The 72,089-nt window shown below is 38.9% G+C and overlaps 4 protein-coding genes across 4 annotated transcripts; 2 read left to right on the top strand and 2 right to left on the bottom strand.

Moving 5' to 3' along the window:
- Positions 1–12,513: 12,513 nt before the first annotated feature.
- Positions 12,514–12,810, bottom strand: LOC122048909 (CST complex subunit STN1-like). The gene has a single exon (XM_042610424.1). The coding sequence runs from the start codon at positions 12,808–12,810 to the stop codon at positions 12,514–12,516; it is 297 nt and encodes a 98-aa protein (XP_042466358.1).
- A 5,977-nt stretch (positions 12,811–18,787) lies between these two features.
- Positions 18,788–39,645, top strand: LOC122048908. Its single transcript, XM_042610423.1, has 5 exons — positions 18,788–19,030; positions 36,673–36,746; positions 36,870–39,179; positions 39,297–39,552; positions 39,640–39,645. The coding sequence occupies exons 1-5, from the start codon at positions 18,788–18,790 to the stop codon at positions 39,643–39,645; spliced, it is 2,889 nt and encodes a 962-aa protein (XP_042466357.1).
- A 2,624-nt stretch (positions 39,646–42,269) lies between these two features.
- On the bottom strand, positions 42,270–43,645 carry LOC122048907 (pentatricopeptide repeat-containing protein At2g41080-like). Its single transcript, XM_042610422.1, has 6 exons — positions 43,375–43,645; positions 43,076–43,329; positions 42,973–42,989; positions 42,805–42,860; positions 42,375–42,592; positions 42,270–42,293 (listed from the first exon to the last, which is right to left on the bottom strand). The coding sequence occupies exons 1-6, from the start codon at positions 43,643–43,645 to the stop codon at positions 42,270–42,272; spliced, it is 840 nt and encodes a 279-aa protein (XP_042466356.1).
- A 12,722-nt stretch (positions 43,646–56,367) lies between these two features.
- LOC122048906 (indole-3-acetaldehyde oxidase-like) lies at positions 56,368–61,955 on the top strand. Its single transcript, XM_042610420.1, has 5 exons — positions 56,368–56,385; positions 60,333–61,298; positions 61,521–61,613; positions 61,703–61,801; positions 61,893–61,955. Exons 1-5 carry the CDS (start codon positions 56,368–56,370, stop codon positions 61,953–61,955), a joined length of 1,239 nt encoding a protein of 412 aa, XP_042466354.1.
- The last annotated feature ends 10,134 nt before the right edge of the window (positions 61,956–72,089 follow it).

The raw sequence follows: 72,089 nt of genomic DNA, 5'->3' as shown, positions 1-72,089 counted from the left end.
TTAAGAGTATCAATACAAATATTAAGTTCAGCCCTGTATTTTGAGTGAGACATAAATAATGTATCAAAACTTTGTTATGTGATGATGCAAATCTAACCTTGCAAATCAAAGCAACAACCATAATAGAAAGATATTGGTTGAAATTCAACATGGTCTGCTTTTCTAAAATACTATATGGAAGAGTTAATTATTTGGGAAAAGATTAAATTTGACCAGAATAGACTCACCATTTACTCCATACGAACCCTTATCCTAAAAATAACCTTTTATTTCATAACTTCTATTAAATACTCCAAGATAGGACTTTTGTTTCTTAGATTCCTTGTAAACAATCCATTTTTTTATAGAAATTAACCCTTATCTCTCATGATCACGTTCCACATGGATTTCTAGTCCTTGATCCCAATTTTTGATTGCTTGATGCTGGTTTCAGAGCCACAGGTTTACGAGGTCTATTATACATGTTTCTGATTTTATGGTATATTTTTTTCGATGCGACTTTTGAGTTCTAGGACTAGGCAACTGTAGGGCATCTCCAAGATATAGGAAATGAAGTTATATTTCTGGTGATAATCTTATCTTTTGTGTTGACTACCTTTTATACGTCGTGGATAGACACTCTCCAATTTAGTTGGATTGTGTATCTATTTCTATACCTGTCTAGTAAGTATTCATTAACTTGGTGTAACATGATGATACTTAGTCAATCAACTCTATTTTCAATTGTGGTCATTGTTGACTATGGAAGTGACTAGTTGACACGTTGAAGACTCTACCTTGATGAAGAGAATGTTGATTCTCTAGTAGCACCGACTGATATCGAGTTGGAAAGTGAGGGTCGAATCTATCAACAACCTAGTGGAGATTAGAGATTATAGTCTCAGAGAATTAATCCTACCCTACCACCGATGGTACCAACTCTTGCTACTACCATCTAGGTGAAAGATAGAGTTGTATACAATTATTGGCTTGATTAGTAAAGGATCAATTGATTCATGTTGTCTCGATCAATAGAGGACCAATTTAGCCTATTTCATGGAGTTTCAGACTTTTGAGTAGCTTGTGACTAGTTAGATAACCTAGAAGGAATACTTGAGTACATAACTTGCACAGACGTAGAAAGGACTGAATTATATATATACCATTGTTAACTTGACTAGTCAATAGAGGATCGAGGTATCTTATTCCATGAGGACTTTTACGATGGACTGTATATACATGGTTTGGATAACTTAGTAGATATATTTAGGTAGATGACCCCCAATGATATGGAAAAGTGTAGAGGTAGTTGCTTAATACTTATGTGATACAACTGTCACGCCTCGAGAGTAAGGTAGTCCGACGAAAATCGGATAGCACATCCCCTGTAACAATGACAATCTGAAGTATATATACATACATCCACAAGCATACTCATCAGCTATATACTTTAGCCCACACGGCTGGATATAAACACACCAGCAGTTTATAAATAGCGCCAATGCAGTTAATAGTCAGCCCTCAAGGCTAAAACATAGCACAGCGGAAATCACAAAATAACGAACATGAAATGAACAAAACAACTAACTGCAAGCCGGCTCGGCTGGACACATCATCACCAAACCAAATTCAAGATTCCACAAAACAAAACTCCATATAAAAGAATACAAAAATACAATAATAAGTGCAAAACCAATAATGCGAATGGAAGCACTAACAGTAGGAGAAGCTCGATGTGACATAGGACTGGCGGATAGGATCTCCAGGCGACTCCATAATTCCTTTATCTGCTACCTGGCGAAATAAACCAGTTTATGGGGTAGTGAGTGCTGGGACTTAGCGGGTAATAGACAGATAGTGCATGAACATAATAAAGAACTAGAGATACAAGGTATACAGTCTTGTCAGGAAAATAGCATATACTACAGTGATATCATAATATGTGTCCATAATTGAAACAATATCCTAGGCTAGTAATAGAAAGTCAGGAGTAACAAAGACCTGCTACAGTACTGCTCATAACTACATGGGTAACATGTGAGGTATATACATATTGTTGGTCCCCGTGGGTGTTTTGATGTAATCAACCAAGTTGGTTAGGTCCTAATTTGTGTTTGATCCCTGTGTCTAAGTGTGCAGGAGCTTAGTGTTGGTGTTGTAAGGTTGCAAACATAGTCCCACATTGAAAACACATGGGAAAGATCATGGGTTTATAAAGAGAAAGATATCTCCATTGGTGTGTGGCCTTTTGGGTAGAGCCCAAGAGCAAAACCATGAGGGCTTAGGCCCAAAGTGGATAATATCATGCTATTATGGAGATATCTAAATTCTTTCCAATCCTACACTTAGGAGCGCAGGAAGTCGAGCGGAAGACGCAGCTAGCGAGAAGGACGTCACGGGATGGGAGCCGACGGGCTCGGTGCGTCCGAAGGACGAGAGAGCTGCGAAAGAGTACACCGATGGATGAGAAGAACATGCGCGGCGTTCGAGGGACATTAAGCCGGGAGGAAGACTGCTCGAGGAGAAGGCCGAAAATTGGGTTCGGGTGAGCCCTATTTCGGTTGGCCGGAATCACCCAAAAGAACGAGACTTCGGAAGACGAAGCAAAGAAGCAACCAAGCTGGAAAAGCTGCCAACCAGCTTGGAGGCGCCTCCAGCTTGAGGGCACCTTCAACCCCTGTTGAAGGTGCCTGAGACCTGGCAGAAGTGAACGTTGAGCTGTTTGGATAAAGTTTTTGTAGGTGCAGCGGAGGCCGGCAAGAGATAACAAAAATAAAACTACCCTCCTCGGATTTCAACTCAGAAAAGTAATAGTAAAATTAAAACAAGCAAGGAAATAGAAATTAAGTAGTAGACAGGATTTAACCTGGTTACAACCAAGGAGGTTGTTAATCCAGGGCAGTAGAAAAAGCTCAGTAGAAAAATCTCCTTTGCTGAAGGCAGAGAAGCCTTTTACACTTTGGAAGCTTAGAACTATTGCTAGGAATGGCTACACAATGATTGCTTGAGTTGTTGTTAAATTCCTAACTCCAGGGGCCTTTATATAGGGCCTAGAAATCTTATCTCGAGAGTCCAAGGCGCCTCCAACAAGGTTCAAGGCGCCTCCAACTCAGTCAGCGGATAAAACTTTATCTGCAGCGCAAACGGTCAAACTGACCTGGCTCAAGGCGCCTTAAACAAGCCTTTCAAGGTGCCTTCAATGTTGAAGGTGCCTTGAATATGTTTAAGGCGCCTTCAATATGTTTAAGGTGCCTTCAATATGTTTAAGGCGCCTTCAAGGTTCCTGCTACAGTAATTTCAGCTACAGTAATTTCAGCCTCTTTTGACTCCTTTTCTTCTTCGCTTTGGCTTCTGAAGCTCCGTTCTTTTGGGTGATTGCGGCCAACCGAAATAGGGCTCACCCGAACCCAATTCCCAGCCTTCTCCTCGAGCAGCCTTCCGTCCAGGCTTAACATCCCTCGAACGTCGCGCACGCTCTTCACGCCCACCGGAGTACTCTTCCGCAACTCTCTCGTCCTTCGGACGCACCGAGCCCGTCGACTCCCTTCCCGTGTCATCCTTCTCGCTAGCTGCGTCTTCCGCTCGACTTCCTGTGCTCTTAAGCTCCTGCACACTCAGACACAAGGATCAAACACAAAGCAGGACCTAACCAACTTGGTTGATCACACCAAAACTACCACGGGGTCCAACAATCTCCCCCTTTTTGATGTGCATCAATCCAAGTTCAAGTTAGGGTAAATATAGACACAAAAAGTAATTTTAAAGAAAAAATTACTAAACTAGCATATTAAACATATGTTTGCAATAAATAAAATTACAACACAGTTTTAAAAAAAAATTAATTTTTAATTTTCCTAACTCCCCCTAAACTTGTACCTTTCTGTCCCCCTTTGATCACAGCAAAAATGGGGTAATAATAATATTTAGCAAAAACAGGGTAAACACGGGGTAAAAAATTTCTGAGTAAAATGAATTTTCCAAATAATTTCTAACTAAAATGAATTTCTTGAATTTTTAAAAAAAAATTCTAAGGTAAATGATTTTTTAGAATTTTCTAAGAAAATGTTTAAAACCAACTTTCAAAGCATTATTCTATTATAACTTTAATGCTTTTACTAGAAAGTTAATTAAACCTTTCATTTCTATATTTGGCTTCCAGTTAGTGGCAAGGCACTAGGCCTTCTTGGTTATTGGAGCAACAACCACTTTCTAGTCAAAGTCGCATAAGGAAATTTTCTGTTTAATTTTCTTCTCTGAAAAGTGCTAAGTCTAACTAACATTTAAATTTAAATCAAAATTCTCTATGATTTTTAAATTTCCATTTTAGCTTCTCATAATTTCTCAAATCACAGTTTTTTATAATTGTAGCGAAAAATATTGAGCATGCATAAAATTGTATATTTTCTATTGTTAATTTGTCGAAATCTCTTAATTGACAAATTGTGTCTTATAACTCAATATCCTTTAATAGTTGTTCAAGTTTTAATTCAAAATATTCTTTCGACAAAATAATTTGTAATTCATAAAAATCTTTCCGCAAGATTTCAATTGAATCAATTAATTTGCTTAGAGGTGGAGACCATACCTGACTTACCTTATCGGCGGTTGATTCTCCCACTATTGAGTTGTTTTCTTCCGAAGATTCTCCCCCTTCATCGATGCTCATTTGTGATGAGCATTCTAGGTCTTTAAGTTGGAGTTATGTTTCTTGTTCTGTCTCGGTACTTACCTTGGGTTCGGACTCTTCTGACGTCGGATCAGTTTCCATCGGGGATTCGGATTCAACTTCAATTTGTTCTTCGTGGAGTTTTAAGAACTTTTCCCAAAGTTCTTTTGCACTTCGGTAGTCGCCAATTCTATCGAGATCTTCATCTGGTACTACGCTTAGAAGGTGAAATTCAGCTCGAGTGTTTGCCATAGACTCGTCACATTGCTTATTGTTCCAGAGATGTATCTCGAGTTCTTCTCCACTCGTTGTCTTTGGTGCTTCATATCCAAATTTCATTATTGAAAAAATATTGAAATCTGTGTTAAGATATACCTCCGTTCGGTGTTTCCACGTCGCGAAGTCTCCATTGAGCTTCGGGGGGTCAATGCTTGTTCTGGCCATCATCTTGATCTTCGTGCTTCAGTCGGCGGTCAGTCCTTCTGAGGCGGTCAGGCTCTGATACCAAGTGTAGGTGCAGCGGAGGCCGGTAAGAGGGGGGTGAATTGCTGATAACAAAAATAAAACTACCCTCCTCGGATTTCAACTAAGAAAAGCAATAGTAAAATTAAAACAAGCAAGGAAATAGAAATTAAGTAGTAGACAGGATTTAACCTGGTTACAACCAAGGAGGTTGTTAATACAGGGCAGTAGAAAAAGCTCAGTAGAAAAATCTCCTTTGCTGAAGGCGGAGAAGCCTTTTACACTTTGGAAGCTTAGAACTATTGCTAGGAATGGCTACACAATGATTGCTTGAGTTGTTGTTAAATTCCTAGCTCCAGGGACCTTTATATAGGACCTAGAAATCTTATCCCGAGAGTCCAAGGTGCCTCCAACAAGGTTCAAGGCACATCTAGCTCGGTCAGCGGATAAAACTTTATCCGTAGCGCAAACGGTCAAACTGACCTGGCTCAAGGCGCCTTAAACAAGCCTTTCAAGGCGCCTTCAATGTTGAAGGCGCCTTCAATATGTTTAAGGCGCCTTCAATATGTTTAAGGCACCTTCAAGGTTCCTACTACAGTAATTTTTGCTACAGTAATTTCAGCCTCTTTTGACTCCTTTTCTTCTTCGCTTTAGCTTCTGAAGCTCCATTCTTTTGGGTGATTGTGGCCAACCGAAATAGGGCTCACCCGAACCCAATTCCCGGCCTTCTCCTCGAGCAGCCTTCCGTCCCGGCTTAACATCCCTTGAACGCCGCGCACGCTCTTCACACCCACCGGAGTACTCTTCCGCAGCTCTCTCGTCCTTCGGACGCACCTCCCGTGCCGTCCTTCTCGCTAGCTGCGTCTTCCACTCGACTTCCTGTGCTCCTAAGCTCCTGCACAGTCAGACACAGGGATCAAACACAAAGCAGGACCTAACCAACTTGGTTGATCACATCAAAACTACCACGGGGTCCAACAGTTTTATCCCCTCTCTCGTTGGAGGCACCTTGGACCTTATTGGAGGCACCTTGTGTTGGGGATCTGATGGCCGGCTTGAAGGGGGGTTGGATAGACGGCACCCCCAAATACTCGCCTTCTACACTATTGTTAGTATACGCAGCGGAAATCTAATACTAACTACAAATATGAATACAAAGAAAGCTTAAGACAAGAATAAGAAATGCAAACCAAGCTAACACGTTGTTTAACGTGGTTCGGAGATTAGGGCTCCTACTCCACGGCTGTCCGTAAGGTGGACGATCCCGATCCTTCGGTGGATTACTCCCCGGAAAACTTCCGGCTAGCTCAAACCTCCTTATGGGTGGAGAAACCTCACCACAACCCTCACAAGAGCTCCTTTGACGCTAGGGCACAGGTAGACTACTAATAGAGATTAACCACCTCTATTTCGTCAACTCAAACCAAGCTCCCAAGCTTTGGTTTTATAGGTCACGGGTTGAAAAACCCCGCCTACCAGTCGACTGCTAAAACATGCAGTTGACTGCCCTCTATGGAAATTCGACCGTTACATCCCAACGGCTCGATTCCACTGCCAGTCGACTGCCCCAGTCGACTGCACCAGTCGACTGCTAAAACATGTAGTCGACTGCTACAGTACTGCTACAGTAGCGCTACAGTACTGCTACGGTAACACTACAGTACTGCTACAGTAAAACCCTAAAACTATGATTTTACTCCGAGTACAATCTCTCATGCACTCGTACCCTCGCCCTTATGACTCATTTGACACTTCATTTGCAGCTTTGACCTCTTGCCTTCAAGCCTACTTCCTTTGGCTCTCGTCCCTCGGATGCATTCAAGCCCGCGGCTCGTGCCCAATGTCATCCTTCGCGTATGCCTCGAAGTCGCTTCCCTCGGCCCTTGTCCTCGCTGCCTTGTCCACGGTCCCTCGGATGCTCCATCCTTCACCGGACCCGAAGCTATCAACCTGAGTCACATGTGTATCCTACAAACCTGCACAACTCAAATACACATATCAAATACAAGGGTGAACCTAACTTAAACCCTTTGCCCAAACACCAAAACACATGGGCCCGCAGACCATTGGGATTGCTCCAACAATCTCCCCCTTTTTGGTGTTTGGAAATACGTTTAAGTTAGGGAAAACATATAGCAAATAAACATGCTAAAACAATGGACTTACGATGCCAAGGCTACACACTTGGACTTACAACGTCGAATGGACTTATGTTGCCAAGGTTACACACTTGGCAACTGCCGTATGGACTTACGATGCCAAGGCTACACACTTGGACTTACAACGCCGAATGGACTTACGTTGCCAAGGCTACACACTTGGCAACCGCCGTATCAATGCACAGGGCTTTTTAAGAACCTATCCCAAGGCTCCCCCTACACCTAAGCTCCCATTGAGCTAGGATTTTCCATTTTCCACATAAGGCTTTTTAAGGACCTATCCCAAGGCTCCCCCTTCGCAAAGGCACTAGGTTTTCCCAACTAAACCTTACTTCTCCCCCTTTGCCTAACATCCAAAAAGTTCTCCAAATTGACCTAAACTCATATATTAATCCCCCATGGATTTCATACACTTGTATGAGTTGACTTGGTCAAAATCTAGTGCTGAAAATAATTTCAGACTGGTATCAGTCGACTGTAAGAAGTACCAGTCGACTGGTCGCTACTGGTTGAGCGAACAGAATGCTTCTATTTCCAGCCAGTCGACTGCATGTTTTAGCAGTCGACTGCTAAAAGTTGCAGTCAACTGGCACAGTTTTTCAGCCTTTTCAGCATTTCTGACCCAATTTCAGAAATGCACCAATAATTCCACAGGCCTCCAAAAATCCCCAAATTTTGTGGAGAGGTCTGTTTTACCCATGTCTACTTGGGAAAAATACATTCAAAAATGTATCTATCACAAATCCCAAGATTGACACAAAACTCAAAACTAGCTAAATGGTTCAATTTAACCTTGACCTAAAGCCCTAGTTTTGGCTTCCTCTTGATGTATTTGCCCATACTAACCCACAATGCATCCCTAGCATTGGTTTATATGTCATCTATACATCCAAAACCAATTATCATGCTATATGACCCCAATGTCATATTTTCAAGCATGAAACACAACCCATTTGTGCCAAATCCCTAGGTTTGAGACTCAAGTCCGTCTCCAAACCACTTGACACAGTCCATGACCCAACCTAAACTCCCAAGTAAAACCCACCTGAGATCCATTGGCCATGGGTCCCAAATCGACTCTTAGAGCTCCCCCTAGAGCTCTTAGCCTTAGCCACCTCCCTAGGTGACTCATCCACAATGGCTAGGCCACATCGGTCCACCCCCGGTGACACTTGGCCTACAAACGTAACTTTCTTAACCTTGGACACCTTGTCCTTGGTTAATTTCTTCTTACCATTAAATGGCTTTCCCTTGTCATTTATTGACTTCTCCTTGCTATAGTCGTATGCAACCCTAGCATAAGACTTTCCCTTAGCCTTGGAGACCTCTCCCTTGCCATGATCATTTTCCACCCTAGCATATGAACTCTTATTGGCCTTGAAGGGACTAGATTGGTATCCCAAACCCGATCTATCATTATTGGGTCTTTGGCTACCCAACATCATCCTTAATTCCTTAGATCCAACATTGAATCTCTTAAGGAATTGTTCCAACTTATCAAGCTTTCCCCTTAAAGCTTGATTCTCCTTCTCTAGGTTTCTAACCCTAGAGTTAATTTGTCCAAATTGGACATTCCTAGACCTACCCTTCCTAGGCATGTGTCTCCCCTTCTTGGGATTAATGCCTTGGGTCTCCCTAGGTCTATTGTTTCTAGATTTTTCATGCATAGATTTCCTAGGGTTTTGATCTACGTTAACCCTATTCCTATCATGATATTTAAATCCAAAATTTTGCATGGGTAAATAATAACAATTATTCCTAGCATGCATGGAGGAATTTAAATTTGATTTCGAATTTAAATTTGGGTTTACCTTACCCTTTACCTTTGGAGCTCCCCCTTGACATGAGCCCCTCTTCTTCTTCCACTTCTTTAGATGCTCCAACTTCTTGAACTCTCCCTTCCTTGAACATCTTGTGTGGTAGTGTCCAAGTTCTCCACACGTGAAGCATCTAATGTGATTCTTCTCCTTCTTCTTCCTACAACTCAAATTAGATTCTAAAGGAATTGAATTGAGTTTAGGAGATACCTTCTTCTTACTCATTAGACACCTACTCTTGTAGTGTCCCTTCTCATTGCATCTGAAGCAAATTATGTTGTTCTTTGACTTCACTTCGGTGGAGGTGCTTGCTATGTTGACTTCCAAGACTTCATCTTCTTCACTTGTCTTGGAATCTTCTTCAATTCTTGAGGATGTAGATGATACCTCATCTTCCTTCTCCTCCTCGGATATTGAGTGTGACTCAACTTCCGTTTGTTCCACCTCCTCTTCTTGAGCTACTAAGCCTAACTCCTTGGGCTCCACATCCGATTGGTCCTTCTTCTCCTCTTGGACCACTTCATCACTTTCTTCGGATTTTTCTTCTTCTTCTTCTTGTGTAGGCGAAAGTTCCTCCCATGGAAGTTTCTTCACTTTGCTCCATAATTCATGGGCATTCTCATATTTACCTACAAGACTCACAACATTATTAGGCAACATATCAATTAAAATTGATATTACCTTTGAATTTGCCTTTGATCGTGAGATTTGCTCCTCCGTCCAATGTCGTGGTTGGAGCTTCTTTCCTTTCTTGTCTTTAGGGACTTCAAATGGCTCTTCCACCACCATCATTGTGTCCCAATCCGTCTCGAAGAAGTTCTTCATCTTCACCATCCAAAAGGTGATGTCCCATAAGCTTCCTCCTTCGAACTTTGGCGGATCTATCAAGCCGGTCATCTTGTGCTTCCTTGGCGGTTAGTCCAACGGAGAGCGTCCTCGCTCTGATACCACTTGTTGGGGATCGGATGGCCGGCTTGAAGGGGGGTTGGATAGACGGCACCCCCAAATACTCGCCTTCTACACTATTGTTAGTATACGCAGCGGAAATCTAATACTAACTACAAATATGAATACAAAGAAAGCTTAAGACAAGAATAAGAAATGCAAACCAAGCTAACACGTTGTTTAACGTGGTTTGGAGATTAGGGCTCCTACTCCACGGCTGTCCGTAAGGTGGACGATCCCGATCCTTCGGTGGATTACTCCCCGGAAAACTTCCGGCTAGCTCAAACCTCCTTGTGGGTGGAGAAACCTCACCACAACCCTCACAAGAGATCCTTTGACGCTAGGGCACAGGTAGACTACTAATAGAGATTAACCACCTCTATTTCGTCAACTCAAACCAAGCTCCCAAGCTTTGGTTTTATAGGCCACGGGTTGGAAAACCCCGCCTATCAGTCGACTGCTAAAATATGCAGTCGACTGCCGTCTATGGAAATTCGACCGTTACATCCCAACGGCTCGATTCCACACTAGCCGAGTGAACAGAGAACTGCTACAGTAGCGCTGCAGTAACGCTACAGTACTGCTACAGTACTGCTACAGTAAAACCCTAAAACTATGATTTTACTCCGAGTACAATCTCTCATGCACTCGTACCCTCGCCCTTATGACTCATTTGACACTTCATTTGCAGCTTTGACCTCTTGCCTTCAAGCCTACTTCCTTTGGCTCTCGTCCCTCGGATGCATTCAAGCCCGCGGCTCGTCCCCAATGTCATCCTTCGCGTATGCCTCGAAGTCGCTTCCCTCGGCCCTTGTCCTCGCTGCCTTGTCCACGGTCCCTCGGATGCTCCATCCTTCACCGGACCCGAAGCTATCAACCTGAGTCACATGTGTATCCTACAAACCTGCACAACTCAAATACACATATCAAATACAAGGGTGAACCTAACTTAAACCCTTTGCCCAAACACCAAAACACATGGTCCCGCAGACCATTAGGATTGCTCCAACACATTGGACCCTCGGGATAGACTTTCCAGGAGCTATATAAAGGCCCCTGGAGCTAGGAAATATACAACAATTGAGTATTCAACTCTGCAACAACTTCCTAGAAATAGTTCTGAGCCGTTAGTGTGTAAAAGGCTTCTCCGCCTTCAGCAAAGGAGATCTTCTACTGTACTTTTCTTACTGCCCTGGATTAACAACCCTCTTGGTTGTAATTAGGTTAAATTCCTGTCTTCTTGTTTCTTTATTTCTTCATTATTTTATTTACTATTGCACTATTTGAGTTGAAAGTACGAGGAGGGTATAGTCTTAATTTTTCAGAAGCAATTCACCCCCCCCCCTCTTGTCGGCCTCCGCTACACCTACAATTGGTATCAAAGCCAGACCGCCTCAGAAGGACTAACCGCCGACTGAAGCACAACGATCAAGACAATGGCCGGAGAGAATATTCATCGCCCGAAGTTCGACGGAGACTTCGCGACGTGGAAACGCCGGATGGAGGTATTCTTTAAAACCGACTTCGTTATTTTACTAACTATGAAATATGATTTTGAAGTTCCGAAAGACAAAGAAGAGCATCAATGGAGCAAGAAGGAGCAGGCCGAGTTTATTGCCAACGGAAAGGCAAAATTCCACCTGTTGAGCGTGCTGCCACCACAAGAGGTAAGTCGAATCGGAAGCTACTCCTCCGCGAAAAACCTCTAGGAAAAATTCCTAGAGCTTCACGAAGGTACCTCGAAAGCTAAGCTAGCGAGGCGCGACATCCTCCGAACCCAGTTAACGAACCTTCGGATGAACCAAGGCGAGAAGGTAGCGCAACTCCAAGCAAGGATCAAAGAGCTAATCACGTAACTAACTAATCTTGGAGAAGAAGTAACGAACCGGGACTCAATCCGGTACGTGCTCAACGCCTTCCCCAGAACTCCAGAATGGGCGTCCTTAGTAGATGCATATTACATCTCTAAGGACTTCGAGCTAATTACTTTAGAAAATTTGTTTTCTACTTTTGAACTTCACAAATCTCGAGTTGCAGAGCCCAATGGAGTAGAGAAGACTAGTCAAAACATTGCCTTAAAGGCAAAAACAAACGATTCTGACTCCGAAGCCTCGATCGACCAATCCGAAGCTGCATTAATGGTAAGATGATTTAATAAGTTTTTTAAATCTAACAAATTTAGATCGCAAAAGCACATCACATAACAGAACATAAAATGAACTGACCTGATTACGATAACATCAACAAACAAACCATAACACAGAATAACATAACACAGTACAATACTTCGAATCCTAGAAGCAAGCATAGCATAAGATTGAATAGCGAGAGCCGGCGTTCAAGGACGTGCTGCACGATCATAACAATTCCTCGCCAAGCGGATGCAATCCATCCAGTGCAGTATCTCCATATTGGGATCGCGTTCGACCAACACATCCCTCACCGTAAGCTACAGTCCATTCCCCGCCCCCAGCGTGATCGTGCCTCAGACTCGCACTAACTTCCCCAGCTCCACAGTCGCAGCCTCCCTGAGAGCAATCTCTGTCTCCACTTCAGCAACGAGGCCCAAATCCGAACGGTTAGTGAGGTTGAGGATGCAAGGAATGCATCCAGTCCCATCGTCGACAACGAACCTGAGATAGTCGTCGGTGCGCTCCTTGCTGACCACGACACCAACCGTCTCTACTCGCCAAACTTGCATACCTCTCCTGAAAAAGGTAGGAGCATAGTTTTGGGGGTTGTGGATAGTGAGGGAGAGGGAGTCTCTTGCTAGAAGCTTCATATGTACGGCTCGAAAAACGTTCATCTTGTTGAAGATGAGATTGAAGGCGGACGAGGGGAAATTTTTGGGTGGAGAAGGCAGCAGGTTGAGGGATTGGATGAGGGTCAGAAATTAAGAAGAGAGGGAGAGCGAAGGGTGACGGTGAGTAGCTGAGGGAGGGGTTTGGGAGGGGTCTTAATAATCTGCCACCTCCACCTGCATCACGGGCCGACAAGACGAGACGTGACAAGACGATACATGACGGGACAAGATGACAATGCCTGCAACACGACACGACGGGACACTGCACCCGACACGACATGACGAGACACTGCAGGCGACGCGACGGGACACTGCAGGCGACATGACGGGACTCTAAATGCATGCAACACGACACGACACGATGGGACACTAAACGCGACACAACACGACACGACACGACGGGGCACGACACCACACCACCCGACACAACACGAAGGGACACACCCAGATGACATGACAGGCTAACAAGACGAGACGAGACGACACTACACACGATAATATTGCAATTGACTAGATGGTAATGACATGAGATGAAGACACGAAGAGGTTAGGTTAAATTTAATTAAATAATATTAATTTATATATGTTAAGATTGATTAATAATTGAATAATTAATTAATCATTCTTTTTATACCGTCAGTTCCGTCGTAAACAGTTTCCGACATCTCCCTTCGCCGTCTCCGTCTCCGTCAAAAACAATCATCTCGAGCGCTTCCCAAGAGTAACCCTTTTATATAGTTATACTTTATATATATATATATATATATATATATATATATATATATATATATATATAACCGAAAAAAATTAAAGAAAAAAAAACGAGCGAGAGGGGGGAAGGGGTTAGAAAAAAAAAATTTTACCTCTCTCCTCCCTCCTCCCTCCTCCCTCCTCCCTCCTCCCTCCTGTCTCCTGAACGCACCAGCGTGCGTGCCTGCATGCATGCATGAGCGGGAAACGAAAAAAATAAAAATATATATATATAATTTCTATTATCCTGCCACTCTCTCTTATTTAATCTTACCCTTTGTCATAACCCTAACCTTAATCAATCATAACACTATCTATATACGCCCTACCCACTCCACGAAACGATACGAGCCGAGACGATAATATACAAGATGATACTAACCGAGATGAGACGAGGTGAGACGATACGAGAATAGACGAGATTAAACAAAAATATACGAGATTAGGCAGGCGCGCACGCACGCGACGGACATGAGATGACAGGATGGTGAGCACGCGTTGAGACACGAGATGACATGACAACATGTTAACGGGACAGGACAGCAGTGGACGCGACTGCAGTGCACGCGAGGAGACAGGAGACAGCACGCGAAGGGACCGGACAGCACGCGAAGGGACCGGACGTCACGACACGACGACAAAGTCGGTGACGAGAAGTAGTAATTAGGAGTAATTATTTAGGGTTTAGGGTTTATTAAATCATTCATTAATTAATAAAACAAATTAACATAAAATAAAAAAGAATTAATAAATAAAAAAGAATTAAAAATAATAAAAGAAAAGTTACTGGGAGAGAGAAAAAGGAGGAGAGAGGGTGTGCGTTTACGGCCATAACTTTCGACCCGGGACTCAGAACGTGGAACTGTCTGTGGCGACGCGTAGAGGGGAGGGAGGGCTATGAGAGCCGCATTGGGCGAAATCACGGACGGTGACATCCCGGCAGCCGAAACGGGGAAAAACACACTTGGGGCACCTTTGAAAAATCATATCCAAGAGTAACCCTTTTATATAGTTATACTTTATATTTATATATATATATATATATAATTTAATAAATAAAATCGAAAAAAAATTAAAGAAAAAAAACGAGCGAGAAGGGGGAAGGGGTTAGAAAAAAAAAAATTTTACCTCCTCTCCTCCCTCCTCCCTGCTCCCTCCTGTCTCCTGGACGCACCAGTGTGCGTGCCTGCATGCATGCATGAGCGGGAAACGAAAAAAATAAAAATATATATATATAATTTCTATTATCCTACCACTCTCTCTTATTTAATCTTATCCTTTGTCATAACCCTAACCTTAATCAATCATAACACTATCTATATACTCCCTACCGACTCCATGAAACGATACGAGCCGAGACGATAATATACAAGATGATACTAACCGAGATGAGACGAGGTGAGACGATACGAGAATAGATGAGATTAAACAAAAATATACGAGATTAGGCAGGCACGCACGCACGCGACGGACATGAGATGATAGGACGGTGAGCACGCGTTGAGACACGAGATGACATGACGACATGTTAACGGGATAGGACAGCAGTGGACGCGACTGCAGTGCACGCGAGGAGACAGGAGCGGACATGACTGGACAGCACGCGAGGGGACCGGACGTCACGACACGACGACAAAGCCGGCGACGAGAAGTAGTAATTAGGAGTAATTATTTAGGGTTTAGGGTTTATTAAATCATTAATTAATTAATAAAACAAATTAACATAAAATAAAAAATAATTAATAAATAAAAAAGAATTAAAAATAATAAAAGAAAAGTTAGTGGGAGAGAGAAAAAGGAGGAGAGAGGGTGTGTGTTTACGGCGATAACTTTCGTCCCGGGACTCGGAACGCGGAACTGTCTGTGGCGACGCGTAGAGGGGAGGGAGGGCTACGAGAGCCACGTTGGGAGAAATCGCGGACGGAGGCATCCCGACGGCCGAAACAGGGAAAAACACACTCGGGGCACCTTTGAAAAATCATATCTTGACCGTCCGGAGTCAGAATGAGTCATATGATATGTCGAAATGTCCGAAATTGAGAGACCTAGACGCGTCATATGGCCGAAGGCACATCTGACTGGCACAAAATTCGAGGCCAAAAATGCGATTTGGCCCTCCGAAAGGGCCCGAAGCGTAATTTTCGTCCCAAATTTTCATCCGCCACTCAAACGCGACATGCGACGCCTCCACCGCGTTCGTCCTCCCTCCTCTTACCACCCCCTCCGTTTTCGCCTCATTCCGATCTACTTCCCTCGGGCACGCAAAACGGACTCCCTGTCTGAGCATACCATCGCGTCTCTCGTAAAAAGTTTAATCTGGGCCCCTTCTATCTCATCTCCAAATTCTCTCGTCCAGTTCCGAAGAGGAGAGATGGTTTTGGCATATATATATATATATATATAATTTAAAAAAATATAATAAAAAAACAAAAAACCGTGAGGAACCTTTACGGCAAAGATTAAAATATTTGTTTTTATTTTTTTCCTTTTATTTTATTTTTCTTTTTTCTTTCTCCTTTTCTTTTCCACACTCAGCATCCAAAAAATACTACCTACCTACCAGCCTGTGTATAGTGTCTACTGTCTATACTCTACTGGCTATTCTATTTTTTAGCCTCATCATCACATAGAATAACAGTGTATCACATAAGATAATATAATATTCCATAAACCACCATAACATTACATACAATGACATAGGATCGATCACACGAGATGATGTCTTAGCAACACATAACATGAACTTAAATACCATATCATACGATACCAGCATCGGTCACACGCCGGACATAGCATTACTTAGCATAACATAGACATAACGCATGCTTGGGTTAGGGTCTATATTCTTGCGCTGCCAGTCTCATGCACTTAAGGATGTGGAGGGTTTCGACGTTGGGATCTTCTTCGACCATAACAGAACAACCAATAAGCTGTAGTCCCCCATCCGGACTCAGTCCGATCTTCCCTCAGACTCGGACAACCTTCCTCGCATCAACTATTTCGGCCTGCCTGATTACAATTTCTCACGACACAACTGATTCGGGATGTTGATGGAGGAATTGGATGCAACTAATGGTGTCGCTGCCATCATAGAGACGGAGGGTCAGAGTCTCGTCGGTCCGCTGCACAGTTACCACTCTCCCCACAATCTCACTCAGTGTCACCGGCCTACGTCTCCGGGTGGTGAACGACGGAGGAGAGTTTGGTTCGGTGTGTATGGAAAGGGACAGGAAATCACATGCCCGAATTGGCCAGAATATGGCTACGTTTCGGTTGTCGTTGGCCATGTATATAGAAGATGAAGAATAAGAAGATGAAGAAGAAGAAAAAGAATAAGTCGAAGAGAAGAAATGAGAGACCGACTAGGGTGAAGAAGAAGAAGAAGAAGAAGAAGAAGAAGAGGAAGTGGAAGCAGCAGAGCGCGACTAGGGTGCAGTTCGCAATGGGAAGGGAGGGATCTTTATAATGGTGAATGAATGATAGCAGTGGGTTGGAGTGGAAGTGACTCAAGCTCACAAAAATAATTAAAAATATATATTAATTACCCCTGCTGCAGACGACGTGACACAACAGGGAGAAGCACACAAGGAGACACCACGTGACATGACTGGGCAAGCGCCGAAAGGTGACGCGACGGCACAAGCACGTGAGGGGACTGCGCGACCTGTCAACCACGGACACATGACGTGACGGAACAAGCAAGCAACGCGACGCGACCGTTCAGCAACGTACAGGTGACATGTGACGTCAAGAGCACGCGAACAGGGGACACGACGCGACGCATCCTGTATACAGCCGACGAGTAAAGAAAAAAATAATACAAAAATATAAATAATACAATTATTTAATTATTTAATTTTTTTTAATAAACAATAAATTTAATTATTTAATTTAAATCAGTAATTAAACATTAACAGAAATGAATTAATTAATAAATAAATAAAAAAGAATTAAAAATAGTAAAAGAAAAGTTAGTGGGAGAGAGAGAAAAAGGAGGAGAGAGGTTGTACGTTTATGGTGATTACTTTTGACCCGGGACTTGGAACGCGGAACCGTCTGCGGCGACACGTAGAGGGGAGGGAGGGCTACGAGAGCCGCGTTGGGTGAAATCGTGGACGGAGGCGTCCCGGCGGCCGAAACGGAGAAAAACACACTCAGGGCACCTTTGAAAAATCATATCTTGGCCGTTCGGAGTCAGAATGAGTCATATGATATGTCGAAATGTCCGGAATTGAGAGACCTTGTCGTGTCCCATGGCCAAAGGCACATCAGACTGGCATGAAATTTGAGACCAAAAAAATGCGATTTGGCCCTCCGAAAGGGCCCGGAGCGTAATTTTCGTCCCAAATTTTCATCCGCCACTCAAACGCGACATGTGACACCTCCACCGCATCCGCCCTCCCTCCTCTTACTACCCCCTCCATTTTCGCCTCATTCCGATCTACTTCCCTCGGGCACGCAAAACGGACTCCCTGTCCGAGCATATCATCGCGTCCCTCGTAAAAAGTTTCATCCGGACCCCTTCTGTCTCATCTCCAAATTCTCTCGTCCAGTACAATTCCGAAGAGGAGAGATGGTATTGGCATATATATATATAATTTTAAAAAATATAATAAAACAAAAAAACAAAAAATCGTGAGCGGGAACCTTTACGGCAAAGATTAAAATATTTGTTTTTATTTTTTTTCCTTTTATTTTATTTTTTTTTCTTTCTCCTTTTATTTTCCACACTCAGCACCCAAAAAATACTACCTACCTACCAGCCTGGGTATAATGTCTACTGTCTATACTCTCTACTGGCTATTCTATTTTTTAGCCTCATCATCACATAGAATAACAGTGTAACATTACATACAATGACATAGGATCGATCACACGAGATGTCTTACCAACACATAACATGAACTTAAATACCATACCATACGATACCAGCATCGGCCACACGCCGGACATAGCATTACTTAGCATAACATGGGCATAACGCATGCTTGGGTTAGGATCTATATTCTTGCGCTGCCAGTCTCATGCACTTAAGGATGTGGAGGGTTTCAACGTTGGGATCTTCTTTGACCATAACAGAACAACCAATAAGCTGTAGTTCCCCATCCGGACTTAGTCTGATCTTCCCTCGGACTCGGACAGCCTTCCCCGCGTCAACTATTTCGGCCTGCCTGATTACAATTTCTCGGGGCACAACTGATTCGGGATGTCGATGGAGGAATTGGATGCAAGTAATGGTGTCGTTGCCATCGTAGAGATGGAGGGTCAGAGTCTCGTCAGTCCGCTGCACAGTTACCACTCTCCCCACAATCTCAATCAGTTTCACCGGCCTACGTCTCCGGGTGGTGAACGACGGAGGAGAGTTTGGTTCGGTGTGTATGGAAAGGGACAAGAAATCACATGCCCAAATTGGCCAAAATACGGCTACGTTTCGGTTGCTGTTGGCCATGTATATAGAAGACGAAGAATAAGAAGATGAAGAAGAAGAAAAAGAATAAGTCGAAGAGAAGAAATGAGAGACCGACTAGGGTGAAGAAGAAGAAGAAGAAGAAGAAGAAGAAGAGGAAGTGGAAGCAGCAGAGCGCGACTAGGGTGCATGCAGTTCGCAATGGGAAGGGAGGGATCTTTATAATGGTGAATGAATGATAGCAGTGGGTTGGAGTGGAAGTGACTCAAGCTCACAAAAATAATTAAAAATATATATTAATTACCCCTGCTGCAGACGACGTGACACAACGGGGAGAAGCACGCAAAGAGACACCACGCGGCGTGACTAGGCAGGCGACGAAAGGTGACCCGACAGCACAAGCACGCGAGTTGACGACGCGACCTGTCAACCGCGGACACATGACGTGACGGGACAAGCAAGCAACGCGACGCGACCGTTCAGCAACGTACAGGTGACAAGTGACGTCAAGAGCACGCGAGCAGGCGGCACGACGCAACGCAGCCTGTATACAACCGACGGGTAAAGTAATAAATAATACAAAAATATAAATAATACAATTATTTAATTATTTAATTTTTTAATAAACAATAAATTTAATTATTTAATTTAAATCAGTAATTAAACATTAACAGAAATAAATTAATTAATTAATTAATAAAAAAGAATTAAAAAATAATAAAAGAAAAGTTAGTGGGAGAGAGAGAAAAAGGAGGAGAGAGGGTATATGTTTACGGTGATAACTTTGACCCGAGACTTGGAACGCGGAACCGTCTGCGGGGACGCGTAGAGGGGAGGGAGGGCTACGAGAGCCGCGTTGGGCGAAATTGAGGACAAAGGCGTCCCGACGGCCGAAACGGGGAAAACACACTCGGGGCACCTTTGAAAAATCATATCTTGACTGTCCGGAGTCAGAATGAGTCATATGATATGTCGAAATGTCCGGAATTGAGAGACCTAGACGTGTCCCATGGTCGAAGGCACATTGGACTGGCACAAAATTTGAGGCCAAGAAAACACGATTTGGCCCTCTGAAAGGGCCCCGGAGCGTAATTTTCGTCCCAAATTTTCATCCGCCACTCAAATGCGACATGCGACGCCTCCACCGTGTCTCCCCTCCCTACTCTTACTACCCCCTCCGTTTTCGCCTCATTCCGATCTACTTCCCTCGGGCGCGCAAAACGGACTCCCTGTCCGAGCATACCATTGCTCCCTCATAAAAAGTTTCATCCAGACCCCTTCTGTCTCATCTCCAAATTCTCTCGTGTCTAGTACAGTTCCGAAGAGGAGAGATGGTATTAGCATATATATATATATATATATATATATATAGATAAATAAATTAAAAAAACGAGCGGGAATTCTGTACATGAGAGAGGGGGGAGGGAAATAGGATTGCATTATTTTTCCCCCCATTTCTTTTCTCATACCTACCATCTGAAAAAAATTACGGGAATCTTCCTACCAACTACTGCTTACCACTTACCATCTACTGTCTACTACTACATGATTTTTTCCTAACTTCGATTGTTTGAAGTTGGAATCAGTCATATAATATGTCAAAATTTTGGGTTTTTCGATATCTGTATTTGGTATACTAGCGGAAAACCAAAACCTCTTTTCTTAATTTTTTTTTTTCCTTTCAAACGTACCGATATAAGGAGGAGGAAGGAAGAGGATGAGACAAGGAACATATTTGACATATTTATTGGGAGAGAATGGCTCGCCAGGACATTTAAAAAGCCATTAGGATTGATCGGAATATTGAATTGCAATGCAATAATACGTAAATTAAGGAGATGAGGGGGAAAATAATTTATAGAAGAATCATTGAGAAAGAATTCGAGAGGGAAATTAAAGGAAACAATCATTGCCAATTATTGTTTGGGAGAGTGTGGGAGAGATGGAGTGAGCGGAAAATTTAATGAAGCAATCATTCCCAATAATTGTTAGAGAGAGAGATAGAGAGATAGAGAGAGAGAGAGAGAGAGAGATTGAGTGTAAGTGAGAGAGTGAGGTGTGAGTGGGAAAACATCATTACCAATGATTAAGAGAAAGATAAGTGTGAGCGGGAAACAAAAGGTAGAGAGAGAGATATATGATTCCGAGCGAGAAACAATCATTAATAAATCATTGAAACATGTCTATCTATCTATCTATCTATCTATCTATCTACCTACATATTTACCTATCTGTCTATCTGTCTGCCTGCCTGCCTGCCTAACTATCTATCTACCTGTCTATCTGTTTATCTCTCTGTCTATCTGCCTACCTATTTATTTGTCTGTCTGTCTGTCTGTCTGTATGTCTACCTATCTATCTGTCTATCTGACTGCCTGCTTGCTTGCCGATCTATCTGTCTGTTTCCCATATCCAGCGTACAAAATAATCTTATGTACCTACAACCTCCAGTTTACTGCCTAATTCCTACTTCTTACTTCTTACTGCCCACTGCCTACTACAAGATTTTTTTCCTACCTTCATATCTTCTATTGTCTACTGTTTACTGTCTGCTGCTGCTTACTGTCTACTTACTGCCTACTACCTGTGTTGCTTACTCCTTATTGTCTACTGCCTATTGCCTATTGCCTATTGTCTGCTGCTGCTTACTGCTTACTGCTTACTGTTGGTACGGGAAGCATCCGACGATCGAACCTGAGTTTTGATAATGGCAAAAGATTCAAAGTTAAAGTGTGTTGTGATCTAACAAGTATGTTGAGTGTTTCAGGAAAAGACCTAACTGTGGTTAGGTAAGGTAAAAATCCTAGGGGGTGGTAACCCTATGCGGAAAGACTTGGTGGGTCGAGTGCTTCAAGCAAAAGTCCTAGGGGGGTAACCCTAGGTGGAAAGTCCTGGTGTCGCGAACCAGGTGAAAGATTGGACCAGCCGGGAAGCGGAAGTCCAGCAGAAAGTTCGGAAGCATCGAGCACCGAGCAAAAGTCTAATCGATCTGGAGGATGACACTGACATCAGGTAAATCTCCTGAGTGGAGTAGGTGAGGACGCGTTCCCCGTGGAGGGAACAGTAGGCGTCGGGTCGACCTAGAATTTCCAGTTGGAAATCCGAAGTCAGACTCGCACAGTCCGGAGACTATCATTATATTCTATTATCGTAATTACTGTTGTTTTGTGCTAACTTTGTTTTGCAGGGTAAGTGTTTGGGACTAACACTTTTGCAGGACCAAAGGAGCACAAGTTAACCTCGGATGAACAGTGTCCGAGGCGCCTCCATGGAGCTTGAAGGCGCCTTGGGTGTAAGCCGAAGCCAGCTGTCCAGAAGGGTTGGAGGCGCCTTGAAATGGAGGTTGAAGGCGCCTTGGAGATCAGTGAAGGCTCCTTCAAGTGATAAGGTTCGACCAGTTCAGCTCTTATCTCCGCGGCTGATTCGGCTCACTCAAGGCGCCTTGGATGGGATTTTAGGCGCCTTGAGCATGCTATAAAAGAAGGTCACGAGCAGCTCTTCAAAATATCAATCTTCTAGAGCTCTTTCTCCTGTGCGCTGCTTACGTGACGACCTCGACGTGCTGTTTCAAGATCCCGACGACCCAGAGCGCCATTTCTTTAGATTCTGTCATTCGGTATATTTTTCTTATTGCACTAAATTGTATTAAGCTTGTAATCTTTTCGATCTTATAGTTGTTGCCCACCGAAAGCGGTCAACGACCGCGTGCCTTCGAGTAGGAGTCGAGATAAGCTCCGAACGAAGTAAATCCTCGTGTTCATTCTGCGTGTTTGTTACTTTTCTTTTCCGCTGCTTTACTCGTACGATTTTACTATTCCGAGAAACGAACTGAGTGAAAGCATTGAGCTCTATTCACCCCCTCCCCCTCTAGCGCATCTCGATCCAACACTTACTGCTTACTGTTTATTGCTTATTGCTTACTGCTTACTGCTTACTTCTGACTACTTATTGCTTACTTCTTACTGCCTATTTAATTATCTATCTGCCTATATGTCTATCTATCTATCTGTCTATCTGTCTGTCTGCTTGCTTGCCTAACTATCTACCTATTTATCTATCTGTCTATCTGCCAATCTGCCTACCTAACTATCTATCTGTCTGCCAGCCTAACTATCTTACTTTCTAACTAACTATCTATCTACCTGTTGCTTGCCTACCTGTACATGTCTGTCTGCATGCCTGCCTATACCTATATGTATGTCTGTCTGTCTGTTTATCTGTCTATTGTTGGAACCCCAAGGTTGTTTTGGTGTGATCAACAAGTTAAGTTAGGTCCTGTGTGTTTCTAACCTTGTGTCTAAGTGTGCAGGAGCTTAGGAGCACAGGTAGTCGAGCGGAAGACGCAGCTAGCGAGAAGGACGGCAGTCCGAGGGACGAGGTGCTGCGGAAGAGTACACCGGCGGACGAGAAGGAAGCGTACGGTGGTTCCGAGGGACGAAAGCCGAAGCGGAAGATTGCTCGGGGAGCAAGAGACGCAGCTAGCGAGAAGGACGACACGCGGTGCGTCCGAGGGACGAAGACTGCGGATGAGTACGCCGACGGACGAGAAGGGAACACGCGACGATTCCGAGGGACGAGAAGCCGAAGGGAAGCCCGCTCGAGAAGACCGGAAGTTGGGTTCGGGTGAGCCCTTTTCCGGATGGCAGAGATCACCCAAGCGAGCGGATCCGGAGCAGAAGAACCGGACCGAGGCGGGACTGAACCAGAGAAGAAGTCCCCGACGAAAAAGTCAACAACTGTTGACTTTGGGCTCCGGGGCACCCGGAGCAGTCCAGGGTGCCCGGAGCCCTCCGGGGCGCCCTGAGCAGCAAAATTGACCAGATCGAGTTTTGATTCGATCTGAACGTTGGGGGATAAGTTTTATCCCCACCAGGGCGCCCGGAACCCTTCCAGTCGCCTCGACCAAGGCTATAAATATAGCCTTGGTCCAAAAACTTTGAATCAACTCAGTAATTAGCATTCCAAACACATGTGCGCTCACTGTTCTAGTTTAGCTTCTGTTTTTGTGCTTTCACCGGTGTAAGAGGCTTCTCCGCCCGAAGGAGTTTTTAGTGTGATTACTTTCCTTGGATTAACAACCTCCCCGGTTGTAACCAAGTCAAACACGGTGCCTCGTTTCTTTCTTGTATTTCTGCTTAGCTAATTTTATACAAGTGTTAGTTTAAGAGTTCGAGAAGGGTTGCTTTTGTTTTTGATTTTACAGGGCTATTCAACCCCCCCTTCTAGCCGGCCCAACGGTCCTACATCTATCTGTCTACCTACCTGTACCTAACTGTGCCTGTTTGTCTGTCTCCCTGCCTGTCTACCTGTTTGTCTTGTAGGTGCAGCGAAGGCCGGCAAGAGGGGGTGAATTGCCTTCACAAATTAAAACTACCCTCCTCGGATCTTTCAACTCGAAAGTGCACTAGCAATAATAAAAAGTAACTTAAAACAATAAAGCTAAACAGAAGGACAGAGAAGACCGAGAGTTAACCTGGTTACAACCAAGAAGGTTGTTAATCCAAGGTGATGAAAAGCGCGCACTAGAAAAATCTCCTTCTCTGAAGGCGGAGAAACCTTTTACACTCTTACAGCTCAGAACTATTGCTAGGAATTGATTACAGAGTTGATGGAACAGTTGATCTTTAAATCCTAGTTCCAGAGGCCTTTATATAGCCTCTGGAAATTCTATCTCGGATGTCCGAGGTGCCTCGAATAGAGTGTTGGAGCAATCCCAATGGTCCGCGGGACCATGTGTTTTGGTGTTTGGGCAAAGGGTTTAAGTTAGGTTCACCCTTGTATTTGATATGTGTATTTGAGCTGTGCAGGTTTGCAGGATACACATATGACTCAGGTTGATGGCTTCGGGTCCGGTGAAGGATGGAGCATCCGAGGGACCGTGGACAAGGCAGTGAGGACAAGGGCCGAGGGAAGCGACTTCGAGGCATACGCGAAGGATGGCATTGGGTACGAGCCGCGGGCTTGAATGCATCCGAGGGACGAGAGCCAAAGGAAGTAGGCTTGAAGGCAAAAGGTCAAAGCTGCAAAGGAAGAATCAAGTGAGTCATAAGGGTGAGGGTACGAGTGCACGAGAGATTGTACTCGGAGTAAAATCCTAGTTTTTAGGGTTTTACTGTAGCAGTACTGTAGCGCTACTGTAGCAGTACTGTAGCAGTCGACTGCATGTTTTAGCAGTCGACTGGTGCAGTCGACTGGCAGCGAACAGAATGTGTGGAATCGAGCCGTTGGGATGTAACGGTCGAATTTCCACAGAGGGCAGTCGACTGCTTGTTTTAGCAGTCGACTGGTAGGCGGGGTTTTCCAACCCGTGGCCTATAAAACCAAAGCTTGGGAGCTTGGTTTGAGTTGACGAAATAGAGGTGGTTAATCTCTATTAGTAGTCTACCTGTGCCCTAGCGTCAAAGGAGCTCTTGTGAGGGTTGTGGTGAGGTTTCTCCACCCACAAGGAGGTTTGAGCTAGCCGGAAGTTTTCCGGGGAGTAATCCACCGAAGGATCGGGATCGTCCACCTTACGGACAGCCGTGGAGTAGGAGCCCTAATCTCCGAACCACGTTAAACAACGTGTTAGCTTGGTTTGCATTTCTTATTCTTGTCTTAAGCTTTCTTTGTATTCATATTTGTAGTTAGTATTAGATTTCCGCTGCGTATACTAACAATAGTGTAGAAGGCGAGTATTTGGGGGTGCCGTCTATCCAACCCCCCTTCAAGCCGGCCGTCCGATCCCCAACAAGTGGTATCAGAGCGAGGACGCACTTCAACGGACTAATCGCCGAGAAGAGCATTCATCAAAATGGCCGGCTCAAACATTTATCCACCCAAATTCGAAGGTGACTTCTCTTGGTGGAAGAAGAGGATGGAGATCTTCTTCAATACGGATTGGGACACCATGATGGTGATCATGGAGGCGTTTGAAGTCCCAAGAGACAAGAAAGGGAAGAAGCTCCGACCACGACATTGGACGGAGGAGCAAACCACACGTGCAAAGGCAAATTCAAAGGTAATATCTATTTTAATTGACATTTTGCCTAATGACGTGATGAGCCGTGTAGGTGACTATGAGAATGCCCACGATTTGTGGAGCAAGATAAAGAAGGTTCAATGGGAAGAACCTATGCCTCCACAAGAAGAAAAAGAAGAAGAAAAATTCGAAGAAGAGGATGAAGTGGTCCAAGAGGAGAAGAAGGACCAATTGGATGTAGAACCCAAGGAGATGGGTTTAATTGCTCAAGTTGAGGAGGAGCAAACGGAAGTTGAGCCATGTTCAACATCCGAGGAGGAGAAGGATGAAGAAATGCCATCCACTAGTGTGGATGAGGAAACATCCTCAAGGGTTGAAGAGGAGTCCAAGACAAGTGAAGAAGATGTCTTGGAAGTGGTCAACCTAGCAAGCACCTCCACCGAAGCAAAGTCAAAGGACCACACCATTTGCTTCGGGTGCAATGAGAAGGGACACTACAAGAATAGATGTCCTTTGGGTAAGAAAAAGGTAAATCCTAAACCCAATCAAGTTATTTTAAACACTAATGTGGGTTGTAGGAATGAAGAAGCCCAAAGGAGGAGGATGCGCATTGTGTGCTTCACATGTGGAATGAAGGGTCACTTCCACACCAAATGCCCCAAGAAGGGGGAAATCAAGAAGCTTGCGCATCTAAAGAAGTGGGAGAAGAAGAAGAAGAGCTCAAATCAAGGGGGAGCTTCAAGGGTAAGGGAGGTATACCCTAACTTGAAGGTTAATTCAAATTTAAATTCCTCCATGCATGCTAGAAATAATTACAATTATTTACCCATGCATAATTTCGGATTTAAATATCATGATAGGAATAGGGTAATTGTAGATCATAACCCTAGGAGACCAATTCATGATAAACCTAGAAATGGTAGACCTAAGGAGACCCAAGGCATTAATCCCAAGAAGGGGAGACATATGCCTAGAAAGGGTAGGTCTAGGAATGTCCAAGGTGGACATGTTGACTCTAGGTTTAGGAACCTAGAAAGGGAGAACCAAGCTTTGAAGGCAAAGCTTGATGGTTTGGAACAATTCCTTAAGAGATTCACTATTGGATCTAAGGGATTAAACATGGTGTTGGGTAGTCAAAAACCCAACAATGATAGATCGGGTTTGGGATACCGATCTAGTCCCTCCATGGCCAAGGAGAGATCATATGCTAGGGTGGCAAATGATCATGGCAAGGGAGAGTCCTCCAAGGCTAAGGGAAAGTCTTATGCTAGGGTTGCATATGACTATAGCAAGGAGAAGTCAATAAATGGCAAGGGAAAGACATTTAAAGGTAAGGAGAAATTAACCAAGGACAAGGTGTCCAAGGTTAAGAAAGTTAGGTTTGTAGGCCAAGTGTCACCGGGGGTGGACCGATGCGGCCTAGCCATTGTGGATGAGTCACCTAGGGAGGTGACTAATGTTAAGAGCTCTAGGGGGAGCTCAAAGAGTCAATTTGGGACCCATGGCCAATGGATCTCAGGTGGGTTCTACTTGGGGGTCTAGAGGAGCCATGGAGTGTGCCAAATGGTTTAGAGACGGATTTGAGTCTCAAACCTAGGGATTTGGCACACATGGATTGTGTTTCATGCAAGAAATATGACATTTGGGGTCATATAGCATGATAATTGGTTTTGAATGTATAGATGCCATATAAACCAATGCTAGGGATGCATTGTGGGATGGTATGGGCAAATACATCAAAAGGAAGCCAAAACTAGGACTTTAGGTCAAGGTTCAATTGAACCATTTAGCTAGTTTTGGATTTTGTGTCAATCTTGGGATTGGTGATAGATATATTTTGTAATATATTTTTCCCAAGTAGACACGGGTAAAACAGACCTCTCCACAAAATTTGGGGATTTTTGGAGGTCTGTGGAATTATTGGTGCATTTCTGAAATTGGGTCAGAAATGCTGAAAAAGGCTGAAAAACTGTGCCAGTCGACTGCAACTTTTAGCAGTCGACTGCACCAGTCGACTGCTAAAAGTTGCAGTCGACTGGCTGGAAACAGAAGCATTCTGTTCGCTCGACCAGTAGCGACCAGTCGACTGGTACTTCTTGCAGTCGACTGATACCAGTCTGAAATTGTCTTCAGCACTGAATTTTGACCAAGTCAACTCATACAAGTGTATGAAATCCATGGGGGATAAACACATGAGTTTAGGGTCAATTGGAATGACAAGTTTTCAATAATTGGGATATTGTTGGAGAACTTTTTGGATGTTAGGCAAAGGGGGAGAAGTAAGGTTTAGTTAGGAAAACCTGAAAGTACCTTTGTGTAGGGGGAGCCTTGGGATAGGTTCTTAAAAAGCCCGTTGTAAAAATCCTAGCTCAATGGAGAGCTTAGGTAAAGGGGGAGCCTTGGGATAGGTCCTTAAAAAGCCTTATGTGGAAAATCCTAGCTCAATGGGAGCTTAGGTGTAGGGGGAGCCTTGGGATAGGTTCTTAAAAAGCCCTGTGCATTGTTTTGGCGGTTGCCAAGTGTGTAACCTTGGCAACGTAAGTCCATTCGGCGTTGTAAGTCCAAGTGTGTAGCCTTGGCATCGTAAGTCCATTCGGCGGTGTAAGTCCAAGTGTGTAGCCTTGGCAACGTAAGTCCATTTGTTTTAGCATGTTTATTTGCTATATGTTTTCCCTAACTTAAACGTATTGCCAAACACCAAAAAGGGGGAGATTGTTGGAGCAATCCCAATGGTCCGCGGGACCATGTGTTTTGGTGTTTGGGCAAAGGGTTTAAGTTAGGTTCACCCTTGTATTTGATATGTGTATTTGAGCTGTGCAGGTTTGCAGGATACACATATGACTCAGGTTGATGGCTTCGAGTCCGGTGAAGGATGGAGCATCCGAGGGACCGTGGACAAGGCAGTGAGGACAAGGGCCGAGGGAAGCGACTTCGAGGCATACGCGAAGGATGGCATTGGGTACGAGCCGCGGGCTTGAATGCATCCGAGGGACGAGAGCCAAAGGAAGTAGGCTTGAAGGCAAAAGGTCAAAGCTGCAAAGGAAGAATCAAGTGAGTCATAAGGGTGAGGGTACGAGTGCACGAGAGATTGTACTCGAAGTAAAATCCTAGTTTTGGGTTTGCCAGGTACTGTAGCAGTCCTGGAACGCTCCTGTAGCAGCACTGTAGCAGTCGACTGCATGTGTTAGCAGTCGACTGGGGCAGTCGACTGGCAGCGAACAGAATGTGTGGAATCGAGCCGTTGGGATGTAACGGTCGAATTTCCACAGAGGGCAGTCGACTGCTTGTTTTAGCAGTCGACTGGTAGGCGGGGTTTTCCAACCCGTGGCCTATAAAACCAAAGCTTGGGAGCTTGGTTTGAGTTGACGAAATAGAGGTGGTCAATCTCTATTAGTAGTCTACCTGTGCCCTAGCGTCAAAGGAGCTCTTGTGAGGGTTGTGGTGAGGTTTCTCCACCCACAAGGAGGTTTGAGCTAGCCGGAAGTTTTCCGGGGAGTAATCCACCGAAGGATCGGGATCGTCCACCTTACGGACAGCCGTGGAGTAGGAGCCCTAATCTCCGAACCACGTTAAACAACGTGTTAGCTTGGTTTGCATTTCTTATTCTTGTCTTAAGCTTTCTTTGTATTCATATTTGTAGTTAGTATTAGATTTCCGCTGCGTATACTAACAATAGTGTAGAAGGCGAGTATTTGGGGGTGCCGTCTATCCAATCCCCCTTCAAGCCGGCCGTCCGATCCCCAACATAGAGGTCCAAGGTGCCTCCATCGAGAGAGTGGATAAAACTTTATCCGAAAGCTCAACATTCACTTCTGCCAGGTCTGAGGTGTTAGTTAGAGCCCTAGAGCCAATCATTTGATGATTGTATTATGGACTCATTGTATCATATTCTTTTATATAAAGGCATTTTGTTTTGGTTATTATACTTACTTGTATTGGTGCCAAATAAACTAAGTATAATAACGTCCTTGAGTAGAAGGTTCTCACCTATATCAATCGGTTAGTTGAACCGATAGTGAGATGATATAGGGAACACTACTTTTAATCATTCCTAGTCGAGTATTAACATTCAGGGACAATGTTAATGCAATAAGACTAGCATGTAGGTCAACTCGATGACTTGATCTCACAAGTCATGGATATAGAGATATCAAGTTGACACATGGGTATGCATTAGAGAATGTATACTGAATGACCCGCCATGAGAAAGTATTATGGATCGTTATATGAGTGTCATATACTTTCTCATGTGGCTATTAGTATGACTACTAGTCCTTAGACCTGAAGTCACCATGGTTCCCTACATAAGGAGTTATGTACTTTGATTTCGTCAAACGTCACCCGTAACTGGGTGGACTATAAAGGCGATTACTGGGTATGTAACAAATTATGCGGAGGGATGTGAGTGATGTAGATGGGATCTATCCCTCCTATATGACGGGAGAGACATCGGTATTCTTGATAGAGTGAGACCACGAAGTGCATGACCATGCCCAAATGAGTCAATATGAGATATTGAGCTCATTTGATTTAGTGAGTCTACTTGGAGTTCAGGATTTAGATTGATCAGAGGATGACACAGTCTATGCCTCACATTGATCAATCTAGATGTCTAGGATAGAAGGATTCTTGTCATATTTTGTGAGGAGTCACAATTAGTAGTCACAAGGTGATGTTGGATCTCAACATTCTTGTAACATTGGGTAGTAATGATGTATTGCTAGATACCGCTCATTACTTATGGTCCTAAATGGGTTTAGGGGCATTGCCAACGTTACAAGAACCTATTGGGTCACACACAAAGAACAAGTGGATGGAGATTAGGTTCATATGATGAACCAAGAGGATTAGATTCATGTGATGAATCAAATTGGATTAAGAGTAATCCTAATTGGGCTAATTGAGTTGGACTCAAGTTGATTCATGTGTTCAATGAGTCTAATTTAGATTATGACTCATTGAATCAATTTAATTAAATGAATTAGATTCATTATATTAAATTGGCTTGAATTAAATGGTTGGATTAGATCAACCATGAGAGAGATTAAGTCAAGTTTGACTTGACTTGAAAGGAAGAGGAAGAGTCAAGTTTGACTTGACTATTTGCCACATCATTAATGATTTGGCATTAGGAGGACTAATGATGATGTGCCACATCATCAAAGTGTGCCACCTCATGGGGGTTACAAATCTATTCTCTTTAATGGCCACATTTAATGAGAATGGGGGTTACCTTTTTGGTTTTGAATGAGAATGAATTTTTCATTCACTCACATTCACATCATCTTCTTCCTTAAGCTCTCTTCTTGCTCCTTCTCTTCTCTTGGTCGTGGGTTTCAAGCAAGGGAGAAGAAAGGAGAGTGAATCTAATCCAAGAAGAAAGGTTAGTGAAAGTCACATAGAGATTTTTTTAGAGGAGTGTGCTCTCTTCTTTTCTTTTCTTCTTCTTCCAATCCCATCCGAGAGCATCAAGAAGTGCTAGCACACTTGTGGTGTTCTCTTCTCCATCCTTGTGTGTTAGAGAACACATCTTGTTCGTGTGGATACTTCTAGAGGATTGTCTACGTTGACAATCTTGAGATCCGGCACTTCCTTGGATGAGCGGGATTCGAAAAGGGCACGCATCAAGGGTAATTTTCTAAACATATAGATCTAAGAGTAGATCTAGTTAGTAAACTCATACATGTAAAATTTTGTTCTATACTCTTCGCACGGATCCATTGGCTAGGGAGTTTCAAGGTTTTCGCGACGTGAAAAAGCTGTTTTCGCAGCCCGAAAAATCCAACACGAGGCGCCTCCAACATGCATTGAAGGCGCCTTCAAGCTGGAGGTGCCTCCAAGCCTGATGGAGGCGCCTCCAAGCTGGCTGGCAGTTTTTTCCAGGTTGCTTGCTTCTTTGCTTCATCTTCCAAAGTCCCGTTCTTTTGGGTGATTCCGGCCAATCGAAATAGGGCTCACCCGAACCCAATTTTCGGCCTTCTCCTCGAGCAGCCTTCCTCCCCGGCTTAACATCCCTCGAACGTCGCGCACGTTCTTCTCGCCCACCGGTGTACTCTTCCGCAACTCTCTCGTCCTTCGGACGCACCGAGCCCGTCGGCTCCCTTCCCGTGCCGTCCTTCTCGTTAGCTGCGTCTTCCGCTCGACTTCCTGCACTCCTAAGTTCCTGTACACTTAGACACAGGGGTTAAACACAAAGCAGGACCTAACCAACTTGGTTGATCACATCAAAACACCCGCGGGGTCCAACAATCTCCCCCTTTTTGATGTGCATCAACCCAAGTTCAAGTTAGGGTAAAAAATAGACAAATAGTAATTTTAAAGAGAATTACTAAACTAACATTGTAAGCATAAATTTGTAATAAGTAAAATTGCAACTAAATAAAAGTTTAAGAAAAATTTTTTTGAAAAAATTAAAATAAAAGTAGTTTAAGAGTAAAAAAATTTTTTGGAAAAATTATCTCCCCCTAGACTTGTACTAATCTCTCCCCTTTTGATCACAACAAAACGGGGTAAGAGTATGATATTAAAAATTATTTAGCAGAATTTTTAAGTTAGAAGAATTTTTAGTAAGATGAATTTTCCAAAAATTTTCAAAATAATTTCTAAGACAAAATTAATTTTTTAGAATTTTCAAAAAATTTCTAAGTAAACTGAATTTTTCAAAAATGTAAAAAAAAAACTTTCAAAGCATTATTTAATACTAGTTTAATGCTTTTTCAGAAAGTTAATTAAACATTTTATTTTAATATTTCAGCTTCCAGGTCGTGGCGAGGCATTACGCCTTCTTGGTTATTGGAGCAACAACCACTTCCTTAGACAAAGCTTCATAAAGAAATTCTTTGTTTAATTTTCTCTTTTGAAAGCCTTAATTAAATAAATTAATTTAGCACAGATTTTGGAACCCAATAGAGGTTCCTTCCTACAGGATTATTCAAAAATTTAGGGGGTACATATTTCTTGGGCACTCTTCTAAGTTGACCCTGATGGTTTCTAATGTACCAATTCAATTTTTCATAAATTCTAATTTTTTATTTTGGAAATTTATTTAAACATGCATTATTTTTAAATTTTTCAACTTCAATTTTTAATTTTTCATTTTCTGATTTTAGATTATCGTACATCTCAAGTGGACATGCTTTTGCTAATTTCATTTTCAATTCAGTATTTTCTTTTTCTAATTTAAACAAATCTTTAGAAAGTGATTTGATAAATTTAAATGACTGAGTAGGGGTTAGAGCGCGTACCTTACTTACCTGACTCGGTGATGCTCCCCCTTCATCGCTACTTTCTTCTTCTGAGGTTCCTCCCCCTTCATCTATGGTCATCTCTGAGCTTGAGTCGTCTTCGAATAGATGGTTGGCCATTAGCGCTAACCCCGAGAATTCTTCGAGGTCTAATTCGGAGGATGAGTCTGACCATGTCGCTTTCAGGTTTTTGTATTTGGAGCATTCTGGCTTCTTGTACTTTACCTTTTCCTTCTCTTTCTGTTTGCTCTTCAATTTCGAACAGTCATCCTTGATGTGCCCTTCTTTGTTGCAATTATAGCAACGGACTGTCCTTGTCTTTTGATGACGTTTACTCGACTGCGATCTAAATTTGTTAGATTTGAAAAACTTATTAAAATGTCTTACCATTAACGCAGCTTCATTTTCGTCAATCGATGCGTCAGAGTCAGAAGCGTTTGTTTTTACCTTTAAGGCAATGTTCTAACTAGTCTTCTCTATTCCATTGGGCTCTGCAACTCGAGATTCGTGAAGTTCAAAAGTAGAAAATAAATTTTCTAAAGAACTTACCTTGAAGTTCTTAGAGATGTAGTACGCATCTACTAAGAAGACTCACTCTAAAGTATCTACCTCCCCGTCCGTTTTTGCCTCGTTCCAAGATACTTTCCTCGGCCACGCAAAACGGACTCGCTATCCGAACATACCATCGCGTGCCTCGTAAAAAGTTTCATCCGGATCCCTTCAATGTCATCTCCAAATTCTCTCGTCTAATGTCGTTCCGAAAACGAGAGAGAGTAGTGCATTATAATATATATATATATATAAGAAAATGTAAAAAACATGAAGAAAAGAATAATAATTTAAAAAAATTGTAAGGGGGACAGAGAGAAGGGAGAGAGAGAGAGGGGGGGGGGGGAGACAGAGATAGAGGGGGGAGGGGGAGAGGGAGAGGGAGAGAGAGATTGGGTGAACGGAAAATTAAATGAGGCAATGATTGGGTGAAAGGTTAGTGAGTGTAAAATTAATGCGGGTAATGATTGGGAGAGAGGGTGCCTAGGAGTTAGGGTAATTAAATGAGACAATGATTTAGACAGAGAGAGAGAGATTGGTTAGGTGAGAAATTATTATTATCGTCTCGCTCCTCTCCCTCTCCTTCCGACTCACACTGACCCCATAATTTTTTAACAATAAATCTTGCTGGCCAGAATCTGACCAGCTAGAAATTTTTATCTCCCAATTATAATGCATGCATGTACATGCATGTAATTAATATAGACATATGATATTACTAAAATGCTCATGCATACACATGCATGTATGTATTCTAGCTGGCCAGATTTGATCATTTAACATTACCCATTTTTTAAATACTATTATTATTTATGTAATAATAATATTTACCTTACTATTATCCTTATTATTTTATTATTATATTCTCTCTCCCCTCCATCTCATTCCCCCTCTCTCTCACCGGATAGATTATTATTATTATTAATTTTATTTATTGCTATTCCTATTATATTAGTTTTATCGTCTCTCTCCACTTTCTCTCCACCACATGAGAGAGAAATTCAACGGGTGCGGGAGAGAGAGTGTACGACCTACCTTACCAATCTTAGTAGTTTGAAGTCAGATTAAGTCATATGATATGTCGAAATGTCCGAAATTCAGAGACCTACACTTTGACACGGGGCCTTTAGGCCTCCTGACTGACCCTACTTCGAGGCCCAAAAATCGTCATTTGGTGCTTTAAAAGGGTCCGGAAGTAAAAATCGCTCTAAAGCTTCGTCCGGCCCGCGGATGCGACATGCAACACCGCCCCCACGTCCGCCCTTCCTCCTCCTACACTACAAAAAATTAGTAAAATAGAGAGGAATTTTTAACGACGAAATTAAATTTCGAAGCAAATCATCGCAATTTGTGACGACATTTTAATTTGTCGCAAATATTTTTTTTTAATTATTTTTTTTGATAAAAAAATTTTTTAGCGACGAATATGTGGAAAATAAATCGTCACTATTTATTTAATGGCGAAATATGGAGTTTGTCGATAAAGGTGGGAAAAAATATCACTAATATTCGTATATTAGCAACGAAATATACTAAAATCGTCGCTAATATATTCGTAACATAACGTTAGCGACGAAATCGAGTAACTCGCTACTAAAAGTCACTAAAAATCCCTAATTTCCCCGACCCGACTTCTCTTCTTCTCCACGCCGCGGCCTTTCTCCTCGCACCACAACTTCTCTTCTTCTCCACCCCTTCCTCTTCTCCGGCGACTCCAGCGACTCTTACGGAATCCTCCTGCTCCCTTCTCCTGCGCCATCCTACACCGCACTTCTCCTCCGGCGACTCCGACGACTCCGACGTCTTTCCCTTGCTTTTTTACTTTCCAGCGGGCAACCGACAGTACCCCATCTGTTTATTGTTTACGGAAGCACCACATCTAGGTTCATCTTCCCTCTTATTTCTGGCGATTTGGCAACCGACACTACCCCATCTGGAAATCTGCTACTTGTGAGTAAGGTATATTCACTCTCTTTTAATTTAACCATCTGAAACCACAGAATCTAGTTGTAGATTTGATTTATTGAAAATGTTTATAGTACTCATCGTTCAATAATGATTAATACTGAAAATAGGTCACATGTAAAAATCCGTGAAGCTTTGTTAATTAATCCGTTCAAATAAGGTCACTGAAAATAGGTCACATGTAAATAATCCATGTCAAAAAATATGTCACTGAAAATCTCTAATAATCCATGTCAAATAGGTCACTGAAAATAGGTCACATGTAAAAATCCGTTCAAATAAGCTCTGTGCAATCATTGTAAAATAAAATCTCTTATATTCATAAAATGAACATACTGACCATCCAAAGCTAATGTGCCCATGAGCAAATAATACCAGTGGTTGATAACAACATAATATCAAAAATTGAAAATATTGAATTTAGACACATTTCCAGACTTGAAAATCATACAAAAAACAACAAATCCAGTCAAAACAAAAGAAGATAGTTTCACCATCATTTAGAACAAATGACATACAAAATATAAATCTTTTCACCACACAAACATATAGAAACATAGAAAAAAAATAATCTCTATGTTACCAACTTTTGTCTCAGATAAAACCACTGGTAACCTTGTCTCTAGGTGATTATAGTAGTTATACCTAATTTAGAATTGTAATATTTTGTGTCTATCCTTTTGTGATGTATTCTGGTCATACTTTAGTTTTTTATTTGTTTAATATGACATTTCGGACTTCAAGTCTTCATGTTCACTTATGTCAGTTTGGCTTAGGTACTCTTTTTTCCTTCGGAATTCAAATCTTTGAGTCCAATTTATTTTTTCCCTTTGTTAACCTCAACGCTTAGATGATAATTTTATGATTATTTTAATGCTTAGATGATAATTTTAGGGTTATTTTGATGTTATTAATTAATTTTAGAATTATTTTATTGAAAATATGAAATTTTTTATATATTTATTCAGGTTATAAATATGGATAAAAGTTGGATAATGATTGAGAATCGGATTGAGCCTGAATATATAAATGGGCTAAATCAGTTTTTAAAGGTGGCAGAGAATTATATGATAAGTTTGAATTTATATAAAATTCGTTGTCCATGTAGAAGGTGTGGCAATTTGTTTAAATATGAGTTGAATTATGTTTGAGGACATCTTTATAGGTGGGGATTTGATAAATTATATAAAGTTTGGAACTTTCACGGAGAAGCTACTACATCATCTGTTAATATAAATATTGTCAATGAAGAGGAAGATGATTGTGGTTTTGAAGAAGATGATTTTGAAGATATATTTACTGATTTAAGAAATGCAGAAAATATCAATACCAGTGGACCTCAATCAGATGATATTAATGCAGATGATATTAGAGGAAGTTATACCTCAATGTTTGACGAAGCACAAAAAGAGTTGTATCACAATTGTACTAATTTTTCTGCATTCAGTTTTTTGGTCAAGTTAATGCATGTGAAGGTGTTAAATGGGTGGAGCAATAAATCTTTTGATATGTTACTTCAGTTATTGCAAGAGGCATTTCCAAAACCGAATGTGATTCCAAACTCTCATTATGAAGCAAAAAAAATGTTCAAAGATTTAGGATTGACATATGAGAAGATACATGCATGTAAGAATGATTGTATATTATTTTGGGGTGAGCACGAGAATAAAGATATATGTCCAGTGTGCAAGGAGCCCAAATACAAGTATGATGGGATGAATAAGAAAAAGAATGCTCAGAAAATTCTTCGATATTTTCCTTTGAAGGTCAGACTTAAGCGGTTGTTTATTGCCAAACATACAGCAAAAGATATGAGATGGCATAAAGAAAAACGGGTTGAAACAGACGGTGTATTAAGGCATCCAGCAGATAGCGAATCATGGAAAGATTTTGACACATCACATGAAATATTTGCTAGTGATCCACGAAATATTTGCTTAGGGTTGGCTACTGATGGTTTTAATCCATTTGGAAACATGTCAAATGCTTATAGTATGTGGCCTGTTATACTTGTAAATTATAATTTACCACCTTGGAAAATGATGAAGCCATCATATTTGATAATGTCTCTTTTAATTCCTGGTCCTAAATCACCTGGGAAAGAGATAAATGTGTACTTACGACCTTTGATCAACGAATTGAAGGAGCTATGGGATGATGGGGTGGAAACATATGATGCATCGACTGAACAAGTATTTCAATTACATGTTGCTGTGATGTGGACTATTCATGACTTTCCAGCATATGGAACAATATCTAGATGGAGCACAAAAGGTTATAAAGCATGTCCAGTATGTCTTGATGAAACTAAATCCCAAAGATTACGGAGTAAAATATGCTATACATGCCACCGTCGATTCTTGAATGTGCAACACCCATGGCGTAGAAATAAGAATTTCAATGGAAAGGTTGAACAAGAAGGACCACCACGAAGACTTAATGGTTATGAGATTTTAGCACAGTTAAATGCATTACCCCAAGTGACATTCAGTAAGGATCCTACATTAAGTAAAAAGCGGCAGCGATCTTTGGATGAAACCAATTGGGTAAAAAAGTCTATATTTTTTGAGTTAAAGTATTGGCCAGATTTAAAGTTGAGACACAATTTAGATGTGATGCACATAGAAAAAAACATTTGCGATGCTTTGGTTGGCACATTATTTAATATAGATGGAAAGTCAAAGGATACATTTAAAGCAAGGCTAGACTTGCAAGATATGGGAATTAGAAGTGAATTGCATTTAAAGAAAGTTGGAGACAAATTTAGTAAACCATATGCAAGTTACACATTGACATTAGAAGAAAGAAGTGAATTTTGTCAATTTTTAAAATCCGTGAAGTTTCCTGATGGATATGCTGCTAATATATCTAGAAATGTAAATGCAAATGATGGAAAGTTACATGGACTAAAATCACATGACTGCCATGTTTTGTTGCAAAGAATACTTCCAGTGGCCGTACGGAAATTCTTTCCAAAAGACATATGCGGCACACTAATTGAGTTATGTGATTTTTTCAAAAAGCTAACTGCAAGATCTTTACACTTAGCGGACTTATGTAAAATGGAGGAGGAAATAATCTTCATATTATGTAAGATGGAACAAATATTTCCTCCAGCATTTTTTGACATTATGGTTCATTTGGCAGTTCATTTACCTCGTGAAGCCATGTTAGCTGGACCTGTTTCTTCACGATGGATGTATCCTTTTGAACGATATTTGGGCAGACTAAAAAAGTATGTTCGTAATAAAGCAAGGCCTGAAGGATCTATTGCAGAAGGGTATATTGTAAATGAGGCATTGACTTTCAGTTCATTATATATGAGTCAAATTGAGACAAGATTTAGTAGGCCAGAACGAAACCAAGATGTTCAACCAGTAACATGCAATTTAAGTGTTTTCTCACAACAAACAAGAGTATTTGGCAATCCACATAATCTGAAATTGCCTTTGACTTTGTATAAGAAAGCACATTGGTATATTCTCAACAATTGTAAGGAAGTTGACCAATATAGAAAGTAAGTTTTTACATTATGTAATTTTATTGTTTATACTTCATTATACAATTGTAAAATAATTATTTTTTTCTACAGTGAACATCTACAACTTCTATCACATAAAGTTCATTCAAATCAACTTCTCCAATACCATGAGCGAGATTTCCCACAATGGTTTAGGGATAGAATGATAAAGTTAAAGAATTTAACAAATTCAGAAATCACAAATGAGTTATATTATTTAGCAATGGGACCTGATCTTGAAGTTCAATTGTATGATGCATGCATTGTAAATGGTATTCGATACCATACAAGATCTCGTGATGCTCACAGAACTACTCAGAACAGCGGGGTTAGCGTACCATCATCTGATGACGGGGACAATTTAGATTTTTTTTGGAGTGTTGAAGGATGTTGTTCAACTATTTTACTCTTTCAGATATAAAGTACAATTATTTTGGTGCGAATGGTTCCAATGTAATCCGAAAAAGAAATCAATAATTGAAGAGTTTGGGTTGTTATTTATTGACACTTCTAAAACATGGTACGTTGATGACCCATTCATTTTGGCCAACCAAGCAAACCAAGTTTATTATTTAAATGATATAAAGTGTGGAGGTCATTGGATGGTAGTGCAGAAGGTTCAACACCCACTACAACAAAAACTGCAAACGACAACGGATATTATCCGTTGTCGTAGGGTGAAAAAACCGTTGTAACTGAGGGTGTTGTAGAATGTATGGCCCTACGACAACGGTTTTGAATCCGTTGTCTTTGTAGACATTTAACAACGGTTTTTATCCGTTGTTGTATATATGCTCAAAATTTGGCTACGAAGGATACGACAACGTTTTAAAACCGTTGTGGTAGATAATTTCAACAACAAAAATAAACCGTTGTGGTAGACTTTTTTTACAACAGATATAAACGGTTATGGTAGATAATATTTGACACATTTTGTTTTTTTTTACAATAGTTTTAATATATTTTACAACGGATAAAACCGTTGTCTTTTATCACTTTTTACAAAAAAAAAAATCGTTGTGGTTTACCTTGTTTTTACAACATTTTTAACTGTTGTCTTTAATGTTCATTAATACCAAACAACCAATCTTATTTTACTATAAGCAAACCACCAATACAAAACTAAATATTTACTACATTAAATCCAAAATAAACATCCATATATAATTCATCTTGTAGCCACATATACAAAAATATACAAAATGAGTTGTTACTCATCAAAATACACATGTTTTTCATTACTGTTCTCCATATACATTAAATCACATGTTTTCCATTTGCTGTTCTCCATATGGCTTTTAATTTACAAATTAGCAAGGCAAGCTACATCCTAACAAAGCTCACTTCTTGCATAAAAAAAACTCAAGCCTCACGTATTGCCCGACCTGCAAGAGAATAATTTAACAAAATTTATCAAATTCCAGAATTCCAAAAGGAGAATGTAATTCACCAATCTGTAGTGCATAGAAGGCAAAAACAAACCAAATGAAGGAAACAAAAAGAGGTGTTTATTAGAGAATAACAGTACATGGAATCTACTAGGAGCAGTGATACCTAGCTTAGCATAGTTTACTAAATAATTAGCACTACATGCAGCTAACATTATTTAAGTGAACTATGATCCAAGATCAATAGAATCCATGCAAAGTGCATTACATCCATTAACATCTTGAAACAAAATATTCATGTAATTTTCTGTGCCATTTTCCAGACTGCATTACCTTTGAGAATTTGGTATGCACAATATGCTTTTCCATTTTGCAAGTAACAAGTTGCTAGGAGCTGCAAATTGAATTGCAATAAACAGACCCATGACAAAAGCCGCATAAGTGAAAGTAAAAAACATGGGTTCAAAATCTTCCAATTAAAACTTGAACAAAAAGAATTGGATCATCATGATGAGTTATGGTAGGGTGAATTGTTTGTAGAGCTAAAACAATTCCACAAATTCCTCAAAATAGAAATCACATACGCACAGCTTTAATTATTACATAGGACACTTAAAAGAACCAAAGTGTCAATCAAATAAGCGTAGATTAAGAGCTATAACATTCACTACATTCTAGCTGGAAAAATAGATTTTTCATTCCATTTCATCAATACAAAAAGAAAATCTAACAAATTTAGCTGCAATGCACATGCAATTCACGGGTAATTTGCACTGCTCATCCAAGCAAAAGTATATAGAGCAAACTATTAAGAAATCAAACTGCAGTATATAGATGTTTTGTATATCAATATACTATGGATCATACACAAAATGCCTTTACAAGCTCTTCATTTCATTATTCTCAAGCAATCACTAACAGGCATATAGATTAAATGAGTGATGCGAAAACTTACCACATGTACTGGAAGTGTTTGTGGATCCACAAATCTGAACTTATCAACCTTGTTTTCTTTTTTCATCTTTTTGAAGAGAAACCTTCCATTCAAGCAAAAAAATGTTAGTTTGTTAATACAAATAAAATGAAAAAAATGAGTGATGCGAAAACTTACCACATGTAAGCAACCAGACAATTAGCAGATATTGACTCCAACTCATAAAAAGGTGTGATATCTTCAATGTTCACTAGCAGTTCGTACTCATGGTCAAAGAAATCATGATAAAAAATAATTGATATAGTTTTTTCAAGGCTGTCCAAAACACGCATAGAGTAACAATACAATAAATGTAATGACCGTGGCACATTTGATGGCAAGACAGGATTACTTCTTTTTGCAATACTTTTCTTCCTTTGAGGCTTCTACAAATTGCAAATATAAAAATGTTAGTGGAAAGTTCTATCACTTATGTTCAGCATCTTTCTGAACAACCCTTTAATTGGGTTTCAATTACCATCAATGTTCTTGTTCACGCATGTAACCTCAATGTACAGATTACATGGGTGTGCTAGATCTTATATATCTTGTATTACTAAATTTTATCCAACAAATACGTACAACCTTCAATCAAAATCTAAGAAGGTTTGGTTGGAAAAATCCAGCTAAACAACTATGCCAAGCAAATGAGAAAAAAAACCAGGAAAACATACACTGACCAAATCAGAAGCTGAAAATTTGTGGTTGCTGAAACAAGTCCTCAAAAATTCCCAATGAAGAATTAAATTTGTACTCACAGTGTGGTGGCCGAATGAGTCAGAAATTTACCTCATTTTTCATCACTACCCAACGTGTAGGCCAAGCAACATGCGTCCCTATAGCAAAAATCCTAGAACAATCACGACCAACATCAAGGTTGAGCTGCATCATCAAGCGCCACAAGACCTCGCCTTTACTGAGTGGCTTGTTTACCTTGCTGATCACATCATTGATCATTTCTTTCATGATTCTCGTGTTCTTCTTGAATTCGTCAGAAGATGCCAGACCTGCAGATAATCATTTTTGTCAGGATAATCATGGGATATGAAGGCTAGATCTAATTGCTGCTCTAATTAAGATTGAATATAAAGTACCCAATAACATCTCCTGAAGCTCTAACTCGGATTCCGAACTCCAATCAGCACCCGGCGAATCCATCAACTCGTATGGGGTTTCAAGATTGTACGTAATCTCTAATTGTAATGGGAGAAGTCAGGACCTTCCTGTTGCTGCTGTTCTTCTAATTTCCTGGATTCAGAGGCATAAAAATAGCAACTGTAACAGTGATTTAATATGAACAAGCAGCATAGATAGCCATAAGATTCGAAAAGAACTGGTAAGAAGAGTATCATACCTTCGCTTTCGGTGTCAAAGATTGTATATTAACTTCTCCATTAAAGAAATCTGATTAAAGATTGACAAAATGTGAAAAAGAAAACATGAAAATTGTAAAAGAGAACAGAGGATGAAATGGTGCTAACAAAGGTTACATGGTCTGGCAACAATCCGACATTCTTCATGAGGATGAAATGGTGGAAGGCCCCTTCAGGGTCCCCATTTTGTGCTCTTCCTGCAATCACAGTATGGCAAGAGACCACATTGAGGAAAGGCAATCCTCTCAGAACCCTTTCTCCTTCTTTAAGATGACCACTTCTCATGTACATGTGAGCTAGAGAGCTCCCAACACACATGTCCTGCTCAAACCCATTGATAACCACGAAGGCATGGATTTGGCGACCAGAACCTGCATCCTTCAATCCAGCGCAGCATCACAAGGTGCTTCCCAAACCAAACTCATCGGGACGCAGGCCCTCCCTCCTCGACCTCAGGAAGCACTCGAGTCCCTCCTCGTCGAGCTCGAAGTGAGCCAGCCCGGCAATCATGGCGTTCCAGGTGGCGAGGTTCCTCTCTGGCATTTCATCGAACAGCTTGCGGGCAGCGTTGATGTCCCCGTTGTGGATGAGGCCGCCGATGAGGATGTTGAAGGACATCACGTTTCGACATGCCATTGCGTCAAACACGGCGCGGGCGGCGGGGACCCGGCCAAGTTTGAGGTACATGTGGAAAAGGTGGTTTCCAGTGAAGCGGTGGAAAGAGGCAGCGCCGACGATGGCTATGATTGTGTGGAGCTGACAGCCTAGGCGGAGGGAGCGCGGCGAAGGGAGTAGGCAGCAGGCGTTCAGGAGGTGAGAGAAGAGGTTGGGGTCGGACCATAGCTGGGGTCAGATCGGCCATCTTTCGGAGCACGATGAGAGGAAAACGATGGAGGCTGGGAGAGGGGGAGATGGTCGTGGCTGTGGGAATGGGAATGTGACAAAAAATGCGGAGGCGGAAGGGATTTGAGAGATATCGAGAAGTTTCTATTACAAAAAGACGATTGGAGCTATGGATAGTGTTGAGGTCGTGGAGGAAGAAGGGAGGGAGGGAGCGGAGGCCGGAGTCACCTCCCACCAGTTCGTTGATTCCATCGCGACGAAGGAGAAAGTAAAGTGGCTAGGTTCGTGAGCGCGAAGGGAAAAACACTGCGCCGAAAACAAAACAGCGAGGGAAAGGAAAACAGCGAGCGGGAAAATGACCAAATTTACTAAAAACGCGGATAAAGACAACGGTTTATAAAACCGTTGTAAAAAGTGTTGTCGTTTTAAAAAAACGCTCAATGACAACATTTTTGCCAAAACCGTTGTCTTTTATATTTAATAGGGAGTTCAAAGACAACGGTTTTGGCAAAAACCGTTGTCTTTGAGCAAATATGCAACGCTTTCTCTTAAAACCGTTGTCGTAGGGGTGTTGTTGTTTGCAGTTTTTGTTGTAGTGACCGAGAAATATACGAAGTAACTGAAGTTGATGAAGTATCAGAAGAAATTGAATCCAAAAATAATTTCAATATTGAGACTAACCAAGATAATTCTTCTAATGAAGCAACTTTAGTAGTTGGTGAAGAATCAGAGATATCCCAACTTTGTAGATTAGATGTTGAGCATCAACATATAAATATGTCAAATGTGCAAGTGGAGCTTGCTAGGGATGCTCAAAGTTTTCTTAACGATGAGGATGAAGATATTGAAATTGATAGTGACACAGATGATCAAATATCTCTTTCAGATGATAGTGGTGATTAATTTTTATGAACATGGTATATATGTTTTTCTTTATTTTTAATTCATTACTTGTAGATATCTATATATGTTGATGCATATTTGTTGATCTATATATGATGAATATGCGACAGCCATGCCGCCTAAGAGGATTGAGCATTTACCAGTTTTGGAGACACCTATAGATGATAGTTCTTCTAGTGGTTAGTTGTTTTGTATTTAATTTACAAAAATTTTATTTAAATATTTCATCTGTTAATTGTTAACACTATTACATTTACAGGTCGGCCGATACATAGGGAGACACGTGACACACATTCTGATCGGCTACGACGCCAGATAAGTGATCGGGGTAGATTGCCCGTTACTTTCCGTCAGAGCGATGGGCATCCCATTGGCCCTAATGCAGCTTCATTTATGACCGAATTAGGCTTCTCAGTAAAGAAGTTTGCTCCCTTACAAGCTAAGAGCTGGAAGCACATCCCCGCTGAGAATAAAAGGATGATATACGATCGAATATCAGTAAGTATAAGTAATTTAACATATTTATAACCACTCCTTTATTACTAACCATGTGCAAAATAAATTTATTTTTTTCAGGCTGCTTTTGATATAAGTTTTCAGGAGGGTTCATCGTCGGTCATGAAGGAGACCGACCGATTGATGAGTGCACGATATAGAGACAATAGATCTAAAATGCATAACCATTATAAGAAGCTATCGCACCTTCCTCCTGCTGAGCGCCGACAGCATATTCCGATTGAGTTCTGTGAGACTCAAGATGATTGGGACTACATGTGTACTCTATTTGAATCTGAGGCATTTCAGGTAACTCATTCTATAACAAACGTCTTATTTATATAAAAATTTAACTATTTGTTCTATAACTATTGTTTTGTTTATACAAAATTTTGTGTTGTAGAAACGATCTGCAATAAATGTCGAAAATTGAGGAAAACTCCCATATAACCATCGCGGAGGTTCTAAATCATTCATTCAGTATAGTTACGATGGTGTAAGTATTAATTTTATAATTATCTTATACTGTTTGTTGATTAAAATATTAACGCATTATTTTTTTTAGACCGATCAGTCACAAAGAAAAGATCGGATTACTGTCTTTAATAAAACTCATTATAGCTCGAAGAAAGGGTGGATTGGGGACACGGCAAAAACTGCATATGTATATTATGATCTTATTTAGTGAATTTGTTCTTAACCATGCATAATTATTTTTTACACTATTTTTGACATATTTACTTTTTCTATGATGATATGGTGAGACAACGTGATGAGTGTATTCTATCACAAAATCCAGAAGATGACATCGATGTACTCCAAATTGCAGATACAGTTTGTGATCAGGTCCGTGAGAATATTATTTTATAACTGCCGATACATTTAGCTGAATATCTCTATGGATTAAAAATATTTTTTTTCCAGCTGAGTTAATTGATTAAGGCAATCTGTGACTACAGTTGAATAGGCAGTAATATGCAATCTTGTTTGCTTGCTATACATATCCTGTCATGTTGTTAGATTTGATCTTCTGCCTTCTTGTTTGATGCATGCTGATGAGGTAGAGGTAGCAGTGTAGTGCAGGTTGGAGGGGAGAGCATATAGGTGCGTTCATGATCAGATTGCAACATATTGGAGCTTATCCAATCCTCTAAGAGAATGAAACTTTACCACCTTCTTCACCTTAATGTGAATTAATGCCACCTTCACCAAATCTTTCAAGCTTTATCCGCAAAGAAGTTGCAGCAGAGGGGGGATGGAACCGTATCATATCTTGGATATATGACGATGTCAATTGTCATGCACAAGGTCTACCACTCTGTGCCAGTCGCTAAGAAGAATAAATTACCATGGAGTTATTTCTAAACCAGCTCGCATTCATGTGTCAACACTTCTTATTAATTTCGAAGTCTTATAATCCACCAACTTGAGATGTCATGCATGAGAAGTTGGAGGATTATATATGACTTTGAACAAATTAATCATTCCTTTCGTTTACAATTTTTTTTTCTATCAATTTATATTTTTATAAAGGAGGGCTTCATCTTATTAATTCATTCATTCTACAAGAATATTAGTTACAAAATGCATGTCATATTAGATTAATTATATGTCAATGTTAAAACAAAATCAAAATGCATGTGCACTATGATTCTGCTGTCAAATCTGCCACAATATTCTACAAGTTTATTGAGCTCTAAAGAGGTTTCTTTTTTCAGCCTAGTAAGCTTATGACTCTCCCATCAGTCTAAAAAAAGCTTGAAACTATGATTATAAGGGAGAATATTGCTCGACAAAGCTCTTTAAATTTAGCAGTTCTAGCTTAGCTTATATTGTCAGTTCATTCATTTAAAAAGGAGTTGGAGTCTTACATACCCCTTGTTAGTCTTAGACAAGGCTCCTGTCAAAAGACATGGGTTCCTGTCAAAAGACAAGGCTCTTTACATACCCCTTGTTAGTCTTAGACAAAGTCCATTATATTCAATTTTTCTACGAATTTATTATCTATTGGCACTCTCTCTAAATCCTTAAATTGTTGTCTAACATATACCGATTTTATTATCAAATGTATATTTCTGACAATAAGTCATTTGTTGGGTTCATTGTTGGAGACTTGGAGTCTTATTAGAAACAGTGCTTGGTATCTGTTGAAGGACTTTAATCCTAGTTATTAGATGTTTGTGAGATTAGATAGGACATATCTTTGTGTTATGCATTAGTTCTGAAAGTGTCAATTTAAAATGGGTTTAGGCACACCACGCACCAGATGATTCTCTGGGATAATTTGATCATTACCTTGATATAGTAATTGTGTTTTTATGATTCTCATACATCTAGCTACTCTACCACTAAAGTGCCTTTACTCGTGCTTGGTCATTCTCATTCATCAAGATATAATTTTGATTGATAAACATTTGTTGATATGCTTCTTTGCTTCTACACTCAGCATATAATTTTGATTGATAAATATCTGATTTGGTTGTTATTTACTGTTGAGTTTAACTCTTATCCACATACTCAATATATCATCATATTATCTCATATGTTTTATTATCTTCAAAATTTTGTATTAGGTTCTCGGTACTCGGTCTGGATACATCAGAGGACTTGGAAGTGGGCCGAAGCCAGTTAGGTCTACTTCTTCAGATGCTACATCCACATCCAGATCAACTAATGTTGCATTGCGTGAAAGACTTGAATCGACCCAAGATGAGTTAGCGAACACCAAAATTCAGCTAGCAAACACCCAAGATGAGTTAGCATCAATTAAATCAAGACAAAATATGTTTGAACAAATACTTAACCGATTGGCACCTGGAGCATTAGATTCCTTGATCCAGAATTCATCTTCATCTTCAGCTCCACCTCCTCCTCCTCCATCTTAGATTCCTTGATGTTGTAGACTTTTGTATAGAAACATGATGTTCTGGAATTGTTTTGAGCTTGTTTGGATTTTTGGTTGTGAACTTGGTTGGATTGTTGGTTGTGAATATGTTTTGAATTTGGATTGTGAATATTGTTATTATATTTGTGTTGAAGTATGAGTTAAATGTTAGAGTATTTGTGAATTTGTTGTTATAGTTATGAATTTGTATATAAATATGTGCAGAGGATGTAAATGAGGATCTGTAAGTTCTTAAACCAGATATTAGCGACGATTTTATCTGTTTTCGTCGCTAATATTCATCATTAGCGACGAATTTTGTTTAAATTCGTCGCTAATGATGATTATTAGCGACGATTTTATCTGTTTTCGTCTCTAATGATGAATATTAGCGACGAATTTATCTGCTTCGTCGCTAACTTGTCTGTATTCCGTAAATATCGAAACTGGGGGACGTAGTTTTTAGCAACGAATATATATAAAACGTAGCGAATATTTTAGTGACGTAATAAATAAATTCATCGTTAAAAATAACTATAGCAACGATATTCATTAAATCGTTGCTAAATATTTTACGGTGAAATAATTTACTTTAGCGACAATAGTCTAACGTCGCAAATTAAGCATATTTCGTCGCTAATATATATTTACGACAAGCTTATAACGACGACACTAGCGACGAAATTTTATCGTCTCGAATATTTATTAGCGACGATAAAAATCGTCGCAAAATATCTATTTTCTTGTAGTTCCGAGATACTTTCCTCTGGCACGCAAAACGGACTCGCTATCTGAGCATACCATCGCGTGCCTCATAAAAAGTTTCATCCGGGTCCCTTCATTGTCATCGCCAAATTCTCTCGTCTAGTGTCGTTCCGAAGATGAGATATAGTAGTGCGTTATATATATATATATATCTATATATATATATATATATATATAAAGATGAAAAAAAGAATTATAAATTAAAAAAATTGTAAGCGGAGAGAGAGAGGGAGAGAGAGAGAGAGAGTGGGGGGAAGGGGAAGAGGGACAGAGAGATTGGGTGAGTGGGAAATTAAATAAGATAATGATTGGGTGAGAGGTTGGTGAGTGAGAAATTAATACGGGCAATGCTTTGGAGAGAGGGTGCCTAGAAGTCAGGGTAATTAAATGAGACAATGATTGAGACAAAGAGAGAGTGTGGTTAGGTAGGAAATTATTATTATCGTCTCTCTCCTCTTCCTCTTATTCCCGAGATCAAATCTTCTGTCCCCAAATTTCTCTGTCCATGTATCCCTTGCCGATCGGACGGACCAAATTACATCTTAAGACATCATGACATCCTTAAGATGTGTGCAGTATCCTCGTGATGTGTAAGGAATCCTTGAGATGTAATATGGTCCGTCCGATCGACAAGGGAACACGGGGACAGAGAAATTTGGGGACAGAGGATCCGAACTGCTCATTCCCACTCACACTGACCCCATAATTTTTTAAATACTATTATTATATATGTAATAATAATATTACCTTATTAATATCCATATTATTTTATTATTTATTCTCTCTCCCCCCTCCCTTCGTTCCCCCTCTCTCTCATTGGATTATTATTATTATTATTATTATTATTTTATTTTTACCTTTTCTCTCCTTTTTCCCTCCCTCAAGGAGAGAGAATGTCAATTGAGGCGAGAGAGAAAGTGTACGACGTGCCTTATCAATATTAAATTATTATTACTATCATTTACTTATTATTATTATTATTACTAAATCTATTATTTTTATAATTATCTCTACAACTTTCCCTCTCCCAGCCCCTCCTCCCTCCTCCTCCTCCTCCTCCTCTCTCTCTCTCTCTCTCTCTCTCTCTCTCTGGGAGAGAGAGATTAACACCCGCAGTAAATATATATCTATTATTTTAATATGATACTAAAATTGAAGTCAGAGTGAGTCATATGATATGTCAAAATGTCCGGAATTCAAAGATCTACATTTCGTCGAGGGGCCTTAATGCTGAGATGGGAAATTATTATCATCATCTTTATCTCTCCGCCCCCTCCCTCTCACACTGACCTCATAATTTTTTTTATACTATTATTATGTATGTAATAAAATTTACTTTATTATTATAACTATTATTTATTATTATATTCTCTCTCTCCCCTCCCTCTCACTCTCTGTCTCCCCTGAAGAATATTAAACTAATTTTTTAATAATATTACTCATATTATTATTATTATTTAATAAATAATAATTTTATTGTCCCCTTCTCTCTCCTCTCTCCTCTCTCCTCTCTCCTCCGAGGAGGGAGAGTGTCAGCGGGGAGAGAGAGAACCGCTTGCTAAAATAATATTAAATTATTATTATTATTATTATCTCTTTTATTTTTATTAAATATTATTCGACCTTATCATTAATAAATTATTAAATCAACTAACTATTTATCATTAGTTACTTTTTTTTTAATATTAATTATATTATTATTATTATTATATTTTTTTTCTTGCACATTTTCTCTCTCTCCGATAGGGGTGAGCATTCGGTCAAAACCGAACCGACCGAACCGAATAAATCGAAAATCGAATAAACCGAATTTCTTTTTCACCAACCAAATCGACCGAATTTCCCTATGAAACCGAACCGACCGAACTGATAAAATATCGGTTAATTCGATTTTCGACCGAATTGACCGAATTAACCAAATTTTAAAACGTTATTCGGTTTTACCTTTAAAAATAAAGATTTTATTTAATTAATTATATTTTAAAATAAAAATTAATTAAAATAATATTCTTATTCGGTTTAACCGAATTACAAAATTCAAAACCGAAACCAAACCGAATTTTCACAAAAAAAATGAAAACCGAATTAACCGAACCGAACTTCTAAATTCGGTTGGTTTGGTTCGGTTAATTCGGTTTTTTCAAATTTTTGCTCACCCCTACTCTCCGGGGAAAGAAATTATGAGTGGGAAATGGAGGCAGAGAGTGTGAATGGGAGAGAGGTTGGGTGAGCGGGAAATATTAAATGCCGCAATGATTGGGAGAGAGGTTGGGTGATTGGGAAATTAATGCGGACAATGATTGGGAGAGAAAGATTGTGCCTAGGAGTTAGGGTAATTAAATGAGGCAATGATTGGAAGAGATAATACAGAGGTGGGAAATTATTATCACCATCTCTATCTCTCCGCCCCCTCCCTCTCACACTGACCCCATAATTTTTCTATACTATTATTATGTATGTAATAAAATTTACCTAATTATTATAACTACTATTTTATTATTATATTCTCTCTCTTCCCTCCCTCTCATTTCCCTCTCACTCTCTCTCCCTCCGGAAGAATATTAAACTAATTTTTTAATAATATTATTCATATTATTATTATTATTTAATAAATAATAATTTTATTATCCCCTTCTCTCTCTTATCTCTCCGAGGAGAGAGAGTGTTCGACATATTATTTTATTATTATCTCCCGCACCTCTCTCTCTCTCCCTCGATGGATGAAAGAGAGAAGATAGGCCGGAATTAGAGAGAGGGGAACCGACCTTATCATTATTAAATTATTAAATCAATAACTATTTATCATTATTTACTTATTATTTTTTTAATATTAATTATATTATTATTATTATATTGTTTTTTCCCGCACATTTTCTCTCTCTCTAGGGAGAGAGATTATGAGCGGGAAATGGAGATAGAGAGTGTGAATGGGAGAGAGGTTGGATGAGCGGGAAATGGAGGCCCCTTTATATTTTATTTGTTTTATGTGTCAGTGTATTTATCTTTGTGCTCCGATTTTATTTCTGGAGTGTTGTTGTTGTTACATGGTATTTTGTATTGTTTGTTGGTTGTGTAAGCCTAGCCGGCTAGCAGTCTTCGTTTATAGTTTGTATGTGTGTCCGTTGTATTTCCGCTGTGTTTGATTCTGGTACATCCAAGTGGCCTATTAGTTTTACATATAACTGTGTGGTGGTGTTTTTATTGTATCAACCGAGTATGCTGCATATAAACTGCGTGGTTGTGTGTTTATTCCATCCATCTGTGACTGAGGTATATTGTGCATGTAGAAATGATTCAGATTGTCAGCCGTACAGGGGAGGTGCTGCAGAAATTTCTTCGGACAGGGACTCCCCGGGGCGTGACAAGAAATGTTGATGTCGGTGGCATAAGCATAAGATTATCAAAGCATATGGTTGTATCACAATCTATTGTAGAGCATGCAATAGACTTTATGAGTTTACAATAACATTTTTTTAAAATTTTATAATTGGTGATGTACTTATTTTAATTTTTTAAAATATTTTATCTTTGCAGGTAAATACTTTACATAGACTCGGTACTTGTTGAGAGATATTTCGCAATACCCACAAGAAAAATGATGACACATTTATAGATGCGAGATCAAAGACAAAAATGTAAGAATATAAACTTTATTACTACCCATCTTTAAAAATGATCAGTTTTATTAATTGTTTATTAGATAATACTAATAATTTTTTTAACATGATGATATGACAGATCGAGTTGCACAAGTGTTTCAACCTGCTGTAGAGGGGGGGGGGGACTTAGTGAGGTTATCAAATGAAGCTATAAATGATATATATTATGATGTTATTGTTAGTGTAATTTGCACTAACGGTGTAACTCAGGTTTTGATGAATGACAACTGAGTTTAAGTTAGGTGTTATCTTGATCTAATGCATTATGTTTGATTCCTGATTGGCAGTCGGAATATTTGATTCCTAATTGGAAGAAAATCCAATCGGGATGTTCGATTCCTGATTGAAAGTCGGGATGTTCGATTCCCAATGGAAGAAGACCAGATGCGCGATTCAGGTAGATTGGAATGTGCGATTCCTGGTTAGAGAAGACCGGACGTGTGATTCTCGATTGGAGAAGACCGGATGTGCGATTCCGGTAGATCTGGATGTGCGATTCTCAAAGTCCAGATGTGTGATTCCGAAGGTAACTCTACATCTAGTACGTAGAGGTTGTTGGGATGTATACTATAAGCCTAGCTTTTGTATGAACATTTGTTTTGAATTATTTTGAAATGAGAATCACTTTGGTTAAATGTTTACATTTTATATTTATATATATGTCAATACAGTTGTCCATTTAATTTATATTGTAGATAACATAGCGTGTGGTGTCACACAGAAGCTCATGTTATCGGTTCCTTATAAATTATAAATAGTAACTTACAACCAAGATGGATTGGGGCAAACCATTGGAACGGTTGTAGTGTAATTTGGTATTAGTCTGTCTTAGCTATAAAATTACACTAGTACACTATGTGTGTATTGAGCAGGACCATTTGAGGTTGTTCGATTTATACTGACTATATAAAAGAACAGAACCTCTGTTATTATGGATGTTCATCCTCTTAATCCCTATATAATAACAAGCACGTATATTTAGTATTTATTGCTTTAACTTATCAATGGGTGAGATTTATCCGTTAAATCAATAGGCCCGATGAGTTAGGAAATCCCATATTTATATGGTGTGTTGTTGATTATAAAAGGAATCCGTGTCTTAATTATTTAAGCTGATGATGTCCCCTTGAGGAGCTCATAAGGATTATCAAATAAACCCTGCAGGTGGACTTAGTCTGGCATGATAATAAAGTTGAGTGGTACTACTCTTGGAATTAGATGAATTAATTGAGTTATCAGTAACTCATTTAATTAACGGACATACGATATCTTAAACACAGGGAGTTTAACGTACTCATAATAAGAAAGAGCCCACATTGTAATATGAGATTGATGCGGTAGTTCAATAATAACCCTTTAGTGGTATGAGTTATTATTGATGGACTTGAGTTGGGTGTTCGGGGCGAACACGGGAAACCCAAGCCTATCGGCTGACCTAAACCAATTCCTCCTCTAGGTCCTTGTTGTAGCCTTTATATAAAGCCTCGCATCCACCCATCCAGTTTGGTTTAACTTGGTTTGGTTTAACTTAACTTGATTTGATTTAATTTAACTTGGTTTGGTTTAACTTAACTTGGTTTGGTTTAACTTGGTTAAAGAAAGGGAGATTTTTTTATTAACAAAATTAGTTTTAGAAAAAAAAAATAAAAAAGAGATTTTTTCTAAACAAAATTCTGTTAATTTTTCTTTCTTTGTAACCAACGACAAACCTATAAAAAAAAGTAGTAGGTGGTGGACCCAAAACCTAACTTTCTAATCTTCCTCAAGCCCCTTCTCTACCTAAGGCCGACGACACACATCCTTCCCTTTGTGGCCGTCGCCCCTCATCTCCCCTCTTCCTCCTTGGTGGTCGGTGCCACCCACATCTTCCCAAGCTAGGGTCGGCACCCCTCTCCTCACCCTTGAGGGTCGGCGCCCCTCCTACTAGGGTCGGCGCCCCTCCTACTAGGGTCGACGCCCCTCCTTGCTAGATCACTTGGTGGCCGGTGGCTTAGAGAAGAGGAAGAAGTTGAAGAAGAGGAAGAAACACTACAAGAATTTTTGCATTCAACAACACCCAATAGACAACGCTTTTTAATAAAAATGTTGTCGTTCGTTGTTTTACAACGCTTTTAGTGAAAAGCGTTGTCTATGGTATTTACTTTTTACTAAAGACAACAGTTTTTAATGAAGTGTTGTCTTTAGTGTTGTTGTTTATGGTCAAAGACAACATTTTTTTAAAAAACGTTTTTTAAAGTGTTGTGTATGTTTCCCCTAAACTCACTTAAAATAAATTCGCAGCCCTCGCTTTGCTAAACTCTAAACCCTCAACGCGCGCGCGCCTTCTCCTCACCACTCCTCTCCACGAGTGCCTTCTCCTCTCCTTCTCCTCTCCACGAGTGCCTTCTCCTCTCCTTCTCCTCTCCACGAGCGCCTTCTCCTCTCCACGAGCGCCTTCTCCTCTCCTTGCCGCGTGATCTCCTCTGAACCCTAATCTCGACCCAAACTCCTCACGCAAAACTCCTCACGCCGGCCCAACTCCTCCAAGTCGAGATCCCTAATCTCGCATTTCCCCATCTCCTCAATCAAAGTCAGCTTACCCTTCCTAATCTTCTCACGGCTCCTCAACTCCTCTGAACCCTTCGATCTTAGTTCCTTCCTCGCAGAGCAGATTCGAGAGTAGGAGGAACGGAAGAAAGAAAGGTAAAATTTCTTCCATCCCTCTAGAATAAGATTTTGTTTATTTTTGATTATTTTCCGAACTAGCCATTTTGCCGGATTCATACTGCATCAATTTTCCCCCTCCCCTGATTCCTATGATCTGTTTCTCCATTGACTGATGCTTTAATTTCTAATTCAGTACCCACCTCTGCATGGGATATATATATATATATATATATATATATATATATATATATAAAACTAGAGTGTCATTGAGCTTTCAGTAAGATCGCAGATTGTAACGTTGTTGGTCTGTATTCAGAAAGTTATATGCATTAACTTTTCTGTCCGTGATATTCTTCAGGTTTGCTAACAGTATGCGAAGTGCTTGCTTATCAGAGCATGTGTTGATCTTTTTTAGCAGAGCATTTTTATGTTTACCTGGTAAAAAGGTGAAGCAGCATCACATGAATGAAGGCACAGTCCTAGACTTGATTTTGAAACCTGTGCATGACACTTCACTGGTTTTGCAGTTATATATATGTAGCTGGAGCAAGAGGGGGAATTAGTTCAAGCCATTTTTTTCCCCCTGGAAGGAGAGCCCGGGTGATGCATTAAAGCAGATCAAAAGTTCGTCCGAGTTAATTTTATTACTCTTACTCACTTGCAAAAGGTCCACTGAAAACTTTAGCTTAGATGCCAGATACAAGCTGAACGGTGAGTGTTTTTGTTACTTTCTGAGAATTGTCTGTATCTTATCTCGAAAGCAGGGGCTGCTGAACACTACTTTCTACCACCATTTCCAAAGAACATTAAGCATCGTGGCCTTGATGATTCAAGCTGCAAATCAATTTTTAAGTTTAATTATGAAGATCTCATCGTAATCGGCTTCTTTGGATCTTAATATTCTCGTTCAGCCCATCAAGTGTACACATCCTATGTTTCAATTTGTACACATTATGATTTCATTGACTCATGCCCATCAAGTGTTTGATTAAATGTCTCTTCCATTATATAGATTTTAGTTGATACATTTTCTTTAGTTTAATTCCATGTAATGCTTGTTAGTTTAGTGATTTATGTTCCTATGATGTTTGTTCTTTATTTGAAACTTAGTTTACTTATAAAAGTACATCATATAGGACCATCCAGAATTGAATTAGTGGAGATTTTTCTAAATATTTGTATCAAGGGTCTACACTCTAGTACCATAAGAGCTAATGGACTACTTGATACCGGTAAAATAATTATGGATTTTGTTTCCATAGTTAATATGCGGTTAAATATACTTAGTGATGTTAAATGCAGCATTTTTTTTATCAATTAATATTGAGAGTGAAATTTTAACACGGATTTCTCTGATTGCTATTGCAAATGCATAACATCCATTTTTAACTTATAAAATTTTAAAGGAAATTTGTTTGATTATACATAATTGAATGAAAGTCCTATGCTTCTTTGGTAGTATGTATTGAAGTTGGTTAGCTGTATGATATTAGAGAAAAGGCATTTTTAATCCACGATATAATTCTATGATTATTTATACCTCTGGCCTGTTCATCAAGTCCTTGAGAATCTCAGGTGTTCTGATATCACTAGCAATTAATACATAAATATTTTCATTAATTAGAATATCTTTTAAGGTAGATGCAGATTAGATGAGCCGATTTAATCGATATCGGTTGATAAGTAATGGTTCTATTTTTTTAGGATGAAATCCGATGGGATTAGATATTGGTAGCCTAGCCAGGTGAAGATCTGATGATTGTTGAATCAAATTTTTGTAGCAAATTAAAATTGCAATTAAGGTTAATTAATCTATATCAATGCAATTTTGGTTGCTGCATTGGAATCAATGCAATTTTGGCCCTTCATACATTGGATCGTAATCGGTATAATCCTATGTATTTGCCTAGTTAATTTCCATTGGAATCTTAGTGTTATTGAACCTTACAAGGATGCTATTTACCTGCTGGATTCCCTAAGTTGCCGCATTCGCGATGATGATTCAAAATACGTAATGGAAATGTGAGTTCAGATTTCTTTTAGTAAATATTTATTATAATAAAAATCTTATTTAACAAATATTCTTAACGTATGAAGGGCCTTAAAATTGTTTAATTCAACCAAGGGAAGGAAAGGTAGGAAAAATGTTAAGTGGGAAGTAGTTAAGGTATGTGTACTTTTGTTTAACATATATTGTAATGTGTATAATTTTCATTAACAATTTGACTCTAATTACTATATATAGGCTCCTCAATCTCCTCTCCTGCGAAACAATGTGGTTTTTTTGTGATGCGATTTATGAGAGAAATTATTGAAGAAGTTGAGACTATTGAGAGAGATTCGCTGCAATCAATAGTAACATTATTTAGCTTATCTCAAATTATTTGACATAAACTATTTAAAATTGCAAAGTGATCAGTGTTGATTATTTTTTCCATTAACATAAATTGTGTATGCTCACAGTTCACAAAAATAGGGTACTCTCGTGAACAAATTGATGAGGTTCGGTCCGAGTTGGCGGAGTGCATACAAGATCATATTTATGAATAGGTATGGAATGATAGTTGCCATAATTCTATTTAGATTTAAGTTCATGGAATGGTGGTTTTTTTTGGTAATGGAATCATAGTTAATGCCAATTTTTTTGATGCAGTGCATAGTTACCAGATCGACCTTGAGCAGTTGACCCCAAAGAAAAGTTGTCACTGAAGTTTAAAAACTTGTGAAAATTTTTAGTGAATGATGATGTTTTGTGAATGATGATGTTTTGGAAAAATTGTCACTTAGGTGAAAGGATGTTTTCTGGATTAATATGCAAGCACAAAGCACTGTATTATATGTTATTCTGTAAAGTTCTGTCAGTGTAAATTATCTAGTTTCTTTATCTAGCTTTTGTTCCACTATTGGGTTTGTTTTTCTAATAATTACTCGTGCAGCAAAATACTGAGCAAGAAGCTGTAGATCTTATAATCAGGTAAAGTAGAAAAAGTTAACTACTTCATTATGCTTTCATCTTAGTATTTGTATATTTGATTTGTCTTCTTTGAACCAGCTTCAAGTCAAAAAGCCAGATCCTCTAGATAGCTGTTAAAAATAAGGTATTATTTGGTTTGTCAGTGATCTTAATATTTGGTAATATTTGGTCTTTGATGCTCACGACAGAGTTCCAACGCTGCATGATTACCTTGTTCAAGCAGATTGCTCGCTGCCTCAGTAGCTCGCATTTTCAGGTTTGTTTCATCATTGATATTCCTTCTTTTTAGTGTTCTATATTAAAAGGAAATACTAACTGTCGATGAGATTGTTATCCTCTTGCTTGAACATGAACCAAAGTATATAAATTTGACCTTTTGATCTGAAAGTATAAAAAAAAGTTAATTGGATACTAGTTTTTTATTTTTTTTTGCAGTTGCATTTGTTGTATTTTCATATGTTTCTCAGTGAACTTCTAAACAATTCTTTTTTCATTAATTTATTAAGGCTTATTATAAGTTTCAGTTTGATGGTGCAAATTGTTTTCTTTTGTAATCCATCTGTTTCTTCTTTGGTTTAGGAAAGTTGAAGTGAATCCCTTGATAGCTGTTTCATAGGTTTGTTCCATTATTTTCCAGTACGTACTGGAATCACTATCAATAGCCCTCAAGGACTGTTTACAACCTTGCAATCAAATTAATTGGACTTATAATCTAATGTATGGTCATCTGGAGCATGAATATTGGAGGATTCATGAATGACTCTTCGGATGATGAATGTATGTCATTTAATATTGGTTCATGTATTTATTTAGATACATCTTGAGTATTCCCTATAAATACCCTATGTATTTAACAATTCAAAGATGAAGAAAATCAGAAGTAGTTGAACACTAACACTTGGACGCCAACATTTTTGAGTTGGCGCCTAGATTTGACCATCTAACAGACACGGCTAAAGGATCAACTTCTATGAACACCCTTAATAACTTATACAGATATTTGTGAACAATTAGGTTGGTGGCTATCATTTATCCTCCCTTTTTGTTGTTTTTTCCATGTACCCAATGCAGTTTTCATTTCAAAGGTTCCAAGCTGATGAACAAGGATGGGTGGACACAATCAAGTCAGTGCGATTTGGAGGAGCTGTCAGGATTAGTACCATGGATTGGCTTGGGCAATCTCAATATTTGCGTCAAACTGTCTTCTGGCCTTCCCTATCATCTGCAGTATCTGAGGTATACTATGCACATTTACCGTGAATTTTCCTTATTGAGCTTGGGCTAGTGACGGTTACGAATGTATTTTATTTCAAGAACCGTATAAGCAAGTGTTCGTGCATCTAGTTTTATAACAATGCACTTCGTATCTTTGATCTAAAAATCTTCTGAAACAAGTCATCTTCTCCAAGCATGCCCTGGTCAACATGCTAGTCACCTACTGGAGTCATTTCCTCGATGGCACGGATGAATACCTGAAATCCATCCTCTACTCCACCATTCTTTGCCACTCCTCAAGCCGAAACAACTGCAAAGGTAGAGTCAACATCAAGTATTACATTGTGCCTGGCTACAAGAAGACCGGGGCCGCAAAATCTAATAAAGACAGGTCAAACATCAATATATAAACACACTTACGGTATGAAGTGCATAATAAGTGTAGAATACAGATTACAGAACTCTTTGCATAGCACATAAACTAGCATCATTATAGGGGATCCCTTAGAAAAATATTAATGGTAGGAACTTGTTTCATGATGTTCTTAATATTTATTTTTGCTACCAATGTTTGGATTTCTTAACCAGTTCCTTAGTTAACTTTCTCTATTATTGAAACAAAGTTGAGTTATGGAATTCTTACATGAAATAAAAAATATCAAACTTGGCAGTATGTAATAAAGTTATGCTCAATAAAAGAATTAGTTTATATTGGTTTGGTAAATCATGTTAAAATTTTTAAAGAAGTCATCCCTTAATGCAGTTACTTGTGATTTTTCTTGTTGATAGATGTAATTTATATTTTTAGTCCATTGTACATCCAGTCAAAATGTCTCAAAATCTCAAAATCGTTCAATCATATCATTTTGCTACATTTTAGACAAAATAATAATGTGTGATGTCATTCTCTATCTCTCCCTCTCTGGCTTTGGAATGTTTATGATTTAGCTAATAAACCGTTAGACTATGGTTTTTCCCTGATGCTCACAGATTGCAACAGCATGTGCTCTCACAGCCTTTAAGTTGCGTCATCCAATAAAGATGTACCTTGATCGTAGCACGGATATGGTAATGGTAGGAGGAAGGCATCCAATGAAAATAACCTATTCTGTGGGTTTTAAATCCGATGGAAAGATTACGGCCTTGTACTTGAATTTGTTGGTAAATGCAGGCATATCAGAGGATTATAGTCCACTTATTTCACATGCCATTATAACTTGTCTAAAAAAATACAACTGGGGTGCTCTCGCTTTTGATATTAAACTATGCAAGACGAATCTTACAAGTAAATCATCGATGCGAGCACCAGGGCAGGTACAGGGATCTTACATTGCTGAAGCTATTATTGAGCGTGTAGCATCTTTCCTGTCCTTGGATGTCGATGTTGTGAGAAAAAGAAATTTGCATACATATGAAAGCCTGAAGTTTTTTTATGGAAGTAGCAGTGGAGAAGCTCCGGAATATACTTTACCTGCTATAGTTGATGAGTTGTTTACATCTGCAAGCTACTTCAATCGTCTTGAAATGGTATTGCATTTCAATAGTTGCAACAAATGGAAAAAACGAGGGATTTCTTGGGTACCAATTGTATATGAAGTGGAACCAATGCCAACACCAGGGAAAGTATCCATTCTAAATGATGGTTCAATTGTTGTTGAAGTCGGAGGAATTGAAATAGGCCAGGGACTGTGGACAAAGGTGAAGCAAATGGCTGCATTCGGTCTTGAACAGCTATGGGATGAAGAGAAAAAATATCTTTTGGATAGGGTTAGAATCATTCAAGCAGATACTCTGAGTTTGGTTCAGGGAGGTTTAACTGCTGGAAGCACCAAATCTGAAGCAAGCTGCGAAGCAGTTCGTCTAGCATGCTCTATTCTAGTCAGCAGATTAAAGCCTCTTAAGCAAAGTTTGGAAGAGCAAATGGGATCAATTTCATGGGACACCCTTATTACCCAGGTGTGTAATTACGTCATTAATCAAATGTACTACTGTTTATTTATTGGCAAGAAGCTAAGCTTATTTCTGTAGTCTGTATGTGTTAGCTAGCTTATGCAAGTGAAGGACAGGATAGCTTATATGCATTCACTTTTAGGGATTTCCTGGGCTTTTTTATATTTTGGAAATCAAAGCAGTTACTTCCTTTCATCCATTATGAACTAGTTACCTTACAATATACAGGCAAATTTGCAATATGTGAACTTATCAGCGAGTACATTTTGGGTTGCTGACGATACTTCATCATATCTAAATTATGGGGCTGCTATAAGCGAGGTAACCTCCTTTGTAGATCATTCATATGATTGGCTTGTAATCACATTGCTAGTCTGTTTTCTTGATTTTGAAAATTGTGTGCATTCTAGGTAGAAATTGATGTTCTCACTGGAGCTACTACGATATTGAGAGCAGACCTTACATATGACTGCGGACAGAGCTTGAGTCCTGCCGTGGATCTAGGACAGGTTTTTTTTTTTTCATCTGTCCTATTGATTTTATAATCCTAAATCACAATCAGCCGTATGTTCATATACTTATATCTGAGTGTTTCTGCAGGTTGAAGGGTCTTTTGTTCAAGGAATTGGATTTTTTGTCCTATTGATTTTGTTCAATATATAAAGAAAACTTGTCAGTTACGATATAAACACACTTACGGTATGAATTACATGTATATATAACATTGACATATTATTTAGTACGAGATTTACATGTATGAAAGTTTTCATACAAAATTTCTTGATTGCCTACAACCCCAGGTGTGCTGATGACAAGTTGAAGAAGATGGCTCTAAGAGTGATAGCTGAAAGCCTTTCAGAAGAAGAGATTGCTGGACTTAAAGAAGCAATTCCATGCGATGGACACCAACAACAGCGGTTAGTCAATGATGAGGTTTTGTAAAACTTGTGTGTTTGAAAAATTATTGTCATGAAGTTAAGGATAACTTGTATGATACAAATTTAATTTGTGGATCAATATGTATACATTTTGTTTGTATAATATAAAGTTTTATTTATTTGTTAAATAGTCTTATTATAAAAATGATTGTGGTTGTGGATATTCAATTATATGTAAATTTTGAGTATTTTTTATAATTTTTGCTATTTAATTAAGAAAAACACTATTTTTTATAAATTTAAAAAGACAACGTTTTTAAGTAATAAAAGACAACGCTTAAAAAACAATGTCTTTGAGACCAACCACAACGCTTTTAAAGCGTTGTCTTTGATATGTGCATTTTTACAACAGCATCTTTAACAACGCATTTTAAGAACGAATAGACAACGCTTAAAAAGCGTTGTCTTTGTGACCAACCACAACGCTTTTAAAGCGTTGTCTTTGATATGTGCATTTTTACAACAGCATCTATAACAACGCTTTTTAAGAACGAAAAGACAACGCTTAAAAAGCGTTGTCTTTGTGACCAACCACAACGCTTTTAAAGCGTTGTCTTTGATATGACTTTCTACAACACCATCTACAACATCACTTTTTAAGTACATACGACAACGCCAAAAAAGCGTTGTTGTTTAGCTTTTTTCTTGTAGTGAAAAGGAAGAAGATTAGAAGGTGCCCCATCCTAAGAGCCTCCTTTCGTAGCCGGCGGTTTGGAAATCGAGAAGAGAAGGAGGGTGGTGTTGTCTTGATAGATCGTCACTCACACGACATCCAAGAAGAGGAGAGGAATATGATAGAAGATCAAGAGGTCTTTGGCTACGAAGAAAGGTACAACTAGTTCTTTAATTCCACTACGTAACTAGTTTTGTTTTCTTCGTATCGATTTTGAATACCAACACAAGAGGTCAGCGATCTTGTACTTCAATCAAGGTGTGCTTTGATCATTCAAGAACTTGCTTGATTGATCAAACACATGTTTGATCGAACATGCGGGTTGCTAGGAAAAGTTCTGTTCTTGTATAATTTTTTTGTACAGGAAAATTTAAACAGAATGGAATTCCAGTGTCTTCAAAGGTAAGTCACTTGAGGAGAGTGACTAAGTGAGGAGCGTCCCCGTTCGAAAGGACAGTAGGCGTCGATCCAATTTAAATTCATTTAGAAAACCTAAATCGAGACCTTGACTAGATCCTGGTCTCGTGGAGACAATATCTAATTACTACTCTTTACTATGATTGTGCTAAATTTATTTTGTAGGGTACACCTTGTATTATTAGACTAACATGTTTTGTTAGGTAAAAGGAGCACAAAGGTCTTGGGTAAATAGTGCCCGGGGCACCTTCTAGGTGAAGGAAGGTACCTTTAGTGTTGTGGAAGGTGCCTTCCATATGATAGATTTTGGACCTTGTCCCAGATAAGGCACGACAAAATCTGGATCATATTTCTCAGGTTGGAGGTGCCTTCAAGGTCCTTGAAGAGGCCTTCCATAGCCCTTATAAGGGCTTCTCGACCCAAGCTTTATACACAGCTGATATACAAGTTTTTGCGCGTCCAAACGACTTTCCAACTGCTCTGGCTTTCTACTGTTGCTCTGTTACGACTCTACTATGCCCAACTGTCACTGAGAAGATGACCAAATACCGAGCTCGAGCCAACCAACTTCAGACATTATTTGGTAACTAAAGTTTTATATAACATTTAATTTCTACAAATGGGAAGTGTAGCATATATGTTAGACTTCTTCGATCTTTTTGTACTTGATCTCCTCTTCCGGCGGTTCTATAAGAGGTATTTAGTGGATTATCCGTCAATAGGTCTGCGGGACCTGAGTCTTGAGTAAGAGTCGTCGAAGGCTTCAAACCAAGTAAAAATTGCTTATGTTCGTGTCTTTTACTTGCTTTTCACTTTCATCTTTTCCACTGCGTCTTTACTTTGATTTCAAATCCAAAAAATTAAGTTTCTGAAAACCACATGATTCACACCCCCCCCCTCTCACGTGCGACTCAATCCAACAGTTGTTAGTGGAAGTCTGGATTTAGGGTTTAGGGTTCCCCTACTCACTTGGCTATCAGGATTCATAAACTCTAGTACTTAACCTGGAGGTCTGGAGTTCGAATCCTGGGGAAGGCAAAAATCCACCGGCCAGGGGTGGGAAGACCTTGTGAGTAACGGCACACGCCCGAGGGTCGTCGGTCGACGACATAAGAGGTCGCCAGTTGGGCCTCTATTGTGACCGCCCAAGGGACCGGCAAGGGGCCGCCTAATGGGCCGCCATTGTGGCCGGCCAAGGGGTTGAGGGGTCGGGTCGTTACACACAGTGAGTATCAAAACTTTCATTGACGTCTCACGCCATGTAGAATTGGAGGCGGAGAGAGTTGAATTCACAAGGATTTCTGGACAAGCCTATGTGGCTATAGGTTCTGTTGGATCATCTGGATCCAAGAAAAAGAAGTGGTTCAAGAAAGGGAAGGGAAAGAAGAGGGAAGTTGCTGCTGTGGGACAGGGGTCAATCAAGAAGATAGTAAAGAAGACTGGAAAGAAACCTAAAAACAAGTTGACTTGTTTTAACTGCGGTAAGAAGGGTCACTTCACTCGGGATTGCACTGAGCCGAAAAAGGTAAATCCAAGTGTGTATTTTTTTCAAGAGTATTTTGTTACTAGTTCAGTGTTGTTAGCTGATTCTTATCCTTTGTGGATTATAGATTCGGGAGCAATCAACCATGTAGCTCGGGAACGAGTTACATTTGTTGAGTACCGTCAAGTACTAGCTGGCAACAAGTGGAGCTATGTGGGAAACAATACAAGAGTTGAAGTCAAAGGAGTCAGCACTTGCAAACTCAACCTCCGTGGTGGTAGAGTTTTGTTTCTACATGATGTCCTGTATACTCTTGAAATTCGACGGAATCTTGTTTCCGTTTCATGTCTTCTTGATTTAGGATATTGTATTAATTTTTACAGTCGGTCTGTTGAACTTAAGAATGACTCGGTGTCAATTCTTTACCAAATCAAATTTTGCTTGATGGATACTCACACCTTTATCTTTGTGATTGAATTACTTGTGTGATGTTTTGGTACTGTTTTTAGCAGGTTTTAAATGTGTTTTATACTTGTAATATGATACATCACAATGCATGGATTGTGCCCATGTGATCCATGATGATGTGATGATTTTTGAGTGCATGCAAGTATTGATCAAGGAGTTTACCTAGAAGAAGAACTCCTAGCTAGTTATCTTGTACTGTTTTGACATTTAGTTTGATCATTTTTATCTTTCAAATCAATTTTTATGCATATGTACCTATTATGTAAAAAAAAAAGGAAAAAAAAGACAATCTTCTATTTTTGAAAAAAAATTACTCTTCAAAAATCATTTTACATTAGTATGTTTCTTGCTAGATAGCCACCACATTTCACATAAATAACACCAATAGCAAGTTCATGGTTGCGATCAAACTTGAAATTGAAGAATAATATTTGGTAAATTTTGAAATGGCTTTGAAAGTTTACCAATAACTCGAATAATAAATAAACTTTCGGGGGACATTTTGACATTTTCCCTATGATACGCGTTCTTTTGGTTTAGAAATGATTTCATAAACAATTTCCAGTACCCGAAAGGTTACCAATTTTTTTAAAGTGAGTGGGCCCTAGATAAACGATCTTAGTTTTGAATTTGTTGCCAAGTAGGATCTCGGCTCGCCTTATTTCAAGATATGTCATCTTCTCGTTAGGGGTTTCTCCGTTCCAGCCCTCGACTCCTTTCCTTTCTTCTCCAAATCATCCAAGCGAAGAGGGTTTAGGGTTTCAGAGTTTAGGGTTTAAGAGTTTAGGGTTTAAGATTTACGGTTTAGGGTTTAGGGTCTAAAAAATCCTAAAGTTCTTGAATTTCTATTTTCTTGAATTTTTAATATTAAAAATTAAATTTTAAGAAAATAATTTGTAATAATTCAGCTAAATTTTGAAAAATGTCAAACAAAATTTTATTATAATAGGAGAAATCATGTTTTGTCACAGAAAATAAAAGTTTTTAAAAAAATCTATAAAATATTTTTAATTTTTAAAATATCATTTTTTTAAAAAAAACATAGAAAATAACTTAATAGTAAAAAAAATTTAATTTTTTTTTTTTGCTTGTTCATCAAATCATTAGATATCATACCAAAAATTTCAAACTCCAAATATAAGTAGTAGACATTTAAATAATTTATTTAAATAATGTGGAAAAATATATTAAATTTTAAAGTATGCATAAGATCAATTTAAATTATACTAAGCATTATTTGGGGATATACTATAAATTATTTTCTACTGGATTAATCAGTAATTTTAGTAGAACATAATTTTTAAGGATTTTTTTAATTTTACCCCTATGGTTCTTGATATACTAAATGAGTCATCTTTAATTTCTAAAATTTTATAAATGTTTTGAAATTGAACATGTATAGTCACTTTTCAAAGATTCTATATGTTATTTTAATTTATCATTTTCATTTTTAAGTTTATTAAGTGGGCATGCATTTGTTAATTTTCTTTTCAAATTAACATTTTCCTTCTTTAAATTATTATTATTAAATTTTAGTTTACATAAAGATTTAGTTATTAATGTTATTTAAGAATAAAGTTGATCAAGAGGAAGAAGACATACATCACTTATCATATCATGTTCGAAGTTGGATGCTCTCCCTTCGCTTCTATTTTCCTCAGATGTTGCTTTCCCTTCATCGATACTCTCCTCTTGGTGACTTGCCATGAGTGATAGTCCGACATACTCCTCCAATTCGGACTTCGATGATGACTCATCTCACGTTGTCTTTAGATTTTTGTACTTTGGTTTGCTTGACCCTTTGTTTTTCTCCTTCTTTTTCAGTTTTGGGTAGTCATCCTTGATGTGTCATTCTTCTTGACAATTATATCATCTTACTTTCCGTTTTTCCGGAACAAACTTCTTGGCCAGCGACTTTTTAAATTTGTTAGATTTAAAAAACTTTGAGAATTTTCTTACCATCAAGGTTGTTTCATATTCGTCAATTGTTAAGTCTGAATCTGGTTCATTCTTCTGGACTTGCAGTGTTAGGTTCTAATTTGGTCTCTTTCTTTGTTCTGCACGAGACTCGTGTAATTTGAAAGTAGAAAAAAGATTTTCTACTGTACTTACCTTAGGGTCTTTGGAGATATAATAAGAGTCTATTATAGATGTTCATTCCGATATTCTCGGGAACGCATTTAAAGCATACCTTTGTGTGTCCCGATTAGTTACCATTTCTCTGAGGTTCGTTAATCCGGTGACTACCTCCTTGATTCTTCCGTGTAGATAAGCAACCGATTTGCCTTCTTCCATCCAGAGGTTGCTAATTTGGTTCTAGAGCAAGTCTCATCTCGTGAGCTTTGCTTCGGACGTTCCTTCATGTAGCTCTAAGAACTTCTCCCAAAGATCTTTTGCTGATTCGTAAGCTTCGATTCAACTGACTTCCTAGGGTGGAAGTACGCTCAATAGTTGGAACTCTGCTCGTTCATTCTCTACGAAGTCGGCTTATTTATTTTGTCCATTAATATTCCTCCTTTTCAGCTCATTGTTGGTTCATGGGGTTACAAAATCATATTTAATTATTAAAAATAATTCAAAATCAATTTTAAAAAATACCTCCATGTGTTTCTTCTATATTGCGAACTCCCCCTCGAACTTAGGTAGGTAAATGCTGGGTCTAACCATTGTTTTTGTACTTTAGTTGGCGGTTAGTCCTTCTGAAGCGGTTGGACTCTAATACCACTTGTTGGCATAGGTAGGCCGACATAAGGGAGGTGAATTATCTGTAAAATAAAAATAATCCTTTCCAGATCTTTCAACTCAGATTAGTAGCAGAACTATAATAAATTAATTTAACAACTAAAAATAAAAGAGGTAGAAGAATTATTTAGTTACAATATAGGTGATTGTTAATTCAAGACAAATGAAAGTACTATAAAGTCTCCTTCATTGAAGGCAGAGAAGTTTCTTACACTCATTGAATGCTCAGAAATATATTAGGAAATGAATATAAAAGTTATTGAATATTTTCTACCTCCAGGGATCTTTTTATAGTCCTTGAAAAATATTATCCGCAGTTTGAAGACGTCTTCCATCCGATAGATTTTATCCTTTTGAGAGGGAATTGTTGAGTTGTAAGATTACAAACAAAATCTCAAACGATTAGAAGTATTCAATCGACTGGCCAATTGATTCGACAAACTTAAAAAAAAAAAAAAAAATTGACACCCCGTGCCTATGCAACGCCCAGCTGCCTGGGCGACCGCCTAATGCGGCGATGCCTACTGACATCACCTTGAGTGCTTTGATGGTCCTAAATGTCACCTTTTAGAACATGCTCACAAAATTTAAAAGTAAAAAATAAATTTTCTAAAATATTATCCCGCAATCCAGGGAGATGCCACACAAGCAGTTTCAGCTCATTAAGTTGACAAGATTTGGATTTGGTCAGACAACCGATAAGATTGTAGCCTGAATTCATTTAGCCCATGCGAGTTGGATTACATCACGATCTAAAGGTGTAAAGTACCGTCAAATATAATGAAATACGTGCAGTTGAATTCAAAATCAGTCTATCAGTTATTGACTGATTCAGAATAATTTTAATCTTTTAAATTATCAACAAAAATAATTTGTTGATAGATATTACAAACTGTAAAAAAAAATTTTAAATTTGTAAAATAATTATTTTAAAATAAGTTTTTGGCTAATTACTTTTTTAATCTATCATAAAATAGCTAATAATACATAATTGTCCTAGTATAAAATTTGGAAATTAATTTAAGTATATCAATGTATTTAAAATTTACATTGTAAATAAATTTAAAATTTAAAAATAAAATTTATCGATAAATTATCTGTTATCATTTTAAAATTGTATTTATTAAAATATGGTATCTAAAAGCATCAGGGATATTTAAATAAGTCAAGTTGAGTTATGCTTTAGAATATTTAAATTTATTTAATAAGATAATTATTGAGTCTAAAATAAATTAAACATTTAAAATAGTTATATAAGCTTGACTTGTTTTATTTTTGACGAACTTTGAGTTTGACTTGAACTTACTTTATTTAGATATTATTGAATTTTTAATTAAGTTTGGCTTAAACTTGATTCATTTAAATATTATCAAGTTTTAATTTAAATTTATTTGATTGTTTGAAAATTTTATTTATTTGATTGGTTATTAGATTTGATAATTTAAACATGTTTATTTATTTAAAAATGTATTTTATTTATTTAATGCGTTGAAAAAAAAATTATTAATAAATATTATTCATAAAAATTATTTTATTTATAAATTTTAACGAGCTAAGTAAATATATATTTAAATTTATTTATTTAATTAATATTATGTATATTAAATTAATTACAAATAAATTTCTACCTAACTTATTCACAAACAAACCTTGAATTCACCGGTAATCCTGACACATCTTTTAAAACAGGTACTGAGTGCTAAAATATTAAGAGAATTTCTAGAGCGTATTTATATATATGTTAGTGGTGTCTTTTCAAGGTATCTTGCCCATGGAAGGATTAGTTCGATCAATTACCCCAGATATAGGGGGTGGTGGAGAAGAAGGAGAGGGGGACGTTATTGTCTGTAAAGCATATCATGTCATATTACGAATTAACTTAAAATTTATATTAATCAAATTTTATTTATGAAAAATATTTACAATTTTATTTTATTTACACATCGCTAATAGTTCATTTTATTTGCCAATTCATAAGATTAAGGGATGGATGATAAAATTATGATTTATTGTTTTAATTATAATTTAAAAAAAAATAATAAATGATGCACTTTACATAGAATAATTATAAATGTATATTAAATATAATTATAATATAACTATTCGAATAATCACGAATTGGATTAAAAAATATGGCAAGGAATTGATTTTGAAATCTTATAAACACATAAGCTGAGGTTTATAATTTATTACTAAAATTTTTGAACTTTTAAAATTTTAAATATGGATTGGTTTGTTTTTTTTTTCATTTAATTATTAAATATATTTAACTTTTTAATTATGAAAATAAATTATACAAATTAAGCATAAAAAAAATAATGTAATGTAGTTTCCCATCATCCATGAGGATAAATTATAACGGACGGTCCAAAAATCCAGTGTCTCTTAATTGTATCTTCTATTTGGTAAAAAAATTTCTATAAATACACTGTAAATGAGAATCGAACTGTTGATATCTAGGTGACAAATGGATGCCATTCCACTGCAGTATAAACCCAAGGATAAAAATGATTAACTATGATGCACCGGAGCTCCCTGCCATAGTAGAGGGAGTTCCTCTGTTAATTTTGAGGATGCGGCTCATGGAGTCGTGTCTTAATTTTTTATTAAATATTTTTTATTTCTATTTTAAAAAATGAAATAAAATAATAAAAAAAATGAATGTAAATTTTTAGCCATGGAATCATTACTAATTTTTTTATGGTTGTTCAACCGTCAAAAGTTTTTTTTATTTAAAGGATTATCTATAAATATATTTTCAACCTTTCATTCTTTTTATTATTTTCTTAATGTTCAACGTCTTTCAACCATGGAGATATCTGATTTATTTCAAATGACTGAAAACTCAAATCAATCATGCTCCTTAAATTCAAGTGAAATGAATTGAAGGAAGATATAAAAGATATAGATGAATAAAGAATGTTTCGGCTATATAAACAATAACAAACGGTACATCAGAGAACTTCAAATTCTTCTAATAGAACACAGAGAAGAAGATATTTGAATTCATGAAGTCGAATTGCTCATTTTTTCACTGATTACTTATCTGATGAGCCAATATATACTAATGATATATTCTAATGTTGATTTCGAATGTAAAAAAGACTAATCTTTCATATAGTCGATATAAAAAATCATTGAGAATTTTTTCAATGGAAGGTTAATGCGACGAGAAGAAAATGTTTATTATCATTTCAAAAATGCACGATAACTATTTATCAATTGACATATAGAATCCATGCTGATCATTATAATGAGCACCTACAAATTACTAAAACAACTATCTTTCAATGGTTATGAACTCTTATTGACATATAATTGAAGTATTTTGGACCCAATATTTGAGAAAATCCAATGTTGCTTGAAATGCATGAGCAGAGACACGACATCCCTAGCATGTTGGGTAATATTAATTGTATGCATGAATAGTGAAAAAATTGTCCCGTTACTTGGAAATGTCAATTTACTCAGAGAGTTCATGATGTCCAATAATTGTGCTTCAAGTAGTCACATTTGTAGATTTATAGATGTGATATACTTTTTTGGGATTGCAGAGTTGTATAATGATATCAACGTGCTTAACAAATTACGATTATTCAATAACATCTTGCAAGAAAATACATATGAGGTTAATTTTATGGTTAGCAATACAAAATATACAGAAGGATACTGATTCGGTGGTAAAGACGGGGGACCCTCGCTGGCGGAAGGTCAACGGCACATGGGTGTCAAAGGTTAAGAGATTCAACCCCGAGACCCGACTGACCGGACTGAGAGGGCCGACGGGCCAGGAATCCCCTGAGCCGAATGACAGACAACCCGACTAAGGGTCGGGTTTCCGATGCTCAAGGTAAAAAGGTTTCAGGGCCGAGCGGGCTGTCCGTTCGGCCGGTGCACAAGGCAACAAAGACAGGCAGGAGCAGTCTTATCCGAGTATACGACCGAGGCAGAAGTGATATGCTAGCCGAGGGACCGAATCGCTCGGCCCTGGAACAGACAGGAAGCGCAAGAGGACAAAGGAGACAGGGGATAACATCATCCTCGAGACGTCTGCCGCTGACAGGGAGCGGGGTTGG

The sequence above is a fragment of the Zingiber officinale genome, chromosome 2B (assembly GCF_018446385.1).
Source record: "Zingiber officinale cultivar Zhangliang chromosome 2B, Zo_v1.1, whole genome shotgun sequence".
NCBI classification, from domain to species: domain Eukaryota; kingdom Viridiplantae; phylum Streptophyta; class Magnoliopsida; order Zingiberales; family Zingiberaceae; genus Zingiber; species Zingiber officinale.
The sequence above is the reverse complement of the archived record's forward strand: the minus strand, read 5'-3'. Positions and strand labels throughout refer to the sequence as shown.

What these genes read in the sequence shown, in the direction of transcription:
- LOC122048906 (XM_042610420.1), top strand. An exon ending in ATGGGGCTGCTATAAGCGAG is followed by an intron (nt 61,614 to 61,702) that starts GTAACCTCCTTT and finishes TGTGCATTCTAG; the next exon opens with GTAGAAATTGATGTTCTCAC. An exon ending in CTGCCGTGGATCTAGGACAG is followed by an intron (nt 61,802 to 61,892) that starts GTTTTTTTTTTT and finishes GTGTTTCTGCAG; the next exon opens with GTTGAAGGGTCTTTTGTTCA.
- LOC122048909 (XM_042610424.1), bottom strand. Translation starts at nt 12,810, where the DNA reads ATGAAGCTTCTAGCAAGAGACTCCCTCTCCCTCACTATCCACAACCCC.
- LOC122048907 (XM_042610422.1), bottom strand. Translation starts at nt 43,645, where the DNA reads ATGTACCTCAAACTTGGCCGGGTCCCCGCCGCCCGCGCCGTGTTTGAC. An exon ending in AGAACAGCAGCAACAGGAAG is followed by an intron (nt 42,593 to 42,804) that starts GTCCTGACTTCT and finishes GATTATCTGCAG; the next exon opens with GTCTGGCATCTTCTGACGAA. An exon ending in GGGTAGTGATGAAAAATGAG is followed by an intron (nt 42,294 to 42,374) that starts GTAAATTTCTGA and finishes GACTTGTTTCAG; the next exon opens with CAACCACAAATTTTCAGCTT.
- LOC122048908 (XM_042610423.1), top strand. Translation starts at nt 18,788, where the DNA reads ATGTCGATGGAGGAATTGGATGCAAGTAATGGTGTCGTTGCCATCGTA. An exon ending in TATATAAATGGGCTAAATCA is followed by an intron (nt 36,747 to 36,869) that starts GTTTTTAAAGGT and finishes ACATCTTTATAG; the next exon opens with GTGGGGATTTGATAAATTAT. An exon ending in TTGTATAAGAAAGCACATTG is followed by an intron (nt 39,180 to 39,296) that starts GTATATTCTCAA and finishes TTTTTTCTACAG; the next exon opens with TGAACATCTACAACTTCTAT.